General features: G+C 42.5%; 1 protein-coding gene and 1 long non-coding RNA gene across 3 annotated transcripts in view; both read left to right on the top strand.

Moving 5' to 3' along the window:
- The first annotated feature begins 1,101 nt into the window (after window positions 1–1,101).
- On the top strand, window positions 1,102–40,459 carry TRAPPC11 (trafficking protein particle complex subunit 11). The gene is made up of 30 exons (XM_078597490.1): window positions 1,102–1,200; window positions 3,173–3,390; window positions 4,411–4,580; window positions 5,851–5,921; window positions 8,287–8,401; window positions 9,500–9,599; window positions 11,433–11,506; window positions 13,967–14,063; window positions 15,284–15,417; window positions 17,096–17,243; window positions 18,214–18,307; window positions 20,914–20,993; window positions 21,654–21,732; window positions 22,608–22,662; window positions 23,912–24,057; window positions 24,240–24,301; window positions 24,926–25,058; window positions 26,305–26,435; window positions 27,148–27,306; window positions 29,097–29,284; window positions 29,880–30,028; window positions 30,250–30,371; window positions 31,148–31,273; window positions 33,143–33,208; window positions 34,859–35,018; window positions 36,768–36,879; window positions 37,471–37,562; window positions 37,674–37,807; window positions 38,869–39,036; window positions 40,195–40,459. The coding sequence occupies exons 2-30, from the start codon at window positions 3,181–3,183 to the stop codon at window positions 40,237–40,239; spliced, it is 3,420 nt and encodes a 1,139-aa protein (XP_078453616.1). The 5' UTR covers window positions 1,102–1,200; window positions 3,173–3,180; the 3' UTR covers window positions 40,240–40,459.
- A 17,991-nt stretch (window positions 40,460–58,450) lies between these two features.
- LOC144720619 (uncharacterized) overlaps window positions 58,451–60,250 on the top strand; it is a 10,125-nt gene continuing 8,325 nt past the window's right edge. For both annotated transcript variants that reach the window (XR_013585786.1, XR_013585785.1), the window contains exons 1-2: window positions 58,451–58,520; window positions 59,835–59,916. This is a non-coding gene — a long non-coding RNA (uncharacterized LOC144720619). The remainder of the gene's footprint in view (window positions 58,521–59,834; window positions 59,917–60,250) is intronic.

The raw sequence follows: 60,250 nt of genomic DNA, 5'->3' as shown, positions 1-60,250 counted from the left end.
TTAAATACGCACTACAATGACAATAGTTTAAAGCGATTTTAAGCATGTTTTATTTGGGGGGGGGGGGGGGCAGAGCTTTGTGACGTCATATTTGAGAGGTGGTCTGACTTTTTGTGACGCCGTGTGATAATGGGGGGGGGTCAAAAATCGTCCAAAATCGCGCGACGTCATTTATGGACGGCCCCTAACACTGCATGTTTGCCTCGTTTAAACGAGTATAGTGACCGACAAATGACCCGAAACCAATATGCAGCCTAACGCCGATTTGAAAATAAACAAAAGGTCTCCGATTGGTAAAAAGAGGCATCCACGCTGATTGGTCAGGAGGTAGACTTTTAAAGGGATTTGAGGAATAAGGTTTTAACGAGAAATCAGAAAACAAAGAGTATTCTCTTCACTTAAAGCTTTCGTGACTGCAGGAATTCATATTCTTTGGGTATTTCGGTAAAGTCACGTAGATAGGTTAAAATTAATAAAAATAAAATAAACAAAAAACTTCAACGTTTCGATCACAACACAAGCGATCATCATCAGGAGGAAGATCGCTTGTGTTGTGATCTAAACGTCGTAGAGAGTATTCGTTAAGAGGGGAAGGACAGGGATTGGTTAAAGAAAAAAACAAGGACAAGAAGTCCATAATACAGTTTTGGGTTGACAGGTAGATCTGTATGGGTTGACAGGTAGACCTGTATGGGTTGACAGGTAGACTTGTGTGGGTTGACAGGTAGATCTGTGTTGGTTAACAGGCAGACCTGTATGGGATGACAGGTAGATCTGTGTGGGTTGACAGGTAGATCTGTGTGGGTTGACAGGTAAACCTGTACGGGATGACAGGTAGATCTGTGTGGGTTGACAGGTAGATCTGTGTGGGTTGACAGGTAGACCTGTATGGGTTGACAGGTAGACCTGTGTGGGTTGACAGGTAGGTGTTAGAGGTCAATTGATTGGGGGGGGGGGGGTGGTCACAACACATCTGGACCACCCTGCATGATTATGCTATTGCACATTATTAGCGCAAGTCACGCGCGCGCACGTGGGCGAGGCGTGATCACGACACTGTCGTAAAGGCGCGGGGGAGAGGCCTCCCCCAACCCCTGTTCGCTTTACGTCACCGGACACGGAAGAAGAAGAAGGAGGAGGAGGGAGTGAGACGAGACGTGGAGGAGGAGGAGGAGAAAGGGGACCCTGCAAGTGCCTAGGGTGAGCTTCAGTTTCGCCTTTGCTTTTGAGTCGCGTTAAGTCAGGGGCGGACAAACCACGATCGCTGGCAGCAGACGCTGCCGGCAACGACAACGAGGAGAGCGAACCCTGCAGGCTGGGACAGCGTGTGGGGCCCAGGTTCACTGGGGGGAGTTGTGGAAGGCCCCAGGCTGTGTTGTGATGCGGCGTTCGATGCGCTCTTGTCTCTCGCACTCTGCAACTCGCGGATGATGTCGATTGTTCGCGACAGTCGTGCCTGACTGCTTGCTTTAGAAACAAACTACGCTCGTTGCCGTTGTATCGTCACCATTGTTAGCTCTGAAGCATGATACCGACACAAGATGACGGGCGGATTTCCCCACAAATTTCGTTGTCCGCCTGGTGATGCCGGTTGTATTTGCTGGCGGAAGATCCGTACTCTTGATTGTAAATGTTGTGGGTTTGGTCTCCTGACACACCGGTGTTGCTGTACTAGTGACGAATTGGCACGTTCTGTTTACATGATAACACCTTACTAATTGGCTGTGTCGGGTGGTGGCGAGTTTAACGACACATTTATATGTTTACGCGATCTAACCCAAAACAAACTGTATTATGGATGATATTGGTCGCGAAAGCCGACTACGTGTTGAACTAACACAGGCTCTATTACTGCCGTTGTCACCATTTTGATTGAAACGTTAATTATACTGGCCTAGGAAGGGCCATTACTCGCTGTTGTTTATGTAGCTTTCCCTGTTTCAATGGCATCAACATCGAATGCGTTTTCGATGAACTAGAGACCCTGACATGGCAATATGGAATATTTCCATCCACAGAGACAAGCAGATCCTGTCATATGAATGTGGAAGTGTAAATTGAGTTTGAAGGGAGATCCCACGTATGTTTCAATGCCAGTCCACACTGACCAAGCCAGCCACACCACCCATCTACACTGTCAGCCCACACTGACCCAGCCAGCACACCACTCATCTACACTGCTAGCCCACACTCACCCAGCCAGCCACACCACCCATCTACACTGCCAGCCCACACTCACCCAGCTAGCCACACCACCCATCTACACTGTCAGCCCACACTCACCCAGCCAGCCACAGCTCCCATCTACACTGCCAGCCCACACTTACCCAGCCAGCCACACCTCCCATCTACACTTCCAGCCCACGCTCACCCACCCTGCCACACCACCCATCTACACTGCCAGCCCACACTTACCCAGCCAGCCACACCTCCCATCTACACTTCCAGCCCACACTCACCCACCCTGCCACACCACCCATCTACACTGCCAGCCCACACTTACCCAGCCAGCCACAGCTCCCATCTACACTGCCAGCCCACGCTCACCCAGTCAGCCACAACTCCCATCTACACTGTCAGCCCACACTCACCCAGTCAGCCACACCACCCATCTACACTGCCAGCCCACACTCACCCAGCCAGCCAGCCACACCACCCACCTACACTGCCAGCCCACACTCACCCAGACAGCCACACTACCCATCTACACTGCCAGTCCACACTCACCCAGCCAGCCACAGCTCCCATCTACACTTCCAGCCCACACTCACCCAGCCAGCCACACCACCCATCTACACTACCAGCCCAAACTCACCCAGCCAGCCACACCACCCATCTACACTGTCAGCCCACACTCACCCAGCCAGCCACACCACTCATCTACACTGCCAGCCCACACTCACCCACCCAGCCACACCACCCATCTACACTGCCAGCCCACACCCACCCAGCCACACCACTCATCTACACTGTCAGCCCTCACTCACCCATCCAGCCACACCACTCATCTACACTGTCAGCCCACACTCACTCACCCAGCCACACCACTAATCTACACTGCAAGTCCACACTGATTCGGCCGGCGCTCCTATCAGGTGAGGTTCTCCTTGCATCAAAAATAGATAATCAGCTTCTCCTTTTCACGTGGGCACATGTCTTTCTACTGTGTCAGTTGCAGCCATGCCGGTCCCAGGCAGTGAGTGGGAGCTGCCGCCCGAGTTATGCTGCCGCCCCATGACATTCGTGGCGCTCACGGGGCTGGACGTGGTCTACAACGCTATCCACCGCGCCATCTGGGACGCCTTCAGTGCGAACCGGCGTGGCGAACGTGTACCAATCTCCTTCAAGGTGCTGGCCGGAGATCATGAGTACCCCAAGTGCCGCAGCAAGGTTGGTGGTGGTGGCTTATCGGCCATCGAGCGCTGGTCAAAAAAGATCTCGCGCAAAATATTTATCTTGAATTTTGTATATACATCCAGACTGTGCGCATCTTGGGATTTCCGACATGAGTTTGAAGCTTTTATTTTAATTTGAGACATGCTTTAACATCGCAGTGAGGTGCTCCATTATAGTGCTCTTGGGATATCACTACTTTTGAGTAATAAAATATCTGGCGTGATATCACAAAGACGGCACGAGTTCTATATTGACTCGCTTGACAGTACATTTCAAGTGTTTTTTTTCTCTAATGAATCTTCAAACTTGTGCCTGACAGCCCAAAACACAACGACTATGTGTTTTAATTTATTTATGTGCAATGTCAGAGCTTTTTCTTGTTTGTATTGCATCATCCTAGGCAGTTCTGTGCTTCTCAACAGCATTTCTATTGACAAAGTAGTATGTGTGGTAGTCCCCTCGCCAATAACACTCGACCACAATATTCTCATTATTTCTCGGATCATATTCTCGTAAATGTCCTTTTGGCAATAAAAGTATGTAGCTCTATTTAAATTTGTTTTTGCGTAATTCTTAAATCTTTAATTTTTACTTAAATATTTTTTTATTATAAATTAAAAAAATGTTTACTAATAAAAACCTTTTTGCATAACATGTCCGGTCGAAGTAGAACTTCCTCTGCTTCCATCCACCTAATGCTGCTCTTGACACGGGGGGAAGGAAGTCATCGTGGAATTTTGTACAGTGTATGTTGGTGCATAGCTGTTTTGATTCGTAATAGATGTGTGAAGTAACAAATGGTTTTGTTCTTTTTTATTTACGGCTATATATCGTTGTTTTATTATTTCTGTGAATTTCAGTTTTTCATTGTTTTATTTTCATAAACGCTGCTAAAAAGTTAAATTGAAAAAATCTGGTACAATGAGATTTTTTTTTATAAATGAAAAATATTTATTTACGAATGCACACCTCATGTATTGTAATAACCAAGTTGTTGTCTCTGGTTGTTGGCAGCGCACTTCTTATGAGTGGTACATCCCAAAAGGCATTCTCAAAAGTGGCTGGATGCACAAACATTTGAACCTTGTGCCAGCTGTAACTGTCATCTTCTTTGAGCTCGACTGGGATGATGCTCAGTGGAAGGAGAAGCAGTCGGAGTGTGCCACCCGTGTGGAAATTGTCAGGTATGTTATTTTCTGTTAGAACAACTTTTGGGGGTTGAGTGGTGGCACAGTGGTTAGTGCACAGCGCTATGAATACGGCAGCCTAATTTGATTCCCAGCCATGGCTAATACCGGTGGTGAGTGATATCTGAACCGGTACTGGGAGCCTTCTTTACCAACTGGCATTGACCAGCCTGGTGAAGTATGGTCAAACAATCCCTTTCACTGAAATGCATTGGGAGGATTTAACTCACATTTAATCCAAAACGGTTTGAAATGTGTGTATTTTAATATATATGATACCTACGCAGTTTGTGTCATATATATCTCCCTTTTGGACATTTTCTACAAACCTTTTTTGTTTAGAGATGAAAATATTTCAGTCATTGAAAATATGGTGTTGGAGATAAAATATGTGGCCAATGAGGGACTTGGCTGAGATCAACAAGCTCACTACTTATAGGTATTCATCACTGCATGTGCTTCATGAGCACTCCTAAGGAAAACACCACTTTTGGCATTTATGATATTTTTTAATGTACATAATGGATTTATAAGTGGCTGAGTGTCTGGCTATGAGATATAACAAAAAAACAGTGTTGCTATAGGCCAAAATAAATAAAACATGCAAAAAGAGCAAGCCAATTTTATATATATATTCATATTAGGCTGTGATATTTAGGATGACTGGTAAAAAATAATATTGTACGTGTGCAACATTTCCAAAGCAGTATCTTAATTTTATTTTATATAATATTTATTGTATATGTAATGATTAGAACAGGTAACAGATTAAAGAAATTGAAATAAAATACGTCTTTCTTCAGCACTTATAATGTGCATTGTGCCATTTTGGTTTATTGCGTGCTTTCTCACACACTGAATCATTCATTGCACCGTTTTAAAATCATATATTTTTAAACACTACTAGACTTTTTAAGTGTAGAAAATTACATTACTGGCAATGTCATCCTGATGATGTGTTAAATGTATGATGTACATGGTCCATAAAGCACTTGCTACATCGTGATGAATAGGAAATAATTTGTGAACATATCTTTCTTCAATTTATATCCATCCAGGCCTTGGAGAATTATCGGAAAAATTGCTACTGTACACCCAGTAACAGCCATTGCAATCAAACTGTGACTGCTGCTGTGTGGGTGTAATTTATTTGGCTTAATGTTTCAAATTCATCTGTGGATTTTTAGCTTTGTAATATAGTGAGGTTACACGGGGGGTCAAAGTTATTAACGTTAAGTGAAATGTGGCGGCGCTGTGTTTAACACAGAACAAGTCTGCATGGAAGGAACACCAAGGTCGCGGTGGTTTTGATACAAAAGAAGGCACCTCTTCCTCCAGGTACTGAAGTGTTGTTATTCACTGGAGATTTTGTGTTCAATAAATCCCTGGACATTCAATTTAATGTTGCTATAGGTGTTCCACGAATCAAATGTAAATATTTCAGCATGTCATTTATATCATGATTTGCCTTTACTTGCGTAAGTTAATTTAGTAACTCTTCAAATGTGTTATTTCTTGTATATAAAAAAATTCTAAGTTAAATCACCGAAACATTATTCCCATTTTGTTTAAAATTATTATGAATCTTTGTTGATATGGCTTGGCTGATGAAATGAAGGATACTATTACAAGATACATGTTTACAAAGCCAACTGTTTTGCGTTTATTAAATGTACATTTTTTACAGTTATAGAAATGATCCTGTTGTTGTCGTGTTGTGGTGGACTGGACTTGCAATCCAAAGGTCACTGGTAGCAGTTGAAACTTTTTTAAACTACCAACTCTCCACCCAGCAATTAAATGGCTATACCACAGTTGGCTGATCAGCAAGTCCCACGTGGTGATTTAAAGTGTGGGAACTTCCACCTCTTCCAAGAACCTCTGGCCAGTGTGGAAGAAGAGGCAAAATATCTTCTAGAGGTGCCCTATTGAGTGTCCTCTAATGGAGACCCTTCTGCCAGCAGTGGCATGAGCAAGCCAAGACAGGGCTGCACCTATACCTTTGTATCACTAACATTGTTTTCATAGGGATTCTCTTATTCACTAGGTACAAGTAAGAACAACAATAAGACAAACCATGTTGATAGAATGTTGAGTCAATGGTGGTATGTTTGTTTCATTGTAAACTTTAGGGCATACTCAGTGTGGAGTGTAATAAAGAATGTGAGATTTATTTCTGTGTAAATCGATAACCCCTGATGTGATATAAAATGATAACAGCAGTGCTTTCCACTTCTATAATTCATAAAGGAAAGAGTGCATGATTGTAAATCACCGTAATGTTTCTATTAATATCTATGCTAACTCCCACATGCAGGAGGCAGCAGGGAACCAGTTGATAAAGTTATTTCCCATTCCATCGGCTGATTTTGCCTTCAAATATATTTTTTACAGTTAATGGCTTGGATGCAAAGTGTTTTGTCGGTGTCTTAATTACATTTATTGTTATTTTATGGTTCTTTATAATCCGTAGGTGTGGAGTTTATCATACTGTCTCATTAGAATTCTATGTAGTCACTTCACCCATTACTCATTGGTTTTCATACTCACTTCCTTTGCTCCCATGCCAGCAAAGTTTACATAATATCTTGACAATAATTCCCCTGTATTCGAATGCAAATTAGATAATTTGGGCTCAATGTATTCAGAGAGCATGGAAACTGCAACATTGATTAGTTGTGTACTGTACTCCGTATGTTCATTTATTTGATGGAATTATGTTCAGTGGACCACTGCACTTTGCACATGCGTTTTTCCATTTTCACAAAAATATTGGAAATTTTACTACGGATAATTTAATACAACTTCTTCATTGAGATCATTTTTATTGTATTTTTTAATTGGTGAGCAAATGTTTCATCCTAAATGACCAATAAATGGCAAAACAAAATCATTGCAAGCATTCATTGCTCTCAACTGAACTAAATAAATGTGAACTATAAATAAAATATTTAGCGTTAAAATATTGATTGAGTCAAAAAAACACCACGATCAGAAATTATAAGCCAAATACCTTTTTGTGTATTAAATAAAACAAACTGCTGGCTCACTGAGTGTAAAATGTTTTCAGCTACCACCTGTCACATGACCAGAAGTTTTTAAAGTTTGCACTCTTGGAAATATGGGGGGGGAAAGTGCAAGTCTATTGAACTATTTAGGCTTTTATAGTCGTGTTGTATCACTCTCCAATGTATTTTGTCTGACGTTTGTTTGATGTGCTCCACTTTCTAGAAGCTTGAAGAAATTTTGACTTAAATTTTGACTTAACTTTCGTGACTGCAGGAATTCATATTCTATGGTTCTTTTGGTAAAGTCACGTAGACAGAAAAAATAATAACAATAAAATAATAAAAATGAAAATAAAGTGATAAAAAATAATGAAAATATCACGACGGTTCGATCGCAACACAAGCGGTCGTCGTCAGGAACAGGGGAGGTTAGCCCCGTCCCATCTCAAAACCTTTATAAAACAGCTTGCCCTCAGAAGCTTGAAGAAACTACCAGGAGCTTGAAGAAGCTCCCAGCATGTATAGCAAAACATCCGGACATCGCGCTGATCAACATGCCGTACAACCATAAAACACATTGGAGAGATTTATTATATTTTGTTGCAGTACTCAAATGTTTTGTTGTTTTTGTAGTATTTATGATGTTTAAGGGTCACTGGCAATGGTGATGCCTACAAAGAGCTGTGTTTTCTCAGGGGAAGACCTGGTTGCAGCTGAGAGAGCTGCAGCCCTCTGCAATTCCTGTGAGCTCTCGGCCAAATCGCTGTTTGTGCTGCCACACACAGACCACCTGGTGGGATATATCATACGGTGAGGGAGGTTGGCCAGAGCATCCCAAGCACAGCCAGTGCCAGTGATGTTAAAGCATAGGGTGATATAATATTGCAGAATTTACTATGCGAAATAATTTCCACTGCTTTAATTATTAGTTTATATTATATAGATATAAAAAATACATTAATAAGCCACTATAAATAGTAATTCACTGCTCGATCGTGATGGTTGTCTGACCATACTTAACCTCGGTGGTCAGCATGGGTTGGTGAATTGGCTGGGAGGTCAAGAATCGGTTCAGATGTCATCACTGTTGTTAGCTGCAGCTGGGAATTGAATTCACATCACCAGATACATATCGCTGTGCTAACCACTGCCATCGCTCCACCTTTATATGTTCCAATTTATTTGAAAATAAATTTCGATTTAAAGCTTTCGTGACTGCAGGGATTCATCTTCTTGGTTCTTTTGGTAAAGTCATGTAGAAGGAAAATAATAAAATAATACAAATAAAACATAATAAAATAATTCTCACGACGTTTCGGCCACAACGCAAGCAGCCGTCCTCAGGTGAAGAACAGGTCTGTCGGAAAGACAGCGTCTGAATTGGCAATTATGGCAGTAGACAATTCGGTGTGTAGCTGTTTTCCTTGTACAAGTTAACATTATGATGCGCACACTCACCAGTAACATAATATCTGGTGTGTACCGTTTCGGTCTGTGGTACGAGAGACTTGCGTCTCATGAGGGAACATTGCGAAGCTCCAATCTTTCTTTATTGTACACAACTCCTTGTCTTGTACTGTCAATTATCCATTACAAGTGGAGTCGTTAAGCTTTGGCCATTCACTTTCGGTACTTGGAAACTTTATGCCAGGCTGCATATGAAATTAATTTATTACTATTGTGACATGCTGTAACCAAGCTGGACATTTTTAAACCACATAATGTGTAGCTTGATTTAGTTGTAGGGTTATTAAAGTTTTATATCGATCATCGTTGCGGTAATGTGCGGAATCTTTCCTTTATGTGCTATGCGGGTGTTAATATACTGAGTGTTGTGTGCTTGTTTTGTTGTTGAGAAAAGTCTGAGCATTGCAACACTAAATGTTGCTTTTGTTTTTCTTCCCACAGTTTGGAGAATGCTTTCTATGAGCTGTCTCTGAGTTATTACCACATGGAAGCGCGTCGAGTGAAGTCCCACAAGGAGTTCTTGAACAAGACAAACCACCAGGTGAGCCTTTACTGCTTGACTTGTGTGGATTATCTGGTGCATCTTCAGTTTTACTATTACATAGTAAGTTTTACTATTACATAGTAAAACAGCCAACAAGTAACTCCAGCTTCACAGTGGTTGAAATTAATATAAGGTGAACTGTTGATTCATTTGAAATAATAGTTGGAATATATTAACTTTTTTTTACCCAATTAATTGAAATAGTCAATCAGCAGATCATGTGGAGTGGGGTAAAGTGTGGATACTTTCACAGCCAACATGGAAGAGTCAGCCATATAACCTCTATAGGAGCTCTGTAGAATGCCCTCTCGTTGAGATACCTTTCTGCATGCAGCGGCATGAGCAAGCAAATCCAGGAATATGCACCATTATCTACTGTGAGAATTAAGCTTCCTACCCGTCACCCTATCCCTGTACCTGCATGTGTGTGAGAATGAGTCTGGAACATTTTGGCTTGCACAGTATTCCTAACACTGTTCGAGAGAGGTACCATGGCATAGTAAGTCCTATGTACTTTTTGGAACATTGTGCCAAAGGACATGCTTACCCTGATATGAGTGGTTTCAAATTATATTATTTTCAAGTGTGTACTGAACAGGACTCTAAATGAGCTATATGCATAGCAATTTATGTAATCTTCATGTTTTTTTCATATAAACAAACCAGCTTCCAGTGATGGGCTGTCATGTGAAACTTGTGTATGTATATATTTTTGGGTTTCAATAAGGAATTCGGGTTTAGAAGTGAACATGGATTTTGTTATTCTTGGTTCTTTCGCTGTCCATGGTGCTGACGTTGAGAAAAAAACGGCACTTTTTTCAAATTTTCTTGCCGTGGATTTCACACCTGATGATGATTGCTTGTGTTGCAGTTGAAACGTCGTGAGAATTTTATTGTTTTATATTTTTTTTATTTCCCTTTTACGTGACTTTACTGAAAGAACCAAGAATATGAATCCCTGCAGTCACGAAAGCTTTAAGTAAAAATTGATTTTGTTGTTGAAATTGCTTGATGGCAAATATGCACGTTACATAAAAGTCAATGATTTCCCACTCGAACGTGCGTAAAGCAGTGCTTACAATTTTTACAGCTTAGAGCCACCATTGGACATTTTTCATTCCTTTGGCAGGGACGAGCAATTGTACAATTCTTCCCCAAAAGTGGTACTCTTTTTTTTTATTAACCCAAGAAGGATAAATTGCTGACTGAACCCCCAATCGGAATGAGACTTTTGCAGCATTCCAAATGCAAACGGTGCACAATAACCACTGAGCAAGGCTCACTGCATTTATGATACTCGCATGTCACAACTGGAAAATGTCCAGGAATTAAAATGTGAACATGAACGCTTACTAATTTCAACGAAAATAGTTTAAGCAGGAGTACAAAAACTATGTGCGCGAAAAAAGTTGTTCTTATAATAATGAGGAATCTGCAAATTAAAAATCGGGTTGTTTGCCTTCTCCATTTTTGTATGTACATTACTAGAAACATTTAAGTTCAGAAATTCTCATTTCAGTGATTGAAAGTAGATTGCAGCTTCATGCATTGGCTTGTACTTAAGCTTTGTAAGGAATGAGATGTGGATAATTTAGTATTTTTTTTTTACCCCTGTAGAGTTGTGAGGAACAATATGTTCCCAACAAAGGTAGCTTAAGCTCCTTGATAATGAGCTAATAAGATTTGCCTAGCAGGAGTACCCGACGCTAACTTTTATGTTATGCACATTTATGTATCGCAAAAAATATACATCTCAAATGGAGTTCAAAGTCTAAATGTGTTTTTGTTTAAATTACGTTTTCCTATAATTGTTACCGGTTTTATTTGCAGCTTCTCTTTGTGAGACATCAGTTTAAGATCGGCTTCTTCAACGAACTGAAGCAGGACACGCAAACGGCTCTCAAGTACGTGATTTAAATGCAAATGTGTTTTAAATGGTAGCATGAACAAAGTTTTTGTTATTATATCAAAACAGCTGAATTTAAATGAGTTGAATTTAATTTGGAAAAACAGTCATACACATGCAACATCTGAATTTAAATTATGACCAAGCAACTTGAGCCAGTATTGTTAACTCGCATTTTGCCCGTCCAAGGACGGATGTATTTCAGTAAATCTGAAACTTGCAAGCGAAAAGCAGATGGCGACGTGATATTCATTGCATCAATTTGTAAGGCCGCGGTGACACAGACTTATTTCATTGAAAGGTTATAATCATTTCATCATGACGTCCTTTTTACTTCTTCTTGGTTCTTTCGGTAAAGTCACGTAGAAGGGAAGTAATAAAATAATAAAAATAAAACAGGTTTTCACCTGAGGACTGCTGCTTGCGTTGTGGCCGAAACGTCGTGAGAATAATTTTATTATGTTTTATTTTTATTATTTTATTACTTCCCTTCTACGTGACTTTACCGAAAGAACCAAGAAGATGAATCCCTGCAGTCACGAAAGCTTTAAATCGTCCTTTTTACTTGTATGTCTTAATAGCGTTACGGAGATCACGTGACGTGAGGGTTTTGTCTTTGTTGTGAGGGTTGTCAGTTGACGCCGAGGAGGGGGGAGTGACGTCACCCGCTAATTATGATTAATGGGGGGGGGGGGGGGTGTCCATTTCAAAGATGTAATCTCTTCATGATTATTAATGAGGGGGGCTGTTCGATGTGGAGTGATGTCATCTGCTCATGATTATTAATGAGGGGGGGATCCATGTGGAGGACGTCACCTGTTCATGATTATTCATGAGGGGGGCTGGCCGACGTCGAGTGACGTCACGTGCGGGACACACAGACATTCTTGGATTACTTTCATAGTAAATGCCATGAAAACATACTTCCCTATTGGTTATAACGTTGGATAAATGAATGATGGATAATAATGTTAAATAAAATAATTTAAAATAAATTATTAGTTGTGGTGGCATCACCATTTTCTTTTACTAATATCAGTTGTCTACATTTTGAAGCCAGTTTGATTTATTGACGTTCACTTTATCTTTAAAGACAAGAAAACATGAGTGATTGACTAATTTTTTGTATCTTTTTTCATGCAAATAAAATACAAGAAGTTTAGAGCGTAACAAGAGAGGTTATAAAGTTAGGCTGGAGATGAAATATGTGCAAAAAATATGAATGGAAAGTTTTCTTATCAGAACAAACAATCTTTTTGGAGGGATACAATTGGAAGGCAGGTTTAAATACACATTCTGAAATAGAGGTGAACTCGAGTAAATGGAGCACTTTTGGAAAAATATAATTTTGTGTTACCTGCTGTGATATGTAAGAAACATGGACACTGGCAAAGAAACTGTAACATTACTTGATATGAATGCAAGGAATCATTAAGAGATGCATGCTTGAAATTACAATCAAGAGATGGAGAAACACATGGATTTTGGTACAATTGCAGATCAGAGACATCACATTGACTCTTGATAAACGTAAGTGGAGTTTGGCAGGACACATTGCGAAAATGAATGGTGGCTGCCGGTCAAGAATGGTATTGGATGACGACCACAGAACTGGAGTGATGAGATCAGTTCGTGTATAATAGTGTTATGGAGTGTGTTATTGCATGGCAATGAGGAATGGTGAGAGCATGGCAAGGCCTTCATCCAGCACTAGACAGACCATGGCTATTTATGATGAATTGCAATGCCAAAAAAATCCTAACCTTAACTTCATCTCTCGCAATCTCATGAGACACTGCTATGGAGGCTGCCATATACAGACTTTGTAATGTGCCAAGAAAAAATATGGTTACCAAGTTCTCTCCGCAAATAACTATTTATTCCATGAAAATATTGTTTATTTTATGTTGTGTTCATACCCCTGGGATTAGATATGTGGAGCTCGTAAAAAAATACCATCTCTCTTTATGCGTGTCTCTGCTGATCTCATTCTTAGGTTTTTTCGGTAAAGTCACGTAGGTAAAAAATTAAAATTAAAATTAATAAAAGTAAAATAAAAATCACGACGTTTCGGAGGCAACACAAGCTTCCGTCTTCAGCACGATAGCTGTATCAAGTAGTTGATACAGCTATCGTGCTGTGACGGTTCCACCGTTCACCGTCACAGCACGATTGATACAGCTATCGTGCTGTGACGGTTCCACCTGAAGACAGAAGCTTGTGTTGCCTCCGAAACGTCGTGATTTTTATTTTATTTTTATTTTACTTTTATTAATTTACATTTTTTACCTACATGACTTTACCGAAAAAAACCTAAGAATATGAATCCTTGCAGTCACGAAAGCTTGAAATCTAGAATCTGCTGATCAAATTTATTGTTAACAAAAAGAGTGTTACTCCCAAGTCCGTTCTGTTTCAGTATAAATAAAAAAGACAAATTGTATTGTGTTCTTGACAGACATTACAGAGCAGCCTATGGCCATGTGCATGAACTGAGAGCGCATGATACGAATATGCTGGAAATAAAAACATTTGTCGGATTCATTAACTATAAGGTACTCTTATTTTTCCAAACACCACATAAATGATCCATACATTCTGATTCCATGTGTGAACCATGTTCTTGGAACATTTTACATTACCTGAAACCTATACTGTCTCTACACACACACGCCAATACATCTTAGACACCAATGACATGAATCAATTATACTTTGTCACACCGCCTCCTAAGAGGTGTCTTTTAAAGTTCATGCAATGTTGATCTGTTCTACGTAGTATTTTGTATACGTCTGTACCCCTAGCCTGTCACAATATACTGGTTGTTAAAATGAAATCTCACTGAATGGCATCTCAGATGCAACCTCCTTTTTTCATCTCGTGTTCGTTTAAAAAAATAGATTCTGCCTGATTTATATGCCGCATTTTCAATCCTGTTTATATGCATTGTTCAAACAGCTTCTATGTGCAGCATTTCTCAAGCATTCTGTGCTCTAATTCGTTGCGCTGTGGGACAGGCTCTGTGTTATCCCTGCATACAGTGGTACGGGGCATTTCTAATGGGGCATCTGTGATCTCCTGACATGCGTTATAAGGGTGCATGTATATTCTTGGTTCTTTCGGTAAAGTCACGTAGAAGGGAAATAATAAAATTATAAAAATATAAAACAATAAAATTCTCACGACGTTTCGACTGCAACACAAACAATCATCATCAGGTGTCGCAGTCGATGATTGCTTGTGTTGCAGTCGAAACGTCGTGAGAATTTTATAGTTTCATATTTTTATTATTTTATTATTTCTCTTCTACGTGACTTTACCGAAAGAACCAAGAATATGAATTCCTGCAGTCACGAAAGCTTTAAATAAAAATTTAAGAGTGCATGTGTATAGCTTTTGACTATCTGTAGAATTGAAAAAACTTACATCCTTGAATTCATTTCTAAATATAGGTCTATTATAATAATTCCTACAGGCACTGGACTTCAGAGCTGTGGTTTGGTAATAATTACACACAGTAAAGCAGAATCAACTTTCTTTTGTTTGAACTTTCATTGATTTAATCCGTCTTTGAACTCGGCACTACTGCTCACAAAGGATTGTCATTGACATGACATTCATTGCTTTAATTGAGGTTGTTGACTGTTAAATTTTGCACTGTCAATTCAAGAGTGAAAACTGTTGAAATGTACAAATTGGATTGTGCACATTTCATCCCACCGGATTTTTATCACACCTCCTAATGCTGCCTTGCACCACGACCCTTTCCTTGCAGATCTGCCGTCTCTCCTTCCAACACAACACACCCCTGGATGCCATCGCACAGTTTCGCAAGCATGTGGATCTGTGCAAGAAAAAAGTCGGTGCTTCTGAGTTGGCCTTCGAGCACTCTGCTTGGATGTCAAAGCAGTACGTACGCAGTTGCATTCTCAATACGTGTGCATCCAGTTGTCCATTAACACCTCTACAGTTATCCAAAGCTCAGAGATCATTGCTCATTGGTTTACTCCTACATGGACTTTGGTATCAGTTTCAGGTAGTAATTATCAACACCTAATAATCAGGTATTGAAATATATATTGCAGTCATTCATTTCCGGTTCAATTTGTGCTCATAAGTTGGTGATTTTGCAAAGGGCCATTAGCTGAAAAACGTTGCCTTTTCAGGCAGTTATTGGTGAATATGAGTATTATTATTTTTTATTCGTCTTCAGTAATTAAGTAATTCTAACCATTTTTAAAGCTTGCCCATTAATTTATGCATTTACTCATTCAATGCCGACACATTTTTTAGACTACATATTACACCAGTGTTAGACCACGGAATGCCAAAAGGCAAACCGTAAAAAGACTTTGCAAATACAAGAGCATTAATAGCTCTGAATGAAAAGTTATATCTATGGGACCTATTGGTGTTGGCTAATCAATTTCAAAGACAATGCATATATTATCCAAGCACGTTTGGATGTTTTGCCGTAAGTATGTGTGGTTAATGCAGGCTTTATGCCTTGAAATAGGTGTCTATTTAGTGTTTGAACATTTTAACGCCTGGGTTATTGCCGGAAAGGGTAATGACTTTTTTTCTTATATATTTCAATTGTTTGGAACTTATCTAGCAATGGAAAACAGAAAATTGTGCAGAATGTGTCAGGATTTTTGTAGTATTCTTACTGCTGCTCCTGCTAGTGCTCCTGTGCTACAGTAGCCATTTGGCAAATTTGAAAACAAATAACCTCATGTACACGAAGAACATTAACCGGAATGAAAATGTGATTCCTCTCTGTTGCGTGCTTCAGGTTTGAACAATAAATATACGAATAGCATTAGTGTTGGATCTATTTGTCGAGAAGTGGCCCAATGGCTCAAGAGTAAGACCAGAGCTGGCACCGTTGAGAACCAATTGGTCTCAGCACAGTTACCAATGAGTGCACAAAAAAACAATGCGTTAATATATTTTTTTACCCTATTTAGCAAAAACCACGGTGTTTTGGAAGGCATGCCGCTATTCAGATGATGATGGCGTTAGGGATCACAGTAATTTCGCAATATCTTCCTCCGTGGAATATTCTCCAACATGCATGGTTCCGAATGGATTCTTCGCCTCTTGACATAACATGAGTGGCACAATGTATTTGGGAAAAAGACACGATACATGAGAAAGTATCTGTATTTTGTCGCACTTTATAAGCTGTACCTGTGACAGATCACGATGTGAACATTAGTTGAGCTACTCTTCTGATATTAAGGTTGAACGCTTTTGAGCCCGATGTTCATGTAAAGTGCCTACTCCAATAAATAGGGTGGTGTGGTTACATTGTTAGTGTATTTCTCTAGATATTCTAAATCTATTCCTCTTTGACGCGAGTAGATCATTGTGTGCCTTATATAAGTAACAAACTTATTCCACAACATTTAATATATTTTAAATTGTTTCTAAGTGAACTCTTTCCATTTGCTCCCAACTCCTCCGAATGTGCAAGCTTTTGTGCAACAATGTTCTCAACGTGAATGTTCCTTTACCATTATTAGAATGTAAGGAATCATAAGTAGCTAGTTAGGTGTGAAAAAAACACTGTCTCGCCTTGCAGGTTTTCAGTGTTCGGAGATCTCTTTGATGAAGCCATCAAGCTGGGCCTCACAGCCATACAGACCCAGCACCCTGGTTTTTACTACCAGCAAGCAGCCTATCATGCCCTGGAGAGAAAGAATCTCGCAGCTGTGCTCTGCAACCATGCGGTACTACCCAACACGGGCTCCCAGGAACATTGCCCATCTGCCAGTGTGCCCAGAGATTGTGTGGGCTGCATGCCTGCATGTTTATCAACATTTTCAAATGTCTCTTTATAAGTGTTTTAACATTTATCGAGCATGCGTTATGCACGTTAGCTTTTTCCGTTGTTTGAGCTACCCATTAAGGCAATTCGATTCAGGTGTTTTTTTTATGATTGCACGGTTTTTTTAGTTTGTGGCACAGCATGCTTAATAGCTATCTACAGGTGTGCTTTTATTGCTCAAGGATTGTGACTCAAATATGTAAAACCAGTTGATGATTGTTCTTGTAGGATTGTTATGTAACTGGATTAATTTACGGACATGATAATGACAGTGGCTGCTTGAATTATTTTCTTTCATATTTATAACTCTTAATAAAATTAGTGTTTTATTCAAGTGAACAAATATATAATTGGTAGTAATTGATTATGTTATTGGTGAAGGAAAACCTGTTCGGAGGGTAATTGTTTACAAACTATAGTTTGTTAAAAAAGTTACATTTTGACATTTAAATCAATCTTGGTGTGTGTGTGTATGGTGGACATTCGGCTAGCATAATTTGTTTTGTTTGTGGTCTCTTTGGAAGGGTCAGCATGTTCAATGTGCTCTAATGTCCATAGTCGTATTCCTTGAACTCACAGTAATAATTTTTATACAGCAGGCATTAAGCGCAGGGTATGTATACAACATACATTCTTACTGCAGTACTGCGTAATCCTTTTTGTAAATTGATGGTATATGATGATAATGGTTGAATTAGTTGGGGAAAAAAGCGAGCATGCCTAGACTTCGCACATGAGTTAGTCAATGAGCACTTGGTGTAAAATGTTGATGCTTAACGGTGTGTGCCTTTTTTAATTAAAAGGCTAATATAATGTTCGTCTCAGATAAGACACATTTTAGTTCTTCATGTTGCATTGTTTTGCTGTCACAGACCACTTTGGCATACCCCAGCCCTGACCCATTGGAGACATCTAGTGGACAACTGGATTACTACGGCCAGCGACCATGGAGACAGGGGCAGCAGAGTAAGGTTTTATACTTGAATAGAGTAGAGATTTACTTTTATGTACAGCTGGGTTATACAATTATTTAAGTAATTGATTACTCTTTTTATTATTCGACTCATCGGATAACTGGAACCTTGGTGGGAGAAAGCTTCACCTCTGTTCCCATGTCTGCAGCCAGTTGCGAGGTGATTAGTGGTGCTTGATGGCATCAGTTATGAGTAGCTGCGTCATGCTAAGTGTGGCTTATAGAAGGGGCCTGAGTAATCGTTTACAAAATAGCTAGTTGATTAAATGTTCATCTCTAAATCAACCAAATATACTAATCCCAGCTCTGCTTTTCTGAGTCAATATTTCCCCCTACCTTGTTAGTGTGACTCTTTGCTGAATAACAGAAACACTGAATAATACTTCAAATGTAAGTTTATGATCCTTTGAAGATATCCGAGAAATATTCATTTCATACATATATACATTCTGAAAAGTTACAGGGTTTCCTCAAATAATTACAGAAAACTCATACTGACGCATTATCTTCAAATATATTTTAAGCTTGTATTAATTAATAGTGTTATTGATCATTAAGAGCATGATCATAAAGCAAACATGTGGTTGTCATTTGTGTCTAGGTGTTACATATGTAAACGATTTAGCGGTGTTACATGTGATTACATACTCCAAAGGTTTGGGACACCTAGACAATTTATGTTTTAAAATCATCCACCCGTCTTGTTTAACTTTTCCATAACTTCAAAGTAGTTTTTCTTGTCACTACTGCAGCATGGTTGACTATGCACGATGCGAAAGAAGTTCAACATACAAACATACTATAGGGCTTTATGCATTTGTAGTGGGTTCGATTTAGGCGCACGCAAGAACTGGCGGCAATGCGTTTATTAACTAACACAACAGGTTACTCTGAACGTTAACAGGATAACAACATAGGGTTGTAACCACCGCTCCTAACTTGGCTAACACACGGGGTATACTCTATTACCGGACCAGGACAGCTCAACACGCTGCCTCGTCCACTAGCAGAGACCAGAGACCGAGGATCGTAGATGGCGGCTTCATTCCCAGAGTTGACCCAGCAGAACAGCCCCGCTCCCTCCTGGGACTTGGCTTATAACTGCTCCGGCGTGGCCGGCTCCGCCCTTGGCCACGCCCCCTTCCAGATCCTTCGGGAGGGACCCTGGGTCCACATCACGTGGCCCTCACCCCCATCTGCGGGTCCCCTTGTCCAGTCATGTGCCCTCTCGGGTTCACCCAGGATATCATGTCCTGACCTGACCTCAGTGAGACCCGGACTCTGCCCTCTAGTGAGCCATTCCGTGCCATGCTCACTCTGGTGCCATAGAGCAGCACCACGTGTACAGTACCACTCTTCACTCGGTACTGTCGCTACACAGTGACACCATTTATGTCATTACACATTTAGAGTAAATAATTTGTCACTCGATGTCTTCAAAAATGTAATTGAAATATTAACAAAGCTTCTCACAATTAGTCTGAGATTTTATTGGAAAAATTGCCACAGTTTTGATTGTGTTAAATTGCTCAATGGATTTCAATTAATTGTATAAGAAAGATGACACATTCATCCTTCACACAGGCAAGCTGCATACACATTTTATTGTTTGGCAGAAGTAGCTTAGTATGTGATATTTTATTCTGATTATTTACTTTTACGCGTGTTCCTTTGAACATTGTAGAGCTCACACTTTAATAACAAGCTATTGATTTAATTTTGCAGTTGCTTAAATAAAATGGTAATGTGACAACTACACAATCTCCACGGGACTGTATGGTGCTGATCAAATTAAAACACTCCTCATTCTGCTTGTCTTTGAGAAACTATATATTGACCGTAGAAACAGATGGACTATTTATCCACAACAATAAACCTCGATAAATTTACAAACCATGCTGGTTCTGGAGAACGAATTCCCTCTTGTATGAGTTACCTTGATTATAGGACGCTTGCTTTGTTGGTCTTAATTTTTTTTCATGGGAAGATCAATGTGTGTTTCTCACGTATATTTTATTTTTGTAATGTTTGTATTTTGTTGAACCACACAGTGACACCTTGGCTTGAAATCCCACCATGTAGCTGAATTTGTGGCAGTGTGTTCAATTCACAATCGTAAGGTTTTGAATGTAGGTACCAGTACATAGTTTGACGTAGCCAATTTTCCTTTCGAGGTCGACATACAGTATCCCTGTGTGGTAAGTCATCAGTTGCTGTCTTATGGATAGACTACTCCATGCTGTAGTAATGTGTAAATCCTACTGCTGGAATAGGCCGATGACCAGCATCAATAAGCACTGCCCAAGGCTCATGAGAACACTTTGACTGTTCTATTTTCTCAAGCAAATTCATGTTTTTTAAAACGTTTATGGGGGTCTGGGAGTATTGTTACACAGCCTTAAGTGGAGTGGAGGGGACATGTGACTTGCCCTTGCCTTCACCTTTTAACAAATTAGTCCTACCTGCCAACATGAGATAGCTGCACAGTACATGTCTGGAAGTGACTCACGTCTGACCTTTTCCTTGTATATTCATGAATCTATGATTGGGGCCAGAGGAGGGGACACCGCGTGACACACTTTGATCATCTGTCCCATAGGCATTGACCCTCCAGACGCAGCGCGCGAGCGTGAAGGCATCCTGGCTCTTCAGCTCAGAGAGAAGAAAGTGGACCACAGCGTGAGTTTTCTCCGTCCACTGCATGCTTGCAATAGCGCAGGCTATATAGTTGGGATTGGTGAGTAGTGCAGTGGGTTAATGTACTGCGCTGCGAACCTGTTGAACTGTTAGATTTCCAGCCACGGTTAACAACCGCCGCGAGTGATACTGTAAACCAGTATTGGAGTCTTCATCCCTGTTTACCATGTTTGATGTCTGGTCAAACAATCCCCATCTAGGAGTAGATTGACAAAGGGCTGTGGATTTTTATGTTATACATATATAGAGACTGTTTTTATATATATATATGACATAGTTGAGAGATTTTTCTTGAGTTGATAAACCAAAATAGGTTATCTAAATAAGTAGGGTATAGATAGCAGAGCCCAGTTGAACTATAAGTCTCTCAGGGAAGACTCGGATATGGTGTTCCAATTACAATGTCTTGATTCCTTTTAGGTAATTTCATGACTTAGACCGGTATTATTTAACTCCTATTAAACATGTTATTTTAAAATGTATTCTATTTATGATAATTGGATGGCAACAACATCCCTCGTTTGAAATCCAGATTTGAATATGAAATATTGTACCTCCAAAAGTAAATACTATATTGCAATGCAATAAATAAATTATTTTCATGTAAAATTTTGTTAATCGAGGTGCCCTATCTCCATGCAGGGCCTTATCATCCCTCTGCTGAGCAGTGCAGTGGCACAATTCAAGAAATATAAGTGCCCTCGTATGAAAAGCTACCTCAGTAAGTCGATCGTCTTTGATGGTATATTCCAGTGTTCAACATTAAAAATAATGTATGGTGTGATGTCCCGTGTTCAGTTCATCTGCACGGTCTTAACCTTACATTTGTACTTTGAATGACTTTGACCCCTCGCAATAGGTCAATCAGAGTAAAATAAAGGTCACATTGGTCTCAGACCACATTTTATGGAATGCCTCATCAGATCTTGGAAGCTAAGCTTGGTTGAGCCAATATAGTGCTTTAAATGGAGACCTCCAATCTTCTTGGTTCTTTTGGTAAAGTCACGTAGAAGGGAAATAATAAAATAATAAAGATAAAACATAATAAAATAATTCTCACGACGTTTCGGCCACAACGCAAGCAGCCGTCCTCAGGTGAAGAACAGGTCTGTCGGACGCTGTCTTTCCGACAGACCTGTTCTTCACCTGAGGACGGCTGCTTGCGTTGTGGCCGAAACGTCGTGAGAATTATGTTTTATTTTTATTATTTTATTATTTCCCTTCTACGTGACTTTACCGAAAGAACCAAGAAGATGAATCCCTGCAGTCACGAAAGCTTTAAATGGAGACCTCCAATAATAAGAAATTACTGGCTGCAGGCCAGAGTTGTGGGCAGCAGAAGGCAGTGCTGCACAATCCAGTATTCTAGGGTCCAATGTGTATTCCCCCCTGCCTTTACTAACCCACACTGACAAGCATGGTTAAGCATGGTCAACTAAGCCCTATGACCTGTGTGGTGTGGGGAGGCCCTCAACCAAAAGTGGATTGGCAAAGACTGTACACGTGCACATGCACACGGGTACAGATCTGCAGCAGTGCAGGTTGCATTAATGTGTGTTGAGCTTCAGCACAAATTCTTCTTATGCTGTTTTGCAGTGGTACAGATGGGTGAGGAATACTACTGTGCAAGGGATTACAAGAAATCCCTCACGTAAGTTGTAATATGCAGTCCAAAGGGAATTAGCCTTGCAGATAACAGCCATTATTCATCTAGCTTTTGTGCATTGTACCCCAGTCACTTGTATTTAATGTTGGCATTTGATCCCATTCGGCAGAGCAGCAAATAATTAGAAATGTATAACCCTTGTCACATTGGAAATTACTTTTTTAATGAATCGGTGGAATGCCTGTGAACTTTTTTATGCATTTGCTCTTTATATTAACTGTATTTATTAACAGAGAATACATTACTTCTTGTATAAACCTGAATTATTTCAACACTAATAACAGTCGTAACTTTTGTTATTTTTAGTCCAAATGTTTTACTCAATTACATATGCAAATAGGTATTATTCTTTAATGCATGCGAAATTCAGTAAACTGGTGAATTATAGTAGTTTTCAAACACTGATAATTATAATTAGCATTTTACAATTGCATATTGTCTGCAAAATTCATAAATGCCTGCGAATAATCGTGCGTGTGTATGCGTCACAATTCCTATTGCATTTCTAATGTCAGCGGTCCTTTTTGGAAAGGGGATTTTATATCGACTAAATGGTTTGGTAGGCATCTAACAATGGATCCGTTTCATCTATTAAAATAAGTTTTTAAGCTCAACTATATGTGCATTGAATATTGCCGTAAAGAATATTATTTCGCACGATTTGTGCAATTTGTATGCGAATCGTATACTAATGTTATCTTTCGGCTAATGCAGTGAACAACGCTGTAAAAACTAGACGGGGGGAAAAAATGAAATGCAATGAAGATGGTAAATACGACACAAACATAATCCATTATTTCATAAGATCGCAAGGCCCCAATTGTCACTGGAGGAGGGCGAACCAGTAGACATCTAGCCTTCTGGTGTCAGAGATCGCTTACGACGATGATGATTCTTCTTCTTGGTTCTTTCGGTAAAGTCACGTAGAAGGGAAATAATAAAATAATACAAATAAAACATAATAAAATAATTCCCACGACGTTTCGGCCACAACGCAAGCAGCCGTCCTGTACTTCACCTGAGGACGGCTGCTTGCGTTGTGGCCGAAACGTCGTGAGAATAATTTTATAATGTTTTATTTTTATTATTTTATTATTTCCCTTCTACGTGACTTTACCGAAAGAACCAAGAAGACGAATCCCTGCAGTCACGAAAGCTTTAAATCGAAAGATGATGATTCTGTGAAAGATGGGGGTCGGTAAAATCGTTCTCGCGCACATGTCGCCTGGTTCAGCCTGCTCAGCTACGTGCTGTGGGAGTATCGGAGCGAGCGCTGGTGGAGCCTGCTGACCTCCATCCTCTCCACAGCGCTTAAGTGCGCCTACCTCATGGGCCAGAACCTGGAGTACATCACCTTCTGTCTTGAGCTGCTAGGCCGAGGTGAGGAATCGCGAAACTTCACGACCTGCGCACGTCCACTAAGTTTTGTGCAAGCACCCTGTGCTGCCACAAACGTTCGTGTTTTTATTAAACATATGCGAGGTGTCTTATAAAGATGGCATATGTTGCAATGGTATTAGATTGGTAAGGCTTTATAATTGTATATTTGTATTTTATTTCAGCATCAACATTGAGCCATGAAAAGAAGGCTTCTATTCAGAGAAATCTAATGAAAGTTCTTATGGTACGTTATTCATTTGAAAGCACGCGTGCACATGCAATGGAGACGCGATTCTATTATTTGTACACTTTTTTTCTCAACCTAAAATTATGGGCATCTTGCTTTTCACTTCTGCATTTAACATGTGTTCATGACGGTGCTGCGTGTATTTTCATGAATTTCCATTACATTCTTGTGCCTGCTTTGTATCCAACGTAAGATGGTGGGTGGTCAGGTGTGAACGATAACCCTGCGGTTTATCTTGACTAATTGTATTAGGTCTGGTGTGTTGTTCAACTAGTAATTGACCGTGTAATCACATAACGCCTACCTGTAAAAATATTATGATGTATTTAGACTTAAAACTTTCGTGACTGTAGGAATTCATATTCTTTGTTCTTTCGGTAAAGTGACGTATATAGAAAACAAAAATCTAAATTAAAAGCAAAAAACCCTCGACGTTTCGATCGCAACACAAGCGGTCTTCTTCAGGTGGAGAAGAAGACCACTTGTGTTGCGATCGAAACGTGGTGGCTTTTTTGCTTTTACTTTAGATTTTTGTTTTCTATCTACGTGACTTTACCAAAAGAACCAAGAATATTATGATGTATTATATATTTTTTTTACTTTGCATTATCATTTTTTCAGAACGGATCCCCAGACCCAGAGCCTGGTTGCATTGCCGAGTCTGTGAGAGCTGCTCAGAAGCTATGGGAAGATCGAATGTCCCTTAAAGGAAACAACTACTTCACTGTTGATGCCCAGAGCTATGTGCCCTTCGGTATGTCCAGCTGCAGACCAACATTATCGTGCTCCACATTTTATGTTTATATGTGTGGGGAGCGGTAGTGTAGCAGTTAGTGCGCTGCGATACAAGCCCGACGACCCGAGTTCAATTCCCGCTCACGACCAACACCTGTGACGATTATCTGAACCTGGTCCTGGGCCTCCTCCCCTAGGTAGGCAGTCTCAAATGAGTACCTGGTGCGTGTGTATAAACATCGTCACTGGGTAGACAAAGGCGGCCAGATTTTGTTCTGGCCTCCCACCCCCTTGTGTACTGTGCCGACCTTCATAGGTGCTTTCTAACAGCACTTTGCTCAACAGTCTGTTAAAGATATTTGTCTTGTGTGTGTATATATATATGAAGATCAACAGGGGCAACTACCATGTGCGCCAGGTTGTAAGAGGCGGCCGTGTGGGGTGTGCTACGTGGTGGGCAGTGCAGCAAAATAAATGGCTTGTCCCGTGCTTCTTTGTTCCCGCTTGTATGCTGCCCGTCTTCACCCACCCGCACTGGCCACGGGTGAAGTGAGGTGAAATATTTCCCATGACCAGTGGCGTGGGGAGGCCCTCATCCACCAGTGGATTGTCAAAAGGGCTGTAACCTATACATGTATACATATATGCAGTATATTATCAAATTTCCTACAACTTTTTTAACAATATTTATGGGAATATTTGTTGACTAAAAATTGCTCTAACTTGGTCACTAACGGTTGCGAATCATATTTAACATTGGTTACAATGGAAGCATTGTGAAATAATTCAAAATGCTTGGCCAATTTAATGAGTTCTCACTTTGCTGGAACAAATTGTGCTTTAAAAAAACTTGATGATACATGTCCCATCCAGTAAACATTTTCACTAAACTGTGATGCTTTGCAAAACGAAATTAAATTGGCCCTCCTGCAAATTTGTGCCAGCATTTGCTTTGTGTGTGTGTGCGGTAGGGCAGCGGTTAGCGTGCTGCACTACGAACCCGGCTACCCGAGATAGATTACCGCTCACGGCCAACACCAGTGACAATTTTCTGAACCAATCATGGGCCTCCCCTAGGTCGACTCGGACTCAATTGAGTACCTGGTGGGGTGTATAAACATCGCCACTGGGGAGACGAAGGTGGCCTGGCGTTGTGCTAGCCACCCAACCGCTTGTGTGCTGTGCCAGCTTTCATAAGTGCTCGCAAACACGACTTGCTCCTACAGTCTGTTAAGGCGTGATCTCTGTGTCTGTGTGTTTTGCAGTGGAATGCAAGGCGGTACTGACTGCGAACAGCTTTCCCGTGGACTCTCTCGTGGAGCTGCACGTGTACCTGAGGGCCAGCTGCCCCTTCCCTGTGCGCTACTCCTCGCTCTCTCTCACCTTCAACAACCCAGTGAGTTACTTCGCTGAGCTGCGGCTAAAACTCCTAATGGGGTAGACGGTTAAAAAATGCCAGCATCGCAAACCTTGATGTCCGGCCATTAATGTTGACGTTACAGCCACAGCCCTATTTTAATCCATTCCCTGTCAGTAACTGGGGTTGTTTAAAAATACTTCATGCTGGTCATTGCGGATTGGTGAAAGGGGGCGTCTGCCAGGATTGGTTGCGGTATCATTCAGCACTGATGTTCTCTGAGGCCAGGAATTTAATGAAAGTTACCAGGCTCGCAGTGCAAATGAGCTAAACACTGCAACACTGGTCATGCAAATTGTGTGCGTATATACATGACTAGCTCTAGTGATTACACTACCTACCTTTTTATATTAGTTAATGAAGAGTAAAAAATAACTCTGCCATATAGACTACATTTAAAACAACAAAATTTTGTTTGTGAATAAGAACTATCTCCATCAGTAATAATATGAAGTGGGATATATTGCTTGCTGCAAAATCACATTCGACTGACTTTACCCAAACTTCAAAGCACTCGTAACATTCAAGGCTATTTGCACTTGATTTTACAGCAGTGAGAAGGTTGTTTGAGAAAGAGGCTCTCATGCAGCACGTGCCATTTTGCTGCAAACAACCACCGACAGAGCTGGCTTATATGTGTGTGTGCGCATTGGCAGGTAGTGGCGTGTTAGCGGCTGTTTTGTTGTTGCAGGCCTACAATGAGTTCTGCACACTGACTGACACGAGCTCTGTCTCCTGGTCAATGGAACTGCCAGCGAGCGACCATGAAATGTGCCTCGTTCCTGAAAAGACCAAGCGGCACGTGTTCACCTTCGTGGGTCAAGCGGAGGACGTGGGGAAGAAGATTGAGGTGTGCGCATGTGATTGCTTCTGTTTTTTTATTTCATGAATTTTTTATTCGTATTTTTTTTATGCCGTTACTTTCGTGTGAACGAGCTTAACAATCATTAAGCACCTGGTCCCACGCCGAGCTGTAATTATTCAGCCCGGTCATTAATGATCTTTTCTCATTTACTTCTGGATGAAAGGACTGCCAATGCAGACACCAACATCTTCGGTCCTCAACATTGGCATTTTTTCCTCGCTCCCAACTGTGCTCCAATGCCAATGCTCCATTTCCCATTTACTTAATTTCCTCCTGCTTACACCTTGTTTCAGCTGCCTCTGCCAGTTGTCTAGTTTTGTCCACCCGATCTGCAGGATGAATCAATAATAATAATAATGGTGCAAGGTGTTAATCAGCCAAAATATTAATCTTTAGTCATTACGATACAACCACTTGATTGCATGTGCCATCTCAAATTTCCTCTTGATTTACGATGAGTGAATTTTCCATAATCGGGCCATGACGACCTTTAGAGCATACTTTAAAAAACATTTTATAATGTAATGTCACACAGAGTTTCACTGCTTTTAGTAAGAGCTTAGTGCATGCTGTGCTTGCTCTGCTTAACTTAATTCTAAAGAAGCATTAAGTGAGTTCTTACCATCATCGTAATTGGAATTAGCTTACAGATAACATGGTCTGGAGGGGAGCAACGTATAATTTTTGCTTTTAATGATCACAGTGCAGCCATTGCGTAACAAGTCTTGCTTATATAATATTTTTAACTGCTCTGTTGGGAAATAAGGGAAGAAGTGGAGTTTTACATAATAATATAAATCAAATCAACCATGGAATTTTATTATGGGAGTTGGTGAAAACAGTGTTTTTTAAATAAGTTGTTATGATCAAGGAAATTATGAGAGGAATATAGTCGTATGCACATGTGCTCCTTATGGCGGTACCCCGGGGTACCAAATAATATAAAATGGTCGAGGCAATTAAATATTGACTGGGGTACCAGTCAATCCGAAATCAGTGCTACTCCGTGATGTCGAAACGCAGCGAAGACGATTGCGCTGAAACCCTGAACGCTCGTACGCACTGTAGTGGTGCATCGTGTACAGCTCGTCGAGATGAGTCGATTGCCGCATCGCCGACCATCAACAGACTAAAACTGACTGCATCACGGACATTATGCAAGAGCCGGGGGACCGCCATAAGGTTCATGTGCATAATTAGGTGTAAAGCCTAGCAAACTGGATTTGCAGTTCAGGGGGATTAGGATTAGGTTATAAAAGGTGGATAAAACTAGGGGTGCACCAAATAGCTATTTTTTTTATATCTGGCCATATGCAAAATACCTAACAAGTTCTGTGGCTAGGCCTAAATTAAAATAGTAATGGAGAGTTTTCTATGTTATATAGCGTAATTGAAAAGCACAATACAATCCCCAGTGATACATGAGAGATGAGAGATACATTCAGTCAGATGAAAGATGACAAATGCAATATGCTATAGGTGAGAGGTACAGTAGGTTGCTACTAGAGAGATGCGAACAAGCGATAGGCATGTGGTGAGGTCGTAGAAGATTCGGACAAGAAATAGAGACATGCGAGACGGTTGCATTGTGATGAGGTGTGATGAGAAGTGTGAGCACCCCACCCCTATCTTCCCGGCATGGAAACGTAGCTCGACAGAGATTCCTCTCGAGGGTATTTGGCTCGCCCGCCAGCAGTGGCGTAGACCAAGGAGTTTCAGGGCTGCGCCTTTGACATTTTACACGACAAGTGCCGTGCGGCTGTCTCCTTGCAAAGGTGACGTCGGTGATTGCCGTGCTGGGCAGCGATTCCACGCGCAGAGTTCTCCTGCACTGGGCCAAGGGCGGCGGCGACGCCGCTTCGGCCCACGAGGCCACGCAGGTCCTGCGCTCGTTCCGGCGCCCGCCCGCCATGGCGGAGGGCGAGCAGGCCTGGGACGGAATCACTGTGCAGGCCTCCACACTGTGAGTCGCCGCACCGTAGGACTCAACTGTGGTCGTCGCTCACATCTTGCACTGCTATAGGTTCTCATGAGACGGGTCATATGAACTGGGGCGGTGGAGGGAAGGGGTTGCCGTTGCAATGTGGGTGCGCATATCTTAGACTCCATTGTAGATGTTTAGTGGGTGAAATTGGGCGTCTCTTCAAAAATGTTTTATTGTTGTAGGACACTCGTCTATGTGACAATATGAAGGCCATCTGCCTGCAGTTTAATTAAGCACTTCATTCAGGTCATAGTTTTACCCATTTTAAGTCACCAGAAAAAAACCTCAATGATTATAGCTGCTGTGATTGGATATGAATCCCCAGCCAGTAATGTTTGTTCAAGGAGAGGCCACTGCTGATACTATGCTATTGTCGTTACTTTCCTATTGATAACCAATGTCTTCTAATTACCTCGATGTGAATGCCCTTACCGCCTCCCTCCCAATTTTGGAACAGATGAAGGTGTAGTTCTACAACTTCTTGCTGGCAGATGGCCTCTACTTGGGATCACAGTGTTTTGAAATTCAGAAACGGACGTTTTCTAAACCCAAACTGTGTTTGTATTGCCTGCAGGCTCGCTCCACGAGCCCCAAAAATAGCGGTTCAGATGCAGCACGAGCCGCCTGCACTCACCAACGAGATGTTCTGCATCCGGGTGACAGTGCAGAGTCTGGAGGATGTCCCCGCGGCAAACGTCACCCTCTCTGTGGGCCTCAAGTCTGGTACTGGCTCCTTAGCCCGACACTGCTTGCTGCTCATTTTTATGTCCAGCAGCTCCCTCTTGTGGCGTCTAAAATAGCGGGGCAAAAGCTGGAGTGTTGTAATGTTAAGTACCTTGACCCGAGATTTTTGATGATTTATTTATATATGTATATTAAACATAAACGTTGTACCAAGAGCCTCCCGTTGGCCTCTGAACACAGCGGGATGTTGTTATTTTCAGGTCAGGATGCAAACCTGACACAGACAACGCACGTGACGCTTGACGGCTCCAAGATTTGCGACGAGTCCCACCCGTCGTTTCTGCACGACATACCCCTTGGAGACCTGCAGCCTGGGCAAACGGTAAGAGTCCCCGAGGTGCACGCATCCAAACTCCCTTCGGCTTCTCCCAATTCTGTAACATATAACTTGTATATGTGTATGTTGAGCTTATTTGGCATCGTACTTAGCCTACTCTGCTTATCGGAGGTGTTGGGGAAGGACAACAAACTAAACACAAAAAGCAGTTCGAGTGGAATGAGTTTTCAGTCTAGATTTAAAAGCGCATAGCTCCAGTGGCTTCCTAATATCGGAAGGGTGTTCCAGATAGCCGCAGGAGCGCATCTGAAAGTGTGCGATGCTGAATTGTTCCACGTGTGTGTGTAGCAGCGATGGTGAGCTCACATACACAGAAACCTTGGTTTGATTCCTCGTCGTATTCACTTGTTTTGTAATGATTTACCTCCTGGGCACCTCGTGATTTTTATGAATTGTCATGATGCAGGGTCACACTGAAATATAAAAGATATTCTCTCTCTCTTATTTTTGTACTATTTTCTGTCTGGTTCCTTCCATCTTGTTTATTCCATGAGCCTAAAGGTTAACATTCTATTCGTTGGATTTATCATGAATATTCAATTCTTCGATGAATGAATTGATTCATGTATCAAATTGATGATTGTCAGAATCTATTTTAAATGATGTTTGATATGTGAACATGTCATCGTACCTATTTTGGCTGCCTCAAATTAGTACCTCGTATAACCTGTTAGCGTAAACGTCATGTGTAATAATGGATATAATAGATGCTTGCTAAAAGGGGAATTGGTGTGTTCTCATGTGTGCATGTGTATATTTAGGTGGATAAGACGGTGTTCGTCAAATGTTCCATCGTCGGAACTCGTATTTTCTTGGTGTCTGTGGGTTACTCGGTGAACGCTTCTGTTGGGACCAGCGGCAAGGAGGTGACTTGTCGCTGTCACAAGGTGAGCCGATCGAAATAAGTGATGAACTACCCACACTAACAACAGGTTACCGGATCACTTGCACCTTTGGCAAATGCTCTATGTTGTTGGTCAATCGAGATGAACGATTAGCACAAGGATAAAAGAACACCAGAGGGATGGCAAATGCTCTCAAAGACATTCATTTAAATTTGATAATATTCTATACAAACGAATTACTATTGGCCAAGGCTAATTCGAGAATATATTAAAATTTAGAGAAATAAAAAAATAATTCAACAGTCGACCGCTATAGGCTGAGTGCGACTTGAACACATCGTTATTCATGTTACAAACTGAATAAAAAAGTGTATTTATGTTGATAGAAACTAACACAGCAATTTAACAATACTAAACATCTTCTTGGTTCTTTCGGTAAAGTCACGTAGAATGGAAATAATAAAATAATAAAAATCAAACATAATAAAATAATTCTCACGACGTTTCGGCCACAACGCAAGCAGCCGTCCTCAGGTGTAGAACAGGTCTGTCGAGAATTATTTTATTATGTTTTATTTTTATTATTTTATTATTTCCATTCTACGTGACTTTACCGAAAGAACCAAGAAGATGAATCCCTGCAGTCACGAAAGCTTTAAATCGAAATTCAATACTAAACACTTAATATAATTCACTATGATTAACCAGTATCACCACGTAAATGTGTACTTTATTAACATGTCACAAAATGTGTTATAATCTAACAATCGACAAGTACAATCAATTAACTTTGCCTAACTTGTTTCATTATGTAAACCTTTGTATTACCATAGCATGTATTGCAAACTAAAATAACATATTCTTAGGTGTTTTCGGTAAAGTCACGTAGGTAAAACATTAAAATTAATGAAAGTAAAATAAAATAAAAATCACGACGTTTCGGAGGCAACACAAGTCTCCGTCATCAGGTGGGACCGTCACAGCCAGATTTGCTGCATCAAGTGAGGCAATGATTCAAGATGTAATCCCTTAAAAGTAACTTGATTACATCTTGAATCATTGCCTCACTTGATGCAGCAAATCTGGCTGTGACGGTCCCACCTGATGACGGAGACTTGTGTTGCCTCCGAAACGTCGTGATTTTTATTTTATTTTACTTTCATTAATTTTAATGTTTTACCTACGTGACTTTACCGAAAAAACCTAAGAATATGAATCCTTGCAGTCACGAAAGCTTCAAATCTAGAATTAAAATAACATAATTTATGTGATTTATATTAACCTCTAGGTATCACTTCTGGCCACCTTCTGATCTTTTGTGGGCACGTATTGATGACATCATAGCACCTATTTTAAGTCCCAAGACTGGAGGACATTTGCTCAATTCTGCCAAATGTTTGATGATGGCTGTAACTGAGTAAACTGCCATACCCAATTGTTAAATGTTGTGGGATTGCTCTCCAACGCACGTGTGTGCTGAAGCAGTAATAAACTGGCACGTTAGTTCAGGTGATAACTTCATCAATTGGCTGTCGGGTGGAGGAGGGTTTTATGACACACTTTTTGCTCGCTTGATCTGATCCAAAAACGTGTCGACTGAATCGGCTTGGCTGTCGAGTGGTGGAGGGTCTTGAGGACAGGTTTAGTCAGATCATTATGTTGCTCAACGCACAAATCAATCATTGGCTGGGAAAAGCTACATGTTAAGTCAGGGTTATTTGTTAAAAAAAAGTTAACAAGTAACATTTAGATTTACTAGAAGGAAGGTTTATTGACGAAGATTTAAGTAAGAAAAATGCATTTAGAATACTGCATTTCTTTTGTAATGCACTCGGGTGAAAAGACATTTTGCAATGATTACAACCATGCTGTTTAAATATTTCCCCTTCCGTTTTCTTTCTTTGTGAGCAGGATGAGACGATTATCATAGAGACAGTGTTACCTTTCGACACTTCTGTGAAGTTGGTTTCTACAAAGGTACGTTTGTGTTTATTGGTGAAAACTGTGGATTTGTTTGGTAAATTATTCAAGAAGCGTTACATATGAAGTATTGGAAAATGACGGCAGGAAACTCCTTGACGGGAACACACTTCTTTTATTAAATCTTGACTTGTAACAATACAACGCGTGGCCTCTCTTCTTCACAATGCGCTTCTCTTGACTCTGGATTCTGTGCTGCTGGCTCTCTGTGCCTCGTGTAGACTCCGCGCCTCGGCTACACTCCTCTCTCGCCTCGTGTAGACTCTGCGCCTCTGCTACACTCTCCACTCGCCTCGTGTAGACTTTGCATCTCTCTCTCTGGCTACACCGTATGCATACTCGGCTCGTGTAGACCTTCCTCTCTCTCTGGCTACACCGTATGCATACTCGGCTCGTGTAGACCGTTCTCTCTCGCTGGCTACACACTATACATTACTCAGCTCGTGTAGACCGTTCTCTCTCGCTGGCTACACCGTATGCATACTCGGCTCGTGTAGACCGTTCTCTCTCGCTGGCTACACACTATACATTACTCAGCTCGTGTAGACCGTTCTCTCTCGCTGGCTACACACTATACATTACTCAGCTCGTGTAGACCGTTCTCTCTCGCTGGCTACACACTTATACCTTACTCTCCTCTACTCTCCATTACTCTCCATTACTCTCCATTACTCTCCTCTCCGGGCTCTATCTCTGCACCTTCGTCTTCATTCTTAGATGGTTCCACTTCTGCCCCTGCTCCTCTGTGCATCACCTTATATACCCCTTCTTCCCGGGAGACGGAGCGGATGCGGACCTCAACGTCGGCACCGCTCCTCAGTTACCCAATCCCCACGCGCTATCCCTACGATCCGGTTCCGCTCAGCGCGTGTTTCCACTCCCCGACCAATCACACCGCGCTGCTACCCGATCACTCCCTCTGGGCGCGTCACCGGCACACAGCCAATCAGCAGCACTACCCCCACCCGCGCACTGACGCCTGCTCCTCCCTGTCAGCGCGCGTCACCACACACACACCCGTACATACGCGCTGGCACACGACATATACACCCAGCGCGTATCACCACTACACATATATTGTTTTCACATTCTTGCAGCAATCATTGTACAATTATAATTTAATAGGGGAGAAAATATGCCTTACAACATATTCAACCTTTAATGTGGTCATATCAATTGGTGAATTGCAATGGCACTGAAATTGTTTTTAATATTTTAAACAATATTAATACACTGACCATCCACTCATTTCTATCATAGTCATCATCAATATTGGTTCATACAAAAATATTTTATATTAAGTTTGCAAAGCCCATTAGCATCAGATAATGATGTAGCATACAAGACAAAAACATTTAAGAATATTGATTAGTTAAGTGAACGGTGATTTGTTTTTTTGGATTTATAACTTTGAGTTCACTTACGCACCTATAACAAAACGCAATGCATTCGTTAATAGCACTGCCCTAGAAGGAGAACATTTATAATAGGTACCTTTTTGGGCAATGGCCCTTAGGGCAGCATTGGTGAAAGTGTTGGGTTTTTTGTTATTTGTGCCGTATGTACAACTGCCAATGCATTATCGCAAAAATGTAAATGTATGCACGTGCTGTATTTAAAGCATGTATTTTGTGTCCACATTTTCAGTTTGAAGCCATGGAGAGGGTGTATTCGGACGACCCCTTCGTTCTCCTCACAGAAGTTCTCAGCATGTCGCCCTGGGCTCTGACCATCACAGCCAGTCAGCTCCAGCTAACCTCGCCGATGGAACACACGGACCGTGACGTGAACTCGCAGTTGCAGCAGAGTGCGTGCACGCGCACACGCATGCGGCCTACGGGACCACATGCGCATTATTTGATGCCGCACGAATGATTGTCTACATTTCCCATGTGGGCCAAGCTCAAGGTTGAGTGGCAAGAATAGCTGATCACAAATTATAGTGGAATTTTATGGACATATTGATTGTATGCAAGTGTCCGTCTTTAGATATTTTTCATTCTACAATGCTTTTATGGATGGGTCATCGGTCATTTGTCCAGCTCCTTTATCAGAGATGACATTACCCCCAATAACAAGTGGATGGCTCACGGTTATTGACAAACGCGTCTATTCCAGTAAGATCTCTTACATGATATATTATACAATGTGACAATTTGAGCAATTGGTTAGTCATATCACCTCCAGTGGATAAATACTCGTTTGTTACTGAATTTAATTTTGTTAGAAATATTATGGACCTGCACCCCATCTCGTATGCATCACTGTCCATGTAGTGTTTCCAATTGGGAGAACCAATTCAGTTATTGATATAAATTGTGATAATTAGACATATTGCATGTGTCACAGTGTACGTGATTCTGCTGCCCTGCAAATCTCACGGAAGCTCATATCAGATAGGGAGTGTAATCTGAGTGGTGTGTGTGTTAGCCGGTTGTTGGTAGTGCACAATTGTAATCCAACACTGGAAGCGAGGGATAGTGGATCACTGCACATAAAGTTGCGAAACTCCCTCCCACCCATGGACATCAAGGTGTCCTAATACCCTGGCTTGCCAGGAGGCAGTACAGCAGCATCTCTCTTTGAGTCCCGTTCGATTGAATGGAGGTTTTGAAAAGAAAGTGAATTTCCCATAGAAGAAACTCGATCCCATTCGGAATTATGCAATATAAATTTATATAAATTGCCTGGCTCTGTATAAAGAACACACCCCGTGTATGCTAAACTGTACTTGGAAGTGTCACAATGCAGTTGAAAAAGGTGTCTTTTATTTGTAAAATTCCACCAATGTCGGTGTTTGTGATTATTGTTATGATGTGCTCTGGTACATCTGAATGCTGACTTAAGCTTCAACTTTGAATACCTGCAATATAAAACATTTCTCCTCGCTATACTAAGTGCTATATTACTCCCTGAAAGTCCAAAGGAAGACAATTCACTCGCTCACTGATACGCTTGACCAGAGTGGGGGGGGTCGTAGCTCCCTCCTCCACGTCGACCGATTCCGCCGCAGCCATCCAAGTGGCTTCAGTCGTGGCTTGAAAAAAAGCCACAGCCAGTCGCCTCTCAGCCGACTTTGGGAGACGTTTCCAGTTGCTTGCTCCAAAGTCTCGTGCCGTTTCAGGTTTGCAGTGCAGGTTCAGGTTTGCAGTGCAGGTTCAGATCGGCACGAGTTGGTTGGCGTGCCAACACAGCCACGTCTGGCACGTCCAAACAGAGCCAGGCATCTCGCAGATGTGAGGCGGACACCGAGAATGTGACTTTGGCATTTCATGGAGACAGATGGAGTGTTTAGAAGTGTTAAATTGTACAGCCAACATTTTACCGATTAAGGATTCTAAAATAGATCTAGAATTCAGTTTTCAGACTGTATTGTGACGAACTGTGATATAAATCACAATAGCTCTGTTATTCCAAAATTCTTTCTATACCGAGATGACTTATTTCTGGTGCATGATTTCCGGTATATGTCCGTCAGCAATATTAGAGAATACCAATTAGATTATGACATTGATGATGGTGTTATTAGTGACCTGTATTTGCATTGTATTTACAGTGGAGCTGCAGACAGGAGAGAGTGGTAGTGAGTGCTACTGCCTGCAGTGTCCTCCTATAGCCAATGGACAAAGTGGAATCGCACTGGGCACATACACCCTCATCTGGAAGAGGTTAGTCTCATATACTCTTACCTGGTTAAAGGTGAGCCCAGGGGTAATAACACTTGTACATCCGGACATACAATTCTCTTATACATGCCCAGACCTCCTGAGCTTGTGAGCTACTTACACTGTGGCCCATTCTTTCCCATACATAGGTCCCTCCACACATCTGCCCCATGCCCTGCATGCGAACCCTCGGCCCCTTCCACATCTCAGTCCAGCCTTACACACCATAATTTGTCTCCGAGAATAACAATGCCAGCATAGTCTGAGCCACAATGCAAGTTGTACATTCTTATTGTGCATGTTGTCATGATAAGCACTATAGTTTTGTTCATTCTTTCACCAGTCTGTTTTAAAATTCATACATCGTATGGAGCAGTGGCATAGTACTTGGCATATTGCTATGAACCTAGAAACATTAGTTCGATTCCTGCTCATGGCTAACATCATTGGCAAGTGATATCTGAACCGGCTGCGGATACCCCACACTGCTAAGCATGCTAAAGTAAATAAAAAACACTGACTTAGATTGCGCAGAGAAACCTTTGCCCATTAGTGACTTGCACCATCGGAGATGTCATGCTGTTCTACCTTCAGGAGCTCTGCAGGACCAGACACCCCACTGGTGAGCACAGTGGTGACGCTGCCTCACGTCATTGTGGAGACCATCCCGCTCTACGTGAAGACCGGTATGCATGGCACAGCATAGCATACAGCACAATTGCTGCAGAGGGCAAAGCGACACATGCTGCCGCACACACACACACACTAAGATGATGACCCGTGTTTGGTGTGCGCAGAGCTCCCAGCAAGTGGCTGTGTTCGTGAGATGCTGCCCGTGCAGTACACGCTGCACAACCGCACCGACATTGTGCAGGAGGTTGAGCTCACGGTGGATGCCAGTGAGGCCTTCATGTTCTCCGGAAACAAACAGGTGCCCATAAGAGAGGATGACCACCACCGAAAAGAGAGTTTGCAATGTGGATGTTCACGTAATTTTTGAATACCAATGACAAATCCGTCACATTTGATACTAGGCCTTCAACAGTGGTGCTCTGCACAGACTGACCCCCACCACAAGAGTGTTGGAATCTTCCACACTTAAACTCGGGTCAAAAAACAATGATGGGTGGTACCTTGTTGCTCATTTAAGGAGATAAACACTCACTTGATTATACTTTTACAATAATGAATATACAGTTTTTCGAAGGCCTTATTACTTTGAGCATATACTTGTGACCTAGCATTTGCAAGAATTCAACCAGAAAACCAACCCACAAATTTTGGACAATATTCCTGTTAGGTATTACAAGAAATATGCAATGCCATTTATAAGGAATTATAATTGACGAGTTGGCCTTATGTCACAATGTGGAATTTGATTATAACATCTCCAACTTAAGTGTACCCACATATACTCCAATACTATCCACATGTAAAAACATGTTTCATGCCAGAAAATCGCTCCATATATCGGTCTTATTTCAAAGCAACACGACATTAATTGATCAACACATCACTTAAAAATACTGGTGGGGGGGGAAGAAAATCCTAATGAACAATAATTTTTTTTGTAGGTGGCAGACTGTCTATCCCAAGCACCTCAATCGCTATAGTTTCATTATCATTGAATATACATATACACTGTACCTCCCACGCAGTACTTATCGAGGCGCCAGACAAAACGAGTATTTGAAATAATTACTTTGGAAGTGATTGCAGACTATATCCAATAAACAATACGGGCAATATACGTAAACTATATCAAATGATGACAATCATTTCCTCGAGTCTCATCTCGTTTTTTTCACTTCGTTTGAGCTGTTTGCTGCTCAAAAATGTCTTTCATTTGGTCTTAAATGTATTAAATGTCCGTGCCGGAAGCTGGTTCCACAACATTGGTGGCAAAAACGCCAATGTCCATTTTAATAATTTTTCAGATGTGTACGCCGTTCTTGAAATCAATAAAAAAAAAAGTCCTCCGCTGGTGTGCAGATCCGGTTAAGGATCCTGCCGGGCAGCCAGCAAGAGCTGCGGTACAACATGTACCCTCTCGTGGCCGGCTTCCAGCCGCTCCCGCGCCTGCACTTCAAACTGCTGCGCTTCCCAGGAGCCAGCGACGAACTCATACGCCGCCTCCTGCCAACGCATGTCTTTGTCAAGGTGTGTCCTGACCTGCACGGGTGGCATGTGTGTATGTATACTTTCCCACCTGATGATGGACGCTTGTGTTGCGCCCGAAACGTCGTGATTTATTTTATTTCATTTTATACCTACGTGACTTTACCGACAGAACCAAAGAGTATGCACCGTACGGAGCCAACTATGCTAATTGAAGGTGCAGGGGGGAAAAGATAAGCTAAACACAAAGCACTTATAAAGAAGTTAGTTTTCAATTTAGATTTAAAAGTGCATATCTCCAGTCACTTCCTAATATTGAAAGGAAGAGAGTTCCAGATGGTCACAGAAGTGCATCTGAAAGTGCGCAATGCACTTTGTGGAGCTTGATGTGCGTTTGTGCTGGAATTTTGTGGGCTTGCCAAGGGGTGTGCCACCTGAATGTACTTGCAGAAAGATGAATAAACTGAGGGAAGTTGGGAATATCAACAATAATAATAATAACAGGAATTTGCGGTGCATCAGCATTTTACTTGAAAGTGAGATACTCTAGCTCCAGTACGAAGATCATCAGTCTTCATCGATATGAAATTTCCCCACCATTGCTATCATTTAAAAGAGACAGGACCCATCGATAGAAAGGGGGTCAGTGGGGTGTAGATGGTTACGTATAAGCCCAGTTTCCAATCTGACCCAAGGACGGCACTGCGTTATTGGCACCTATCTGCAGTTACACTTGCAAATTAGCAAATGGAAAAGGAGATTCAGCCATACAGTCTTCACATCCATAATATAGTTTTTTTGGGTTGTATCACGTAAATATAAATGTGTCGTTAAACCCGCCACCACCTGACACAGCCAACTAGTAACGTTTGTCACGTAAACAGAATATGCCAGTTCGTTATTAGTACAGCACACCGGTGTGTTGGAGAGCAAATCCACAACATCTATATTGGTCGCGAAAGCCTACGCAGTATTCACATCTTGACACGTTAATGGGAGCACAGGCATCTAGCTTTGCATGCAGTTATGGATGACAGTTGCATTTTATGTATATACAACACAGGGTGCTCATAAGCACAGGCATGCTCATTCATGCTTGCACACAGTGGTCTTCATGTTTTGCGATCATCAATACGTTCCTGGTAATGAAACTTTTCAACCTTGTGGTGTTAATGTGTCTTTACCTGTTGTTTTGTTTAGCCCCAGGGAAGAGGACTGGAGAGCAACATGTCTGAGGCTGGATGAAAACGGGGAGGTTGGGTGTGAGCCATCCTTCAATTTCACCAGAAGAGTTAATGTAAAATAAGACATTTGGTTGCTGTCTGTAATTGGATTATATGAATATATTTTAATGGTAAGCATTGTAATGCACTACTTAAGTTTGCTGCAGAAAGATTCTTCATTTTACAGCATGGCCTGTGAATAGTTGCGAGAATAATAAAGTTTTAGATTATGTTGACCAAAACTTTGTTGTGTTCACGGAGTCTTGTTTGTGGATATTTTTTCCATCTCTTTCCCCAACCTTACCCATAAAGACTAGCAGGGAGGATAACCTTATATATGATCATATCTTTCTTCCCCTTTTTCTGCCAGAAAAAAGGGGGGAAACCTATTAACATATTTTGGAACCTTATATATATTTTATTGCAGAATACATGTAGGTTAAAGACAGACATAAAGGCATAATTTGGGAGAGGGGGTGGACTTTTGGCATGCTGCCCCAGGGCGATTCACAATAATGAGAGGGCCAATTGGCCCGTGTAAGTTATTTTTAAGTTTTGTTTGGGTAAATTCTCTCCCACCCCTTTCCTCGTATCGCCCTTCCATAAAAATGCCTAATTCCCGAACGTTGTCCCTACGTGAATAGGGCAGTTAGCCCAACCACCTTTCATTTTCCCTGCCCCGTGAGCACCTGGCCTCGGGCTTGTTGTCCGCCGGAATATCTGTACCCCACTCTCCCCGTCGCTTGTGCTTTGTACCAGGCTGGTCTTTAATAAAAAAAAATGTAACCTTGTGAAGAAAAAAAGTGGGCTTGGATGGGATGTGTCGCTAAAAGGGATAATGTCCGGTGGTCGAGACTCGCGATGGAGTGGCAAAGGAGGGAAAAACACTGAAGTGGATGTCCACTGTGGAGATGGTGAATAAGCTTGTGGATGGAAACACAGCAGAACCAAAACCTCTGCCGTAGCTGACCATTGTTATAACTCTGTGGGCTCGCGGGATATTGTTTCTGCAAACCTGGCTACTAGCAAAGTGTAATGTGAGGTTACACCTGGGTGATAATGATGGGCTCTGCCGGCCTCAGCCCGCAACCAATGGGGAGTCGAGCCAGGGGCGTGGCCTTGCAGCCGTACAGTAGCTTTGGGAACGTTCCAGAGGTGTGGCTGAGGATTGGCTGCGGGGCATCACGTGTGCCAGGAATGAAAAGGGACGGAGAAGGACAGCACGTGGTCAGTGTGCGGAGGAATGAAGGGGGAAGCCAAGCTGGTGCCGTGGTCCGGAGCCTGCCACGTGGCGAGCCGCGGCAGTCTCACGCTGTCAGCCAACAGGAACTGGAGGAACGAATGTGGTGGAAGCTGTGAACGAAACTGAATAAAGAATTCTCAATTCCTGACGTCGTCTCAACGGGGTTTATTACAAAAGGTTTGTTCATGAAGCCATCCAGATATATAAACATAGACATAACTTCAACCGAGAAGATGGATACAAATTGAACAATCATTGGAAGGATGTTATTAACCAGGTAATGCCTTAACTGGTTGTGGTTGTTTCCATCGTACCTTTTTTTTCTGTTTCTCCCCGTAGCCACACTCAGTTTCCCACTTCAAGCCCCGCCCACTTCCCCCCCAGCCTCACTTCCTCTTCCCCTAACGCTCACGCCCCCCCCCTCTCTCTCCCTTGCTCCTCCTCCCTTTCTTACCTATATAACCTCTTGCCACGGCAGCTCTCTCCACCTGATGAGGATTGCTTGTATTGTGATCGAAACGTGATTTATTGTATTTCTATCTACGTGATTTTACCGAAAGAACCAAAGAGGATAGATTGTTACATCATTTGACTGAGACTTCGGAATGGCTTGAGGGAAGCCTTGATTATTAAAACGAAGCTAATACTAATGTAACAACGCTAAGAAATTCAGGCATTCGTGTATTGTGTACAGATTCAAATTATTTATTTTGGCAGCCAATTTATTGAGTGCTAGAATTTTGTTAGGCAAATGGTTTCGATACGACGCAAATCCATCACCAATGGAAATTGCTCAATAGAAAGTCTTGCAAAAGTAAAAAAGAAATGTGGCAGAAATCCAATAAATCACAATTCCAATACTGTACACATGTCTCTGACTCGTGGAGGTCTTCGACAATGGCCACGACCACAGTCTCCACACGCAGAGGGCTCGGTATGGACGAGGCTCAATTGTGTCGAGCCAGTCATGTAGCCTCGCCAGTACAAGCTGCTGCACTATTTTTACTCTTCTTGGTTCTTTCGGTAAAGTCACGTAGAAGGGAAGTAATAATAATATTATTATAATAATAAAATTATTATGTTTTATTTTTATTATTTTATTACTTCCCTTCTACGTGACTTTACCGAAAGAACCAAGAAGATGAATCCCTGCAGTCACGAAAGCTTTAAATCGAAATTTATTTTTACTCTGTATGTAGATTGGAGATAGGCCGTTAATTTGCGACCTCGCACCTGTCAAGATTTTTCACTTCTGCCAAAAGAATGGGGAATTGTAATAAATGAAAGGTTCACACATTTGAAAACATCTACTTCTCCTTCGAGCATTTAAAAAAATAAAAATTACGCTGCCACTTTGCATGTTTTTGTTTTATCTTTCTTCAGTTGTGCCCTTGTAGTGTCCTGTTAATTTGAATGTTAAACAAAATATTGCATTGGGATATTTAGTTTAATTTCGACAGGTTTGAAAGCATAATGGACAAGTTCCTCTTTGCAGGCCTTCGGTCGCGTGATCGGAAATATATCAAGAGGAGAGAGGTCTTCATTGGCAGTCCTGTGGACGCGGGTGCGAATGTGCATAGCATCGGTGCTGTTTCAGATGGTAAGGCGCTGTAGGTAGGTCAGTGAGTCAATTGCAGTCAAAGTGTAGATGCTATCCACAACACGTTTCACTTTTATGGAAAGGAAATCGCGAAAGAACTGAGCAGTGATGTGCTGGTTTGGGGCAGCCTCATGTTAATGTTAACACGCCATTTTATCTGGTGCATTTGCTGCTACTGCCAAAGTCTCGTGATGATGGGCAGTACGAAACTTCCATGTAATGCTTGGCAGTTGCACAACACGATATCCTGTAAGCGAAGACGGTTAACGTCGGACTTTTTTGCTGTAATAGTCTACTTAAGTTTGCTTCGGGTTCTTATTTACGCAATGACTGGTGACAACTAGTGGTTTTCTTGCCAGCTTAAATTCTTCGTGGCTGTCTTAAGTTGGGGCAGAATCATCCAAGACCGAAGACAAGTATCATAATTGTCTCATGTAGGTATCAACGCGTGTTTACGTAGTTTCATATTTGGTGAATTTGCAAACTCCAAAGGGTAGCCACAAAGAGTGGATGATCTGATAACGTTATGAAATACACAATCATAAGGTGAACATCTTTACCATTTTCAGAGGAATGCGCTGCTTGTTACAGGCAAGATAACGAAATGCCAGTAAATTGTAGAGACCGGTACAAAGTGGAATGAGGCATAGCAAACCAATTTTAAAAGGGAAGTGCTGTGTATAGCTGCTTTTTAATGAAGACCCCCTCGAGGTTGCGAACATTGGCCGATTAAATTATTAATAACATTCATCATCAGCCATTGTCTACCCACTACTGATTGGATGTCTCCTCTCACTTGTCACCATTCCACAGTCAGGTGCCGCCATTCATCTCACTCCTGCACATCACTCCGTCTGCAACTGTGATTGGTCTGGATGCCTTCAGCAGTCCAATCAGTGAACCTTCACCAGAGACGGACAAACTTCCTGACCCGAAGAGCTGCATACCGAAAGACAAAATATGAACTTCTACAGAACGTGCTGAAATAACTCCACAGTGCTTTAGAAAAACATCAGTACATAACTTGAGGCGGTCACGTGGCCCAGGAGTACCCACCAGGGGCGAGTGTTTGTAATAATAAAAAGGTGTTTGTAACAATAAACAAGTTTCACTTTCCTGCTATACAACATTTGACGGCAATAGTGGCAACTTGGGTTTAAAGAAGAAGAAAAATAATAAGATTGTGAAATATTTTTTTAGCAATTAAACTTTCTCATTGTTCACATTTCCAAATTGGCTTGAACGTTCTGCATTTAATAACAGTGACAATCTGCGAAAAGACCAAATCAAGAATCGCCCTGCTACAGAAACCTATACAGAAACGCCCCGGGTCGTTTCAGCTGCTGTGATGTGGCCTGTCCCCCTTTTACTGATCTACTTCGTGGCATAGCCATTGTGCTCCAGCCTGATCCGGTAATTTCTACACAACACTGCTGATGAAACAACGCAGATGCCTATCGTAACCAGAGTATCTCAAACCCGACACCAATTCCCCCGGCTTCCGGTTATGGTGAGCGTTCTGTCACCAAATAGCCACAGAGGTATGCAAACTGCAAGGAAGTTTACACGTTTTATGGCCACGTATATATTTGTACCCACACATGTTTCTGATTGTATAGTGGTCCATGGCATAACTTTGATTTTTTTTTGGATGTGAAATTCAATGTCAGTTGGCAGCTCATTGCCAATACGAATGTATGGCTTGGATCTTAATTATTGTATCTGGTTAATGTGTTCATCTGGTGGAGCGGTGACACAGTGGTTGGCACACTATGCTTTACATTTCCAGTCGCTCACAAGAAGATAAGTGGCGAGTGATATCTAAACCTTTCCCAGTTATCCCCCTCCCCGCTTGCACTCAACAGCACTGATAAGCACAGTCAAATATGGTAAAAGAACTACCAAGACCTACATGGTGTGGGCAGGCTTCCATTACCAGTAAATTCCTGAAGAGCCGTCTCGTGTATATATATAAAATGAATCAGCTGGCATGTAGTATCAGAGTAAAACTATCCTTGAAGGACAAAGGCATTGAGTGTGGTACTACCTACAGCGAACGACAACCACTTACCCATCATCAACAACGACCTCAAACGTACCTCGCCACCAACTCAAGTCTAGATCCCCCCTTCTGGGATCGTGCTATGACCATCCTAGAAATCTCACCCAGATCCGGAAGAACGCTGGCAAAACATTGGGGCAATGTGGACGTCCTGAATAAACACTTCAATCGAGACCAAAAAATTGCACCCTCATGGCTTTGCCATTCGGAGCCGTTCTTTTTCAAAAAGTCCGGGGCTCTGCTGCCTACAAACTGGACTCCACACTGAGATATCAGCAGTAAACTCATTCCTGATGCCATTGTTGATATGATGCTTCTTCGGGCCTACTTTCAAAGTGTCCTCATTGCAATTTTTTTGGCGAACTTCTGTACGACACCCGGATGCACTGCGCTATCGGATGGCCCCTTGACTTTCCGCCGCCTTTTCCCATCTATTGGGGCTATCTTTATCGCCCCTAGCTGGCTGCTGGACTCCTTGAATATATGACTCTGGGTCACTACCCCTCGGCCCTACCACGCACCCGAGTCTACTTCAGCTGGCCCTGCACCTGCCCGACTCACAACGCACACCACCAACACGGGACAAGTCCAAACACGTTATTGAACAAACATCGATCGTGTACACTCAATCAAAGTCACTACCCTTAACACTAAACAACACCAACACTAGCTAACAAACAATACAATACTAACACCAACCTATTCGACCAACCCGAGCTAACTCCTATCAGCTTAACGCTGACCCATTGACACTAATTTACCCTCTAACTCGGCTAACATTAATGCATCCTTCAGCTAGGTAGGGGGAGTCACAGCCCTCCAGCCTGACCTCAGGCACACATGGTCCTGCAAACTATGCGTACATACTCAGCATACATACGTTGGAATTCTTTCGCCAACTTTTGCGTATCGGAGTTACGACTCGGGGTGGACAACTGAAGCCCCGATTCCTGCCCCTCGCCTCCTACCTCCTTCTGTGGTGCCTTTGGTCCCTCTGCCTTTGGGGGTCTCGGTGGGACTGGATCACCAGGGCATCTCCCTGGAAAATGGCTTGATGCATGGGGGGCAGGTGGGGAGGATGGTGAGGGCCGTTGAATGAAGGCTCTGGCACCACAGCAAATTCGTTCTGCCAGTGACGAATTGAGACGAGAGAATTGTTTTTGACAACACCTGAGTGAAGTCGAGCGCAACAATCAGCTCCAACACGCTATGTTTTAGCCACCATTGCTTTAATAATTGTCCTGCCAGGTTCTAAAAGGATTACTTGGCTTTGTGCTGTGCACTTGTCAGCAGATGTGCAGGAAAGATCAAATAGACCATTGATGGAATCTCTCAAGCGAATAGGTGTCATCTGCACTGTGTTCAGGGTTCGCAGCCATACACTAGCGTGCAAGTTGCCTGTTAGATCAAACATTTTGCATGGTCCGTAGCAGTCTCTTCGTGGACAATGCTGCAGAGGCTTGGGAGAGGCGATGTTGAGTCTCCTCATCTACAGTGACATTTTGATGAAGGTAGCTGCAAATATGAAGGATCGTTTCACAGGTAAATTTATTTTTTATTCATTGTGCAGGTGTAGGAGAGGAGCCGTGGGCTGGTTGTCAAATTACCCGGGTCTTGCGAACATTCATATCCAGTTCATACTGGTCATAGGCGTTGACAAAGAAATCCAATATTAACTGTAGGTCAGACCCTGCAAGAGCTGTAAAGACCGGTACAAACTGTAATAAAGCATAACAAAGGCATTTAAAAAGGGAAGTTCTGTTAATGGAAAATCACACGTCTACTGTTTGAAATGTATAGCTGATTTTTAGCGGAGAGCCCCTATAGGTTTAAAACATTGCAGATTACATTGTTGCCCACATTCGTCATTATCAGCCATTGTGTACCCAATGCTGATTGGAGTCCTCCTCACACTGTCACCATTCCACAGTCAAGTGCCGCCATCCATATCATTCCTGCACATCACGCTGTCTCCACTTGAATGTTCTATTGAATATATTCAACAATCCAATCAGTGAACACTCAATATTCACATTCACCAGGGATGGACAAAATTCATGACCCTAAGAACTACGTACCAACATCTTCATAAGCCACAAGACAATATTAACTTCTACAAAACGTGCTGAAATATATCCACAGTGCTCGAGAAAAACACGAGTAGATAACGTGAGGTGGTCACGTGGCCCAGGAGTACCCTTCCTGGAGTTCGCCACCAGGGGCCAGTGCACCTGGCTACTTCTGCTCCCATATCATATAAAGTTTTATTGAACATTTAAAAAATTAGTGGGTCTCTATCGAGCCCAACTTGAACTGTCTTGGAGCTACACATGACTCCCATGCTGCGGGTTGTCTCCTACACAAATACGGTCAGCCCTTGACGTTCGCGAGGGTTAAACTCTTGGAAATCCGCACGCAAGTTGAATCGCGAATGTAGATGCTATGTTTATATGGAAAAATAGGGTTAGGTTCCTGCGTCGGATTGAGCATACGAGACAACATTCATTTAGAAATACGGGTGTTAGCACAACTATTGGCATGAATAAAATAGCGTCAACGTGTAAATAAGCAACACTCGCAGCAAAATTGCGTCAATATCAAGGTTTCATTATTGCCATAACTGCGCATGTCACCACAACTCACCAATGCCTTATACCCTGGGCCATATCTTGCAGCGGCCGCACAGGAGGCATGCGATCTTCAAATATAGCCGAACAGTCGCCCATCAGCTTGTCTTGGATCTCCCTCTTGGTTGCCAAATTCATGGAGACCATTTTAATGCCTGTCTCAGTTAACTGACCTTCCTTCCTTTGTCTGTTACACGTCCCACCCATCGCAGCCAGTCTTTTTACTGATCATATCTACAAACGATAATCGGCGATTTTCTATTCCAGATGTCTGCATGGCTTATCTCGCCCTGCCACACAATATCGAGTGTGTCTCAAACATCGCTGCTAAAAGAGCCAACAACTTATTTTCAAGCTTCTTAGTTTAGATCATTGACCAATATGCTACCGTGATAATCATATTTATGTATTGTCTTTCTAAATACATAGTAATGCACAATATATCAACAACGTCGGAGTCAGCATTCAACATCGAGGTATACCCTTAAAACATTCTGATGTCTCACCCATTTATCCAAAGACACGAGGCCCATCGTACAAGTGTTATGGTCGTGTGAGGACGCCTTTAAGTAAGGGTCACATGAGGCCACTTTAAGCAAACGACGGCTGGGCGCACAGCCAGGTTGGAGGAAGCTTGAGGACTTGGGAGAGATTTGGTGGGAAATAGAAAAGAGGTGGAGAAAGAGAACAAAGGACAAGGTTGGCAGGAAAGGAAAATTAGATTGGGAAGAACCTCGTGGAAGGTTCTACAAGGGATGGGGAGGATATATAAAGGGGGTACAGCATTCTTGTGATGTGAAATCGCAATCATTTAAAAAAAATGTTTTTGTTCAAAATACTGGGGTATGCTTTTAATATGCACATCCTGCAATTGTTGAAATGCATTATGGTCATGCCACTGCTACTTCACACGAAATACTACATTATTGTATTTAAACGTTATTTACACGTAATTTATGAAGATAAAACATACGTGCATTTTACATGCACAACTTGAATTGCTCAATAACTGGTCACTCAGTTGGAATACATGTCGAGTGCATTGCACTTTTCATGATCCACTCGATGTTTCAACTTCCCCTTTGAGACCTTTTTCCCCCTTGCAGTTACTTTTCAGAACAGTTTCTACAAGTGGTATCCTTCTCATAGCTGTAGCAGAAATAGCATTAATAACCATCCTTCACATCCTGGTTTAACAATATACATTTAAGTACTTGTTTTTTTCCACTAGTAAGACAATAACACATTATTTCAATTGTTAAACATTCGATGCTCCTCTACTTAAGGTTGTGCCATGAATACACTGTGTAACAAATTTGTATTTATTATTTGTTCCTGGGTAGTAAGTGTTATTTCCTAATTGCTTATGCCTCAAAATACAGAAAATGGCTATTATTCCCCACAAACTTTGCTTTTGTGACCAGGACCGTAATATTTTGAAATGTACTATTTTCAATGAGAAAACGGGCGAATTTGTGTCTTTTCATTCACATAAAGTCAGAAAAAAACAACATGAATCAAGATTAACATGTATATATACTAAAGTAATACGAAAATGACTACAAAAGATGTTTACATCAAGGCGCACTACCACAGGCGGGACTGGCCATAGCGAACCGAGTTTTCTGTGGGGAGGAACAACGTCAAGTGGGAGCCACTGGTGGACCCCCGGAAGGTGCTGATGCCACCATTGCACATCAAATTGGGCCCTATTAAACAATTTGTCAAAGCTGTAGAAAAGGAGTTGGCAGCCTTCAAATACCTTCAGGACTTCTTTCCTAAGCTGTCTGAGGCAAAGGTCCAAGGCAGTGTCTTTGTCGGACCACAGATAAAGAAGATCCTGGAGTGCAATGAATTCCCCAAGAAGCTCACTAGTATGGAGAAAGCGGCTTGGAACAGCTTTGTCGCAGTGGTTCGTGGCTTTCTGGGTAATCACAAGGTCGAAAACTATGTGGAGCTGGTTGAAACTGGTGAACTACGGCACAATGGGCTATAGGATGTCCATCAAAGTCCATATCCTTAATGCTCATCTTGATACATTCTAGGAGAACATGGATGCGTACTCGGAGGAGCAAGGTGAGCACTTCCACCAGTATATACAGGACAGTATAACGAGAACATGATGAACAACAACATTTGGGGGCTGATTCGTGAAAATGATTTATAGTATAATCGTAAATCTCGAAAAACTACTCACTTCTAAATGTTTTGTAGTAATTTTTGTATTACTTTAGTATATATACATGTTAATTTTGATTCATATATTGTTTTTTCTGACTTTATGTTGTCACAAAAGCAACGTTTGTGGGGAATAATAGCCATTTTCTATACTTTTAGGCATAAGCAATTACGAAAAACACTTACTATCCAGGAACAAAAATTGTGTTACATAGTGAAATCAATTACAGGGTGTATATTTTAGAAGCATACCCATGCATATTGAACAGAACATTACTTGGAAATATGGTACTTTTAAAAGACATGCTGTATTGCACCAAAGTCGAGTAAAAAACTGCGAGAAAGCACTTTACGTGTTAATAGATTAACTTTAAAAGACTATAACTCCAGTGTTGGATATTTCTAGCTATGTTTATACTACGTTAAATGATCAAAACACTAAGTTGCACGTGAATTACTCTTCTTAAAGTGTTTGTAAAAATAAATAAAGTAAAACTTTCCTGCTAAACAACATTTGACTGCAATAGTGGCCGCTTAGTTTTATAGAAGAACAAAAATAATAAGATTGTGAAATGTTCTTTTTTTAGCAATTAAACTTTCTCATTGTTCACATTTCACAATTCCAAATTGGCTTGAACGTTCTGCATTTACTATCAGTGATAATCTGCGAAAAGACCAAATCAAGAATCGCCCTGCTACAGAAACTTACAGGAATGATCCGGGTCGTCTCAGCTGATGTGATGTGGCCTGTTCCCCTTTTACTGATCTACTCCGTGGCATAGTCATTGTGCTCCAGCCTGGTCTGGTAATTTCCACACAACACTGCTGATGAAACAACGCGGATGCGTATTATAACCAGAATATCTGCCACCAAATATCCACAGAGGCATGCAAACTGCAAGGAAGTTTACATGTTTTATTGCTAATGACAACCACCTACCATCATCAACCCAGACCTCAAACGTACCTCGTCGTCAACTCAAGTCCCGATCCCCCCATCTGGGATCGTGCTATGACCATCCTAGAATCTCACCCAGATCCGGAAGAACGCTGGCAAAACAGTGGGGCAATGTGGACGTCCTGAATAAACACTTCAATCGAGACCCAAAAATTGTACCTCCTGGCTTTGCCATTCAGAGCCGTTCTTTTTCAAAAAGCCCGGGACTCTGCTGCCTACAAACTGGACTCCACACTCAGATATCAGCAGTCAACTCATCCCAGGTGTCATTGTTGATATGACGTTTCTTCGGGCCTACTTTCAAAGTGTCCTCATTGCAATTTTTTTTGGGTGAACTGCAGTATGATACCTTGATGCACTGTGCTATCAGATGGCCCCTTGACTTTCCGTCACCTTTTCCCATCCATTGGGGCTATTTTTATCGTCCCTAGCCGGCTGCTGGACCCATTGAATGTGTAGTGAGTCCAACTGAGTCGCAGACGTTGTTCTTTAGAGGCAACACATCTATTGTAACATCAACACGTTAACACAAAGGGGTAACTGCCCCTTCACCAGATACAGCCTAGGGTGGTGACCACCCAGCTAACTACACTATACGTAGGAGTTACGGCTACGAAGGGTCGGACCCTAACTCGGGTCCCCGACCACGTTTTGATGCCTCTTAGGATGTAGAGCTTCCAGCTTGTAGACGTAGGGCTTCCAGCTGTCCCCCCTGGGGCCACTCCGCCCTTGGCCCCGCCCACCTTCTTGAGTGTTCTAGCTCCCCCTCGATCCCTCTCGGGAGCTCTCCCCGGACACGTGATCACCCCCTAGCTCCCCCACCTGGGGCCCTCTCTATGGACACTCCGGATCACGTGTCTATGGGGTCAACCAGAGTGTCATGGCCTGGGGCAACCCTGCCCCTGGGCTGACACTATCCCACTCCCCCTGGTGGGAGCCCGCAATACACGCTATCCGTGGTGGCCGTGCTATCCCAGCGCTCACCAAGCCCCGCTAGGGCGGGTACTACACCTGCCTACGGGGTGTACGCAATGACAGTGCATCACACACCACGGCCCTCCCGGGCCGGCATCATACAGTGACATCCCCGATGACGCGCGATACCTGAATCAATTGCAAGAGGGGTCGGCAGGGTTTCGACGGTGGCTTCTGCCGAGCGTACTGCACGCACCCTTCTGCGGACATGGCCGACCAATAGAAATCCCTATTCTTTAGTTCTTTCAGTAAAGTCATGTAGATAGAAAATAATAGATCACGACGTTTCGATCGCAAACACAAGCGACCGTCATCAGGCGAGACAATCACAGCAGGGAAACTGCTGAAACAATACAAATCCTGTTTGAGCATAACCAGCGTCTTCCGCACGCCTAGGTGCAAGAGACGCTCGTGCACCACCCAAACAACCTTGCCTCACAGGGCAGTGGGGACAACTATGGTATAACGGCGCAGCCCCCCATCCCAATGTAGGAGTAAGCCGCCCCACAGAACCACCGAGGTGATGCCCCATCGACCATCGCCCCCATTAGCTTCCCTCACACGACGCCGCAATTTGAGTAGTGAAGCGTCTTCCGCCTGAAGGCATCCCCATTCCACGTAATCCAGACCGAGGACTGCGTCTCGTGCGTCTGGACCTGCGCCTGTCCCGCCTGTCGCCACATCGGCAGATGCCGCAAGAGGGGGCGAGGCCATATCGGTCGGTTTACATCGTCCGGAACCCGAAAAACATCCACAATCTCTGGTCGTTGGCAATCGCGACAGGGCATCGGCGTTCGTATGGTGAGAACCTTTGCGGTACGTAACGTGGAATGAGAAGTCCTGCAGGATCTCCAGCCAGCATGATAATTAGCCTTATGGCTGATCCACACGCAGTGCAAATCGTAAACTACCATCGTGCTTCTTCACAAGCACAATCGGAGCTCCCCAGGGACTGGTGGATGGTAAGATGATGTCTGTGGCCAACATCTCATCAACCACCAGCTGAACATGTTCCTTCTCCGCCGGGCTCAGCCGGTAGGGATTCTGCCATATAGGGGCCGCGTTGCCCGTATCAATCTGGTAATTCAGGAGCGACGTGCATCTAATATCAAATTTACCCTTGCTAAAAATATCCGAAAACTCATGCAAGAGCATCCGTAGCTTCCCTATTTGGTCCGCGCACAAGGTAGCACTTTCTGCGCACAGTTTGTCAATCCAACGTTCATCCACATCACGGGATTGTTTGTATGTAAGGCTCAGCACCCACATTCCCGAGGACACCCCCTTCCGGGCATGCCGGTGACGCATGAGCCAACACCGTATCCTCCTGGATGACCGTGGTGTCCAACCCAGCATTAAGAACATGAATAAAAGGCTCCTGGTCGTTGGACACTATCGTTTGAACCACCACCAAAGTCAGTCCGTGACTGATCTTGTTGGAAGGACCCAAAACAATTCCATTCTCCGTAGCTCCAAAATCGAGCGGCTTCCTCAAGCGGAGGGGAACTAATATCTGCACGCCGGGAGAGATTATCACTGTTTGGCGCGTGAGCGCCTGCACTGTGACGTTGGCCATACACAATCGTGTGGGGGTAAGGCAAAAATGCCATACGATGGCCGGATGGCAGTTCCAGACAGCCATGGTCAATGTGGATTTTCAAAGGCATCCTGCCCAGGAAATCGGTTCCAAGTAAACATGGAACAGCCAGGGACGTGGAGATAAGAATGTGCCCTGACAATTTAACGTCAGCGATGCGCACCTCGGCCATTATTTGGCCAATAATACCCAATGATTCGCCTTTAGAGACGAAACATGGTGCATCAACAGGGTTTATAATCTGGCACTTGGGGGGCAAAATATTGTAAATCAACTCCGAGATGATAGTTGCCGACGCACCTGTGTCGACTAGCATTCCAATTTCCACACCCTCAATAAACCCAAGCACAGCAGATGAACCCGCGGCCACAGCTACCACTCAATGGGCCAGCTCCGACCACTGATCCAGTACACAAAATCCCTGATTTGATCCCATCTGTGAAGGATGTCATTCCTGACATGCAATACCTTGGTGTCTACAAACTAAGTTGTGTCTGTGGCAGCAGTTACATTGGGGAAACGAAACGATATGTCTCAGACCGTGTTCGCGAACACAATGTAGATTTGAAACATTGCAGAACCAATACCTCTGCCATGGCTGATCATTGTTATAATGCAGTGGGCTCGCACGATATTGTTTTTTTCCGAGACCAAGGTACTCTGCAAACCTTCGGGCTACCATCAAAGATTTGTCCATGAAGCCATCCAGATATATATACACAGAGACAATTTAACCGAGAAGATGGGTATAAGCTGAGCAATCATTGGAAGGACGTTATTTACCAAGCAAAGTCGTAACTTGCTGTGGTGCTTCCATTCTTCTATGCCGTTTGGCTGTTATCTCTGACACTCTGAGTTGCATTGCCCTGTTAGGTGCCTCTGCATCAACGGGCTGGGGTCTCACTAACATGGCCACCTCTGCTCCCTTAGCCTTGATGTATCGATGGTTCTGGCTGTGTGATGGGCTGTGTGTCTCACTAGCTCGACCACCGTTGCGGTGGTTCTCTTGCGTGGATGCGCTTGCCTCTTACAAAGCAGTTGGCAGTACCGCAGCTTGTGTTACACATAGATATGACATTAACTTGCTAATCTCCCTAATCTCTGCCTAATTTCTCCCATCAACATAGTGCTAATCTCACATTAACACTGCTGTTGTGTGCATATGCGAGGGCGATATACTTACGCGGCGACGGAAGCTCATTTCATGCTAATCTCTCTCCCTAATCTCCCCCATGAACACAACTGACGTGCTTGCGTGTGGGGATGGAATTCCTTTCAAGCTCAGACCCCGCCTGCTTGCCCTTCGCCATATATATAACCTCTTGTTGTAACAGCTCTCTCGATGTGTTTCTTCCTGGTTCAGCAGTTCCACTGCTGGATTATTTTTTCCGCCTGATGACGACCACTTGTGTTGTGATCGAAACATCATGAAAAAGTTATTTATTTATCAAAATTTGACTTTACCGAAAGAACCAAAGAGTATGATACTATGGACCCGGGACCAACAGCATCTGTCCGGGTCCACGTTCTGGAAGACTCGTAGGAGGGAGATCATAGATGAAGGGTTTATTTCCTGGGATGAACAACCTCTTGGGACTCGGCTTATATTTTCTGCGGCGTGGCTGGCTCCGCCCTTGGCCACGTCCCCCTTCTAGAACCATCGGGAAGGACCTGGGTCCCAATCACGTAACCCCCCTAGCCCCCTCTTGGGGGCCCCCCTGTCATCTTAGCCGGTCACGTGTCCGCCCGGGTCAACCAAAGTGCCATGCCCTCACACGACCTTCCCCTTAGGTCGGCACCCACACACCATGTCCTGTAGCACCGGCACTGCACTTACAGCATGGTGCCATCCAGAGATGTCGCTACATCACACACCGTGCCCCTCTAGGGCCGGTACTGCACCCACAGCATGGTGACATCCAGTGATGTCACTACAAATGTATTACTCTGGGTCACTACCCCTCGGCCCTACACACCCGAGTCTACTTCAGCTGGCCCTGCACCTGCCCGACTCACAACGCATACCACCAACACGGGACAAGTCCAAACACTTTATTGAACAAACATCAATCGTGTACACGCAATGCACGCAATTAAAGTCACTACCCTTAACACTAAACAACACCAACACTAGCTAACAAACAATACAATACTAACTCCAAGGGGCCGTCCATAAATGACGTGACACGATTTTGTACGATTTTTGACCCCCCCCCCATCCTTCGTCACACGTCGTCACAAAAAGGCAGACCCCCCCTCAAATATAACGTCACAAAGCTCTGCCCCCCCCCCCCCGGGAAAAAAATAAAATATGCTTCAAATGGCTTTAAACTATTGTCATTGTAGTGCGTATTTAATGTGGCACTGCACTCTGATGTTGTAGGAGAAAACATTTATTAAAACCTATATTTAATTAAGTAGAACGTGTTGTCTATATTTATTTAAAGTTGCGCATTTTGATTTGGCGTCACATTTCTCAAATCTCCCCCCCCCTCGTCACACATCGTCACAAATGTCTGACCCCCCCCCCCCTCCAGGTGCATGACGTCATTTATGGACGGCCCCCAACCTATTCGACCAACTCTAGCTAACTCCTATCAGCTTAACGCTCACCCATTGACACTAATTTACCTTCTAATTAGGTTAACATTAACGCATCCTTCAGCTAGATATGGGGACTCCCAGACCTCCAGACTCACCTCAGGCACCCATGGTCTTTCCAACTATACGTTCGAATTCTTTCACCAACATTTGCGTATCGTAGGTGCGACTCGAAGCCCCGATTCCTGCCCCTCGCCTCCTACCTCCTTCGGGAGCACCCTTGGTCCCTCTGCCATTCCTTTGGGGGTCTCGGTGGGACTGGGTCACCAAGGCGTCCCCCTGGCAAATGGCTCGCTGCATGGGGGGTGGGGGGGGTGGTGAGGGTCGTTGAATGAAGGCTCTGTGGCACCTCAGAAAAGTTGTTCTGCCAGTGGTGATTTGAGACGAGAGAATTGTTTTTCACAACCCCTGGGTAAAGTCGAGTGCAACAATCAGCCTCAACACGCTATGTTTTAGCCACCATTGCTTTAATAATTGTCCTGCCAGTTTCTAATAGGGTACTTGGCTTTGTTCTGTGCACTTGTCAGCAGATGTGCAGGAAAGATCAAAGAGACCATTGATGGAATTTCTCAAGGGGATAGGTGTCACTTGCATGGTATTCAGGGTTCGCAGCGATACACTAGCGTGGAAGTTGCCTGTTAGACAATTACTTTCGTATGGTCCGTATCACTTTCTCTTCGCGGACAATCCTGCAGAGGCTTGGGAGAGGCAATATTGAATCTCCTCATCTCCAGTGACATTTTGATGAAGGAAAAACTGACCGTTTCACAGGTAAATGTATTTTTATTCATCGTTGAGGTGTAGGGGAGGAGCCCTGGGCTGGTTTTAAAAGTACCTGGGTCTCACGAACATTCACATCCAATCCATACTGGTCATAGGCATTGATAAAGAAATCCAAAATTTACCGTAGGTCAAGCCCTGCAAAAGCTGTTATAGCCCAATCGTCACCATACGGAGTCTCAGTGATTTGTATTGTTACGACCTTTGATTTGGCCTGTCAACATCAAGGGTTGAAGGGCTTACCATCAGTATGGTACTCTCTATGCACACCACGTGCAAGGCAGGCATGGGTAAGGAAAGTAGCAAGATAGATGAAGAAACGTGTGGGTGGAAGGAAGCATTTCTCTGCCTCCTAGATCTGACAGTAAAGGATTCAGATTGTTTTCCACAGGAGAGGACTGCCACAAATATCAACATGGAACTATCTGATGATAGAAGTGATCCTCTATGGGCATCCATAGTTGACCTTCCATAGAGGTTCTTTTTTCACGTCGTAAAAGGTCGTGGTTAGGTCAATAAAAGCCATTCCTCATGTATCTCCTGAACAGAAAAGCATCGAGAGGTCCAAGACAAGAACCAGAAGGAAACAACAGCGAGAATATGAGGAAGCCCGACAAGAGCCATGAGTAGTGAGGGGATCAGGACAGCGTTATGGGAAAAGAACAAAATAAAACGTGGGAAAAAAACAAGTGACTAAATTAAACCATGGGGAGGTTGACATCGTGAAAAGTTGTATTCAACGGTAGCAACATTAAGCACCCAAGAGCCTTCACGAAAGCACTTACACAATTGTGAAAGTTGAAAGTCGTGTTCTTACGCAGTTTCATATTTGGTGAATTTGCTAACTCCAAAGGGTAACCAGAGAATAGATGATCTGATAACATTTGTTTCTGAAATACACAATCATATGGTGAACGTGTACCATTTTCAGAGGAATGTGCTGGTCGTTACAGGCAAGACCAGTACAAAGTGGAATACAGCATAGCAAAGTCAATTTAAACAGGGAAGTGCTGCGAGTGGAAAATAAGACATTTATGGTTTGAAATAAAGCAGCTTTTTAGTTGTGCGAAAATTAACAAAAGAAAACTTGGAAAAAAAACACGAAACTAAATTAAACCATGAGGTTGACAAAAGAGTTAGTGAAAGTTGTGTTTCACACTAGCAACATTCAGCAGTCGATGCAGCCACATTGTCCCGTAATTTCTAACGAAATTATGAAGCATTTACTTGTAGTTTCCCCCCTTCCAATATTGTGCGATGTGTTCTTCCCATTATACGCTTGGTATATTTGTTTCTCAGAGGTGACTATCCTACCAATGCTTGAGTATATCAATGAATACTAACTAAGTGTATCAAAGATTTGCTTTGTCATGTTAACTGTGGCATATGTTCAAACTACTGACCCATGAAAGATTTACGTAAGAAGCCCTTATGAAGAAAGCTCTTGAAAAACAAACAGGCATAACACATCATGGTAGAGACACTCACACGTAAGACTGTAAAAACTCCTCCCACACATTGGGTAAGGCTTGGGGAAATGTCAGCCACTGACAAAAAAACTGGCTCTGAGCCCGCCCACATGACATGGATGTACCTTTATAACTGCGAGCGAATTTGACCGTTTGGATCAGGCTCGACAAGACTCCCCTCAAAACATCTACTCGACAGAGCTTCTTCATCTGGTATCAGCTGTGTAACAGATGCCTCGCAACAAAATTGTTCAAATTCATCTAAATTGTTTAGCCAACTATACCAATAGGGTCTGTAAAAAGAAAAATAGATACTATCCATAAATTGAAGATGTTTTAAAAAAACTAGCTAAAGATATAAGGATAGTGTTTATATGCTGCATTTATTCAAGAGAGTCTGCGACATTACTCTTAATCACCTGCTTTTGAATATTTATAGTGTGCCAAATTGGCGAGATGTTAACTACCTCGCCTGGTATACACGAGGTCGTGGGTTCGATTCCGATCGCGATGTCTGTATATTTGGAGTTTGCATGTTTTCCCTATTGGCGCGTGGATTTTTCTCAGGCCCTCCAGTTTTTCACTCCATACTTAGAAGCATGCGTTTAGAGTATTTGGCTGCTATACATTTTCACGTCATGATAAGCCACTTCGTTGAGCTATCATATGTGGCAAGGTTGCTTGTGAAAAAGAGCTATAGAGCTCAGTGGGCTTCACCTGGTTAAATAAAAAATAATTAAATTTAGTTTTAGTTAATATGTGCATCGAGAAGTTTGTACCAGTAACCACGGATGGAAAGATAAGAGTCTTCGGGTTTGCCATTACTTAACTGTCAAAGTGTAAAACGGCAGTTTTAAAATGTGACGGTAATAAACATTTTTTCTGTTCAAAATCTACCGAAAGATTGATAAAAATACAGATTCTAAATATATTTTAAGGGACATAAAGTAAATTCATACGTAAATTATTGAAACACAATAACGACCAATACAATGGAGACCAAGTAGGATTGAGCCTGGGTAGTATTTGGATGGGTGACAATATGCGTACAACAAATATTAGACACTCATGTGGAGCCACATTGTGGGCAAGCAGAGGGCAGTGGAGCAAAATCAATTGTTGTACTATATTGTGCTCCCACGTCTATGATCCCTGGCTTCACCAACCTACACTGACCAGTGTGGTGAAGTATGGTCAAGCCACCTCCATGGCCTGCACGGCGTGGACCTCATCCAGCAGTAGATTGACAAAGGGCTCCACATGTCATTGTACAGTAATTTATTTCAATTTAAATGCATATTTGTCAAAACAGTGCACATGGTAACTTTCGTGAACTTTAGTGAGAAACTTTAAGTGGAAGACAGTATGACAGAATTTGGCTTTATTTACGTGTTGGTTGCATATTTTAATATTATACAGCCGTGCTAATTTGTCAGCATCACCTGTCTCACGGTTAACAGATGTAGGAGTTCTACCACTGGTAAATGTTCGAATGTTTTAACATTTTTGTGCTTTACTTTTTTTAAGGTGAGATAGCTTCAACAAAATCGAGTCATGAATATTGCAATGAGCACGCTGTTCCTGATGCTGTTTATCGTTCATGCACAAGGTGAGTTTCTCAGCTGGACGTGAATTCTGACAAAATGTGTTTTGTACTTGTTGCTTATGTATGTTGAACTTGTTTGTTGAACTTCTTCCGCACCGTACGTAGCCAACCTTGCTATTCGGAGGTGTAGAATATATATAGCACACGACCAACATAAATAACTTGGCTATTGCAGGAACATTTCAAGTCGAGCTTCTGAGTCGCAACTGGAAATTGTCTTGCCTTTTCATAAACATGTGCGAGTTATAAATAGTTGTATTATTTATATAGTATTGTTTTCCTACATTTATTCTTGAGTCACGATTTCAGTTGTAAACGTCAATTTGCGTGATCATTT

Source organism: Lampetra planeri, chromosome 9, assembly GCF_965212315.1.
Source record: "Lampetra planeri chromosome 9, kcLamPlan1.2.h2, whole genome shotgun sequence".
NCBI lineage: Eukaryota > Metazoa > Chordata > Hyperoartia > Petromyzontiformes > Petromyzontidae > Lampetra > Lampetra planeri.
Note: the sequence above shows the minus strand (reverse complement) of the source record. Positions and strands in the feature narration are given on the sequence as shown.

Bases quoted from the DNA above. Each gene is read 5' to 3' on its own strand.
- TRAPPC11 (XM_078597490.1), top strand. From the start codon at position 3,181: ATGCCGGTCCCAGGCAGTGAGTGGGAGCTGCCGCCCGAGTTATGCTGC. The intron at 36,880-37,470 runs GTTAGTCTCATA...TTCTACCTTCAG, and splicing joins TACACCCTCATCTGGAAGAG to GAGCTCTGCAGGACCAGACA. The intron at 37,563-37,673 runs GTATGCATGGCA...TGGTGTGCGCAG, and splicing joins CCCGCTCTACGTGAAGACCG to AGCTCCCAGCAAGTGGCTGT.